This window comes from Corylus avellana, chromosome ca9 (assembly GCF_901000735.1).
Source record: "Corylus avellana chromosome ca9, CavTom2PMs-1.0".
Classification (NCBI taxonomy): domain Eukaryota; kingdom Viridiplantae; phylum Streptophyta; class Magnoliopsida; order Fagales; family Betulaceae; genus Corylus; species Corylus avellana.
In genome coordinates, this window is record NC_081549.1 from 4,167,002 (window position 1) to 4,236,482 (window position 69,481).

Here is a 69,481-nt window from a genome sequence, read left to right on the forward strand (position 1 = left end):
CGGGCCACCCCTTGGGTGGTTAGGCCACCCCTAAACCCAAGGGGTGGTTTTGGGTGGCCTCCTAACCACCCAAGGGGTGGCCGCGAGCCACCCCTAGGGTTTAGGGGTGGCCCATAGGGTTTAGGGTGGGCCCGCAGGCCACCCCCAGCCCCTAGGGGTGGGCAAGGGTGGCTTCTAGCCATCCCTTCTATTTTTAAATTAAATTAATAAAAAAAATTATTATGCTGATGTGGCAAAACGGTGCATTTCAACGAATCTAACGACAATTAAGAAAATTTGACGGTAGAAATTTTCTTGGCATTTCAATTGACTCAGGGAGTAAATTGTAAAAAAAAAAACTTAGGGACAAAAATTTTTTGGCGCATTTACCCAAAGTGTTTTGATATAATTTCCCAAAAAAAAATAAAAAATCCACGATTGTAGGCTGAGGCATCTATATTAATTTATTACAAAAGCAGCAGACAAGCATGCGAACCACGAGCCCATTGAGCTTCAACTCGATTCGTAGACCCATTTTTATTTTTTGGTTAATCATAGAGTTGCTATGTAACAAGACAATTATTTAGGATTGAGATCTACAGATATGTTGTCTCACATTAATTATTCAAATTGTTAACAATCTAATGTGGATCTCAATTCAATTATTTATGAGCAAGCTATTTATAAGCTTCTCAGTTGTTGTTTGATTTCATATGTAATTATTTTTAGAGAAACACTATACTATTCAAATTTGTTTTATTCTCAAAAGTTGGTTCCTAAGTGAGGTAAACAATGGATGCCCAACTTTAATATTTTTTTTGAAATGAAGATCCAAGCAATTTAATTAATAGAAATTATTCCAAATCATGAGAAAAACATTATTGCATATCTCATCCCATTAATTAAATTGAAGTAAGAACAATTAAACATCAAAGCTTATATATTCAGAAAATATCAAATCACATGAACATATAATTGCTACTCATTCATCCTCAACCCTTAGTAGAGGATTTAGCCATTGGGTATTGAGAAGCTTACAAAAATAATGCACAAAATAAAACCCACACAAAACACTCCTCCCTCACTGTCCGGGACGAATTTTGTGTGTAGAAAAGCCCCCCGTGCAAGCCTCTGGCTCCTTTATATAAGACCATCCACCGAAAGACCCATTAAATATTGTCAGCACTATGTTATTAAAAAGAGTGAAGCATCACAAAAATATTGATTTTTATTTATTAGCAAGCTTAAAATAATAAATTCCATCTTCAAAATCTTTAAGAAATCCAAAATCAAATCACTAAAAAATGGACGGTTGAGACATCACATGTTCCAATTGGTGCAAAGTGAAACTAACACACAATCATAATATTTGGTTCACCATTTCTCAATCCATTAGAATTCCCATCAAACAACACAATCATGGCATTATTATAAAGATATGTAATTTTTTTTTAATAGGTTGTGCAATGTTTAGCTTTCTTAAGTTTTCTAATTGACTCATGTAACGAGTGTTAGACCAATGACTTCCAAACCAAGTAGCTTTAGGGCATTAGATGTAAAAAATCACTACAGACTTATTAACTCGAGTTAAAAAGGTTACACAACCAAACTAGCCATATGATCAACCAATTCAAATTTCTCACATTTTTATGCTAACATTCAATACTTAATGAGACAAGAGGTTCAGTTACTTAGTGAAAAACTAAAAATGGTTAGCTTCATATGATCAACCAATTCAAACTTCACACATTTTTACGCGAACACTCAATACTTAATGAGGCAAGAAGTCCGGCTATTTAGTGGAAAAACTCAAAATGGTTGGCTTCATATGATCAACTAATTCAACCTTCTTAATAATGTAAGAAGGTTGGTTACTTAGTGAAAAACTTAAAATGGTTGGCTATTTTTTTTTTTTTTTTTTTTGCCAAGATTATCTATTCAATAAGTCAACCAACAAATCTCAAAATAAACATAATTGATTTCAAATTTCGTACCTCAAATCAAAACAAGTGAAGTTTCCTTTGCCAAAAATAAGTAACAAGACTTAGATTCCTAATGAAATGATAATGTGTTCATAAATTTAATCTCACCAATGAAATGCAAATCAACATTAAAGTTCAACACATTCTTAGAAATAACATAAAAACATTTTTTTTTTTTTAACGAACTGCAAAATTTTTAAAACAAACTGCGAAAATTGAACTAAAAGAAATGGACAGCACTCATGTCTTACATACCCCCAAACTTGAATCACGTACACATTGTCCTCAATTGATAGTCCATAAATACAATATCAGAGGGAAGGAAAATCAGAGTGAAAAAGGCAAGGCTTCCCCAAACTTGACCTCAAAAATACCTATCCTGTCAATCACAACAAGAGTCTATCCATCTAGCCTTCAAGAACACCTGTCCTGACAATCACAACAAGAGTCTATCCATCTAGCGAAAATAAGGATGATAAGAGTAACTGTTGTTAAAACAATAAAAACTACACTCCCAAAAAGAAAACACACAGTGTCATATATATACAAAAATAAAGTAAACAACAAAAACGAAAATCTGCTTGGAGATCAAGCTGGTGGAGGAATGGTGCCTGAATTGAAGTCTCTCGACATCAGCTGTGAGGCGCGCATTGTGCACTAGCTAGTAGATAAATGTTCTCCATGCGGTGGCATAAGAGTCCATTTTCTTTAGCAAATTTGTTCTCCAACCCTTATTTTGGATCAGAAAAGGCACGTGAGAACACATCGTCATAAATAGGTGTAGCGTGCCCCAAGGAAAAGAAAAGAAAAAAACTTAGAATGTGAGGAGGGGGTGGTTCAAGTTGGGATTGTTGTTGAGGAGGACGATAATTGGGAGATGGGTGGTTCAAGTTGGTATTGTTGTTGAGGAGGACGATAGTTGGGAGATGGGTTGAAGGATTGGTTGAAGGGCTGCGAATGTGCTTGATTATGCAGTCCATGAGGTCGAGCTAAATTTCCCAAGGCTTCACCTCGCCATGAGAAATTGGGGTGGTTTCTCCATTCCAAGTTATATGAATTGGAGTATGGATCATTACCCGATCTGGCAAAAGTTGAGTTCACTTGCTCATGTGAAAGCTTAGAAAATTGTCCTAATGTGGGACAATCATTTTCATGGTGCAAGGGGCTAAAGCAGAATGAACATGCCTCATGCGGTGTGGAAGGATGATTGCAAGGAGTCGAACCAACTGCAATGACTTGATCTAACTTCTGAGATAATGCGTCTACCTTGGCGGTCACATCTGACAAATTGGGGTGGTTTCTCCATTCCGAGTTATATGAATTGGAGTATGGATCATTATTCGATCTGGAAAAAGTTGAGTTCACTTGCTCATGTGAAAGCTCAGAAAATTGTACTAAGGAACATGCTTCATGCGGTCTGGAAGGATGATGGGAAGGAGTCGAACCAACTGCCATGATTTGATCTAACTTCTGAGATAATGCGTCTAGCTTGGCGATCACATCTGTCATATTACCTAGTTGACAAAGTCCTTCGGATTTAGGAGCTCTAGAGACAGGTGTCCTAAAACTAGCATGTTGTTCAGAATTTTCACTCAATTTTTCAATAAGGGTCCATGCTTCTTCCTCATTCTTCATCATGATTGTTCCTCCACATGAAGTGTCAACCATTTGTCTATGAGGCTCGGTTAAGCCACCATAGAAGCATAGAACCAGCCGCCATTTCGGAATAGCGTGGTCCGGGCACATCCTAAGAAGGTCCATTAGTCTCTCCCAAGCCTCATAAAATTGCTCTCCCTCATATTGGGAGAAACCCATGATCGCTTGCAGAATTTGCTTCATTTTACTTATGGAAGCGTGTTGTACATAATTTTCACTCAAGGTTTCAAAAAGGGTCCATGCTTCATTCTCAGTCTTCATCATGATTGTTCCTCCACATGAGGCGTCAACCATTTGTTGATGAGGTTCGGTTAAGCCATCATAAAAGTATTGCACCAGCTGGCATTTCGGAATATCGTGGTGTGGACATATCTTAAGAAGGTCCTTTAGTCTCTTCCAAGTTTCATAAAATTGCTCTCCCTCATATTGGGAGAAACCCATGATCGCTCGCCTAATTTGGATCGTTTTGCTTTTGGGAAAGTACCTCTTTAGGAATGTTTGCTGCATCTGATCCCAAGAAGTGATGGTGTTGGGACTCAAGCAATAAAACCAACGTTTGGCTTTGTCTTTGAGGGTAAAGGGGAAGAGACGCAATCTTAAATCATCCTCAGTGAATCCTTGTATTTCAATGGTAGAACATATTTTCAGGAACTCATCCAAGAGCTTGTAAGGATTCTCATCATCAAGTCCAAGAAAAGATGGCAGGCTTTGAATAGTGCTAGGCTCAATTTCATAATGATCTACCGTGACCTCTGGTAGCTGAATACATGAGGAGAAAGTGTAAGTTGGGAAAAAGTGATCTCTCAGGGGTCGTTCTCTGGCCATTGTCTCAGTGTTACGCACTCTTAACAAATCGGAGTTCCTTTCGATAAGGTGCGCTTGTGCGCACTCCTTCTACGCTCGAGCGCAGGTTAGCAGATTTCATTTTTTGCAGTGCTGAAACAGAACAGGAATAGAAAACACAAACTAAAAATCAAAAACAGAAACAAGAAACACACGTAAACAAAACATATACAGAATCAAATTAGTTTCAACCTTACAAACTCAACCGCTTAGCAATCCCCGAAAACGGCCCCAAAATCTTGTGTATTGAGAAGCTTACAAAAATACTGCACAAAATAAAACCAACACAAAAAAATTTCTTACCGTTGTAGAAAATTCCCTGATTTCCTGGTTGCCCACCCTCAGGTACAGATCAGGGGCAAACGACACTCACTCATCAGACATCAAGGGCAAACGATTCAAGCAAAGCTAGGAAGTGTGGAAAATTTTCTGCCGTTTCTGGATTTTTTAGGTTTAGGTTAGATGAAGAAGACGATGACTCCCTTTATTAAAACACACCGTTTAAATAACTTTTCTTATCTTTTACTGTTTGTAGACCTCTGTTTGTTGTTGGACTGTTTAGTTTCTTTTTAACACGTAAATGGGCTTAGAAATAAAAAAGAAAAAAAAAAAAATCAAACCCTATAAGTGGGCCAGTGGATTTCGTTGACACACCAAAATCCATAGTCTTTCTAAAAAGCCGAACCACTAAACTCTTCTAAGAGCACAACACAACAACATTAAAAACAAAAGCCCAAATGAATATAAAAAAAGAAAAAAGAAAACGTATTATGTCTCAATTAAAGCCTTCAACAATTTAGATCAATTGCTTTTTGAAAATTTTCCTTTTTAAAAAAATTTCATGCATGTAATCATACTTTAATATTGTTTAAGCTTTTATATTTAGATGTTCAATTAAATTCATTATTTATAAATATATATTTTTTTGTTACGTATTTTAATTGTATAAAATATCTAATTGTAATTACATTATATTATGAATTTCCTCCAAATATCTATAAACATTTAAAACACACATTAAATTTTTAAGGTCATTAATAACAATTTATGAACTTAAACTAACATTTTAAATGTTTATAAACACTTAACACTATTTTAAATGGGTTGGAAGATATTTCTTTCAAACTGATTTGAAGAAATTTCTGTCCTTTTTTTTAGACATTCTTACTTCTTCTTTCTTTCTTTTTTTTTTTTCTTTTTTTTTTTTTTCTTTTTTTTAACAATAATCAAATATGCTACAGTCAAGTCCATTTCTAAGTCTTGAGCTCAATTCCAAATTATTCTTTTAGTTATACTTTATCCTCCGTTTTGGCCCTCCTTCATTAAGTCAGAATTTGGTGGAACAAAATAACAAATTATTCCTCTCTAAGTAATATTTCCAACAATACGTCAGAATTGGTGTTCCACGTGAAATAACAAATTATTCATATCTTGAGTTATCTTTCCAACGCATCTGACATTGTTTTAATCCAAAAATTGAGCTAAAAATTATGACCAAAATGGTACAACACGCCCATTTTATCTGCATATTTTCTTAGGAGCATGAAAAATATTATAAACATAAAAGAGGTTAACAAATGCAAATTAAAGGGCTTGAATATGTAATATTCGGCACTCATCAATAATCCCCGTTCGAAACGAGTTTGCCTTGGATAAACTTTCGCACTATAACTGTATACCTTTTTTCTTGATTCATAAAACTGATATTTGAAAATTACTTTTAAAAATATAGTTTGTAATATTTATACTTTTTCATAAATCCTTTGCCACAAACCTTTTTCTCAATTATATTGAGAGTATGTTTTGGGAGGATAAAGAAGAAAAAATAATGGTACTTGGCATTACCCTAGGAATATTGTTAGTTGTGCCAACTATAAATTATAACTATAAAACGGATAAGTTGAGAGGGTCCTTTTCCTATATATTTCTGATGTAGCATTTAATCCTGAAAATATAGAACTGCAAGCGTCCAATCCGGAGAGTCAAGGTAGGATAGGGAGCTCCACCTCATCGAAGGAAAAGAAACTGACCTGGCCATACTCTACATGACAAAACAGCAAAGGAATGCCTCCACATTGCCTCTCAAGAACTTCAACATCTGCTAGGGATGGCACATCACCCCTGCAAGAGAAGGCAAGTCATTATGCAGATGAACTAATAAATCATAAATCTTTTACGAAGAAAAATTTCTTATGGATTAATTGAAAGATGATAACAGATTTACTGATCTTCTTCAAGGAAATATTTCTACTATTTTGAGGATTAAGATGCTACAGTTTTTTAAGATGATAAGGATACGCTTCCCTCTCGGGATGCCAATTTCCAGAAGACAGACAATATGGAAAAACCTTAGGCTTTTGTTATAATCCAAAAACTGCATCCAGTAAATCTAAACAAATGTGTTTCTCTAAATAGATTGTTTTGCAAGAGCACAAGTACTCAAATGATTTCTAAGACTCAAGTCAAGAGGGTTTTTGATGGAAGAGGAAAAGACAGTTAAGGCAGTAGCTGCCTATGCCATTCCTTGGTAGTGCTTCACATTCAATTGCTGTAATAGAATTGAATGCAATCCAGAAATTGTTCCAAGTAAAAGACCCCTATGCAGAACCCTAGGATACAAACAAAACCAAGGAAGAGAACCAACTGGGTCAGAGATTTTCCGTAAATGCTCACATCTACAAAATGGGGCTTTATACCAATAAAATTGTCCAGTCAGAATCTAATGAGGGAGTAATGCAATAAATCTTCTTTCTTGCTTACTGGGTGAAAGTTGCAGGATTGTCATGCACCTGCAATTTCTGCTCTTGAGGAATTGGTATTCTGGACAGAAACAGGTATGATGTGCACATTTCACTTTATAAAATACAGAAAATGCCTTCTCCCCACATGATCAAGAAGAATGCCCAAAAGACAGTGAAAAACACAGTAAGAACGGCTTGCTAACTTTAGGCTTGTTATACTGCATCCAAGAGTTTATCAATATTTACTTCCATAGAAACTAATAGAGCAGGCTATTGTTTTATGCTTTGTCAAAAAAGCAAGCTAACATGTTTCTAAAGCCACCACCAATACAAAATTATATCTACTCCAAAGCCACCATCTACCACCTAGAAAGAAATGTGTGTATACTCTAAGAAAAGCATAAAATAAAAATCTAGACGCATATGGTGAAAAGCATGAGTTTCTTTCCCAGTAAATTCCCCTAGTTGAAAACCTAGAAGCTACCACATCCGCTTGCTGCATGTATGCTTTCTACCAAAAATAATTTGAAAAAGAAAGTGCTTTATCGCATCAAAAGGTTTAACTAAAGCACATATCTTAGGAAATCTCATAAATAACAATTTGCAATCAACTGCCAAAAAGAGAAGGTTTCTCAAATTCTTAGGATTTACCAAATATGATTACCTAGTTAAGCAAAGAACAAAGCTTGGCTTGCCAGGAGAAGACTTTCTAAACTTGCTGTTTGGGAGAAAGACATCAAAAACTGGCCTCGCTTCTCTAATATGCATATCATTAAATGGTCCAATGATGGACATATCGTCTTTTGATTCCGCATCAACTACTTCACTGCTTTGGGAAGAGCCTTGAAAAGAAACAGATTGAGAATTACTCTTAGCACCCTTCATGGACCAAGAGATACCGTGCTGCCCGACAATGTAACCAAGGGATTTCAGGTGCCTATAAACCTCAAATAGCTCCCAAGAGCCTCCAGAAACTTTGGCGTATATATCTTTTAATGAAAGACTTGTATCATTGTCATCCAAGAGAAGCAATGCCCCTATTTCCATCAAAAACCTATTAAAACAAGAAGTTACACTTCAAAAATGGTTCCATCTTAACATAGAATGAAAAAAAAGGACATAATACATAGAATGAATGACACTTAAACTCATACTACCTTGAATACATTTACTTATAAATTTGCAAGTGGTGCTTAAACTATAAGTCGGTCCCTGGAAAAGGATTGAAGTTTTAGTGAATATATCCAAAAAATATTGTTTGATGTCTTTTTCCTCTTATGCCAGGCAATCACTTAGTCTCTCGCCAAGCCACAACATGAAATTTCAAACTATTTTTTCATAAAATTTTCAAAGTGCATATATTTTGTGAGACAACCATAAGGCTAGCTCAGCTTTACACTGCAGAATGTTCAAATAGGAAAGAAGTGTCCAAAAACCTAAGTGCCCCTCAAAGAATGATACCAAGATAAATAAGAGGCAATACAAGAAACTATGGAATAAAGCACAACAAGATCTATTAAGCTCTAGACTCAAGTAATGGGTTTGAAGTTATCACTCAAGTGAACAATTAACTGATTCCTCAATTAGTTGGCACGAAAACCCAATAGATAATATGAGATTGAAAAATCATTGAAAAAAATTGTCGTTTCACCTACAAAGTTTCCTCAATTGAGTAATAAATCTTGCCGGTACGAACTATCCCCATTGTCCTCCACATTTTACCCTTGTTTTCTACAACCTCAGCCATTTTGATTTTGTCAATCCAATGGGCCTTGGATTTATCTTTCCTGAAAATAGTAGCCATAACGTAAAGTTACAAAAGAAGCAAAACAAACTCAAACTTCTTTAATAATATCCCAAAGAGTCAGTTCTCCTCAAAAATTACATACCTAAATTGCAACTTCGATGAGAACCAAGATTTGGAGTGATGTTCCTCATCATCATCATCATAAATTATATCTTGCAAAGAGGCCTCTGTATCACTCACTTCTCCCGAAGAAATTTCCCAATCAACATCCTCCATTATTCTAGTTAAAAAATAATAATAATAATAATAATAACACAAAAGAAACACATTCCAGACTTAATACAAGCCTATTTTATATCTTAAAAAATTGCTCAGAAAAAAACCACAAACAGTCATGAAAACTAACTAGAGAAACATGAAAAAAAAAAAAAAAAAACTTAATTACTGGCTGTCTCCAAATTTTTTAAATAATTAACCCATCCAATGTGATATAGAAAAGTTTAGCAACTCATTCACAGGAACACACATAAAAGGTTGAGCAGCTCAAAGAACTAAAAACTTTCAAGAAAACACACCCACAAATCATCCTTTTATTCAATCAATATCATGTAGAAGAGCCCATACCAGAAACTCAAATGTGACCATTCAGGCGAGCCGTGTAGTCTAAAACAACTCCCAAGAGTTAACCGTGACTCCCCTCTTTGAACCTTCTGTTTCCCCAAACCAACCAATACACCCTCACGTATTGAGCCCAAAATCAACCTCAAAATTCCATACACAAATGGAGACTAAAATTTGAAATAAAATTCGTAACATGTAATGTGTGGGTACACAGATTCCTCTCCAATTTCCCAAACCCCCTAAACAATTTGCCAAGTGCTAACCCATCAAATAATCATCAAGTACAAATACCCATCTTCAGTTTTCGCCAAAAATAATTGAGCTCAACTAAAACCCACAATCCAATACGAATATTGAACCATTATGTGACATGAAAAAGAAAAGTTTACGGGTTCTATCGTAATTTCTACAATTCACCGAAAACTTTGACTCAAGCTTCGAATGGGCATTCAAAGGAAGCTACCAATTCATCGTTAATACCGAAATTTCAAAATTTAAGCTACCACAACACTATATATCGGTTCTTCAAGCAAAATAAGAGGAAAGAAGAAAATAAGTTTTAAGAGAGGAAGAGAGAGACGAGAGGAGGAGAAGATTACCTTGGTTTTTTTTTTCTTCTCTCTTCGGCGGCAATCCCCTCTCTCTCTGATTTTTTGTTTCCCTTTATTTTTAGTTTCCGCGCTTACACTTGGTGGCGGAGAGATAAAAAGTTTTTTCTTTAGGAAAAACTATTGTTTACCCTCAAAATTTACAGCGTTTATTAATTTTAATAATAAAGTTTTAATTTTTACAATTTATTCTCTCAAAGTTTTAAATTTGTATAATTTGACTAATTGTATTTAAAATTTCTCATATTGCTCATAATTTTTATTTTTTTTACTTTTTATAAAAAAATTTAAAAAAAATATTTGGGGTGGCCGTAGCCACCCATTGGTCATTTGACCATTTTTGCACTCCCAAATTTATTTATTTATTTATTTTCATAAAAAAAAAAAAATTATGAGCAATATGAAAATTTTGGGATAATATTGGTCAAATTGAAAAAAATGAAAACTTTGTGGGGTGGATTACAAAAATTAAAATTTTGGTGTTCGAATTGAAAAACACTGTCAACTTTAGAGGATAAACTGCAATTTTCCTTTTTTTTCTTTTCTTCCTTTTTTTTCTTTGTTGATTTTTTAGAATGTTTTTACTGTGTTGCGGTGGGTGGGGAGTCTGGGACGATGGCTGATTCTCTCTTCATTTCACTAAGAAATTGGCTTTTGCTATTTTTTAATATATATATATAGTCAATGAATTTGGTGTGATGGATGTAAACATAAAAACAAAAACCAAAAAGCTTAAAGTGTTTCGGTGTTATAATATGACATATCAAGTTTTTATTGGAGGGCACAAAGTAGTTCTTTTATACTAAGTTCTTGTAGAAGTTATGCTATTTTCAATCTCCAATCTTTCCATTGTAACGAGTCTAATGACAACGGGTCTCAGAGCAGCAATTTTACTCGGTATCCTAGTATTTTTGTTTTTTTTTTTGAAGTTGATGTGACATGTTCCTATTAAGGAAAAAATCAATTTCTATAAATCAAATGCTGCGAAGACTACACTACATTAACATTAGAAAATGAAAGAAAATATTGAGGTGATGTATAGCATTACTAGTCTAAGAGACCCCACTTTTCTCCTTTCAATTATCCAATAGGTCCAATTGAAATTTTAAAGAAAAAAGTAAAGTTATATACTACATTTTTATCTCACAATTATCATACAATGTTAATGTAGTAGGCCTAACTAATACTTGAATTTTCTTTTTTTATTTTTTTTAATAATTATTGACCTAAAAATTGATTGAAACTATCATGGTAATATTGTAGAATAGTGAGATAAAAATATATTTTTCTAGCATTTCTCGAAAAAAAAAAAAAAAAAAAGTAATGTCATGTTCACATAAAGGAAGAAAAATAGAAATAAGTATTTGAACGGATAATTTATGTTTCATGAGACATGATCTCAAGAGAATTTACCTACCCATGGGAACCATATTGATGATTAAACTCGTACGGTTTATGCTTAAAAATGCAATGGTATTAGAGAGGGTGGTGATTTCAAGCAGAAAGTGTCTCCCACTTGTAGTGCTTTTGTGCCCAAAGTTACTCCAAAACTCGCAAGTGCAAATCGTACGTGCCTTTAGCCCAACGCCTAGTAATCGATCATAAAACGGCTAGTCTTTTTAAAATTTTCAATTTTACTTGTCTTTCTACTTATTCATTCCTTTTCTTTCTCAGTTTCTCTCATCATTCGGTCTTTCTCAGGACTACTCTCATTTTCTCACACTTTCCTAGATAACCTCCCGTCTTCACAAACAGAAAATTCCCCTCCAAGAAAACTGTTCCTTGCCACAAGAAAGAAAGACAGACTCGTTGGCACTCCCTCACTCATTCAAGAAAAGGGTCCAAAGGTTTTCAGGAGAAAGTCTCATTTCTCTTCTGTATTCTCCCCCTCTCTCTCTCTCTCTCTCTCTTTTCCTGACGGCTACAAGATATTGTCCAGAGAAATTGAGGGTGATTTTCGAATAACTGGATAAATTTTCTTGGAAATTCAAGAAAAAGGGTCTGAAAGTTTTTTCAGTGAAAGTGAGAGTCAGAGTGGATTTCGAGAAAGCGTAATGGGGATCAACAACAAGAATTTTCCGGCGATGGGATTCTTAACGCCGCCGCCAGCATGGAAGCCGAGGCCGATGATGCCGATGTCAGAGAGGAAGAGATCGTCGCCTGGGAATAATGGTGACCTCTTCCACGTTATACATAAAGTACCAGCTGGTGATTCTCCCTATGTCAGGGCCAAACATGTTCAGGTGAGGGATTCTTGGTGCTTTCGCGGGGGTTTAGAATAATGGGTTTTATCTGGATTTTGTTGTGTTTGATCTGAATACACATTCATGTTGACTTGGTTCTTGTTTATAAAGAAACTTCATTTTGGATGTAGTCATTTTGCCTCCTGCTTTTAGAATTTCTGGGTCTTGAATGTCGCTGATTCTTGTTACGTACGTTTTTTTTTTTTTTGGTGTAAATTTCTAAATGTTTGGTAATTTTCATGTCTTCCTTGGTAGTTTTAGCTGGCCCCCGTTTAGTTTTTCTTGCAACTGGTATGGGATTTCCTTTTTCCATTTTGGGGTTTAGATTGAATTATCTTGTTAATTTCCATTCCGTTTCTTGTTCACAAGACTTGTCATTTCCTTCTTTGTTTCTTCTGGGAAATTCTTGGTATTTAAAGCTTTTTTGATGTATAAAGAAACTCTATTTGGATCTTGTTATGGAAGTTTATCTTAAAATATTCTGAGAAAAGAGAAGTACATAGACAGTGAAAACATATATGTTTTCTCCGTTTTGTGTATGAAGAATATAAAAAGTTTTCAGAATGGCACAAGCACAATTGGAGAGTGCAGTGCACTGTAGAGTTGTATGCTACGTTCAGGAAGGATGAGTTGCATTGATTCTCTCCCAGTTGGTTGAAACATAGTACCACGATTTACTTCATGGGCAGAGGTCTCAGGAAAAATATTGCATCTAAAGTGTGTTGATCACTGTTTTAGAGATCACATCTGATTTCCATCAAAATTGGATAGATTTGTTGTTTCAAGATTGCCCATCTGGAGCTTTCATTATTTTCCATTCGGTTTTTGTTGTATGTGTTACTAAATATTTATTTCTTCAACTACAGTTGATAGACAAGGAACCAAGCAAGGCAGTTTCTTTGTTCTGGGCTGCGATAAATGCTGGGGACCGGGTCGATAGTGCCTTGAAAGACATGTCAATTGTGATGAAACAATTGGATCGATCCGAGGAAGCAATCGAGGCTATCAAATCTTTCCGTCATCTCTGCCCTTATGAGTCTCAGGACTCTCTCGATAATGTGCTGGTTGAGCTCTACAAGGTAAAGAACCATTCCCAAATAAAGAGTTATTTATATTTCACTTACATAGTCTATGTCATTTTTCCGAGAATACAAAATGTGGGGTCTCATGTTTGCCTCCATTAAGTGATTCCTTAAGAAGCAATGTAGTTGCATATGATTCTTTAGCAAAAGAGAACTTTCCTTTTTTATTTAGTTAGTAGTCAAATAATTTATTATATGCAAAACCAGCTGCAAGGAGTACTATGGGACTAAATCATATATGCTTTCTGACTTCTTGTTTATGCTAAAGGATTTTCGTTACAAAGTTTGGTATGAATACAAATCAACTAGTTGATGTGAGGTTGTTTAACTTATGCAGTATTCTATGGATATAATATGTGTATATGTTTCTTATATTTTTCAGAGATCTGGAAGAATAGAAGAAGAGATTGAAATGCTTGAGCTCAAATTGAAGCGTGTCGAAGGAATACCATTTGGTGGAAGAAGGACAAAGATAGCTAGATCTCGTGGAAAGAAGGTTCAAATAACTGTGGAACAGGAGATATCAAGGTGGAAGTTGTTTCTGTTCTTTTTCTCCTTTCATCCTCATACTTTATTTTTTAACATACTTTCATTTCTTTGGTTTTCTATTAATGCAGATTACTAGGGAACTTGGCCTGGGCTTACTTGCAGCTAAATAATTATGAAAAAGCTGAAGAGAATTACAGGTAACTTTTTTCATGCTCTGAATAATATTATACCTACAAGTGTAATATTATATTTTCTGAAGAAAAACAGCATTTTTATTCAATGGATTATATTCAGGAAAGCTTTGTCTCTGGAGACAGATAGGAATAAGCAGTGCAATTTGGCTATCTGCTTGATGCATATGAATAGGATTACAGAAGCAAAATCTCTCCTTCAGGCTGTAAAATCTTCATCTGGAAATAGACAAATGGATGAGTCTTATGCCAATTCTTTTGAACGTGCTCTTCAGATTTTGACTGAAGTAGAGTCAAGTTCATTATTAAATCCAATCAAACAGGAAGAAGGCATCCAAAATGAAATACAAAGATCTTTCACATCTCTTACCAACAGAAACTCAAAAGAAGCTAATAGCTTCACTAGTGGAGGCCGTAGAGGTTCTTACCATCAAAGCCACATTGAGGACAGTGACTTCTCATTTGGACTGAGAAGTAATTTACAGTCCTCTCCTCAAACAATATCAGTTGATAACTGGAAGAAAGGTCCTCACTTTGAAAACCCAGGTGAAAGGATGTCCAGTTCTACCACTAGAGTGAAGGATAATTGGGTCGGTTCGGCTGGAACACAAGCAACCCCTACTTCAAAAAATACATATTCTTCCTCTACTACTGCTGGAAAGAAGTTGAATGTTTTATTTACACAACCGAGAAGACCTTCATGGGGGTTTAACAATGGATATCAGAGAAGTAAAATACTGGGAGGTGATACATTTCGTAGTTCAAGCCGCAAACTTTCATTTGAGCCATCTATAACCACTGAAAATGCGCGACCACAGGCAATTCAAGATGTCAATGGGGATTTACTAGCTTCACCTTCACCTGCCATTGATCAAGGGTGGTTTCAGAGTTCTGAAATTGGTGTTTCAAGCAGCGAGAAAGCAATGACTACATGTGAAGAATATTTTGGAAAGAACAACCCTGATGTATCATCAGGTGGTCTCCATCAACCCACCATGGAAACTCCACAGCCAGCACATGATAATCTTAAGAAAAGTTGGGCAGATATGGTTGAGGAAGAGGAACAAGAATTAGGTGCAAATGGTGAAGAAGAATTTAATGATGAAAATCTGAATTCCAACATTATCCGTCAAAGTCCTTGCCCACAAAGCCAGATTAAAAGTTTAAGCTGCAAGTTTGAATCATTTGATCTTGAAGACAGATGTGGTACATCTGGGGCTGGTGTTTCATCAAGGAATCTAGCAGTACAGCGCTCTTTGTGTTTTGATCAGCACCAAAAGCCAGAATCAACAGTTTACTTCTGCTCATCACCATTGGAAAAGAAGGCTTTGGACTTCGGAGGCTGTAACTCTGTGAAGAAAAATGGAAGGTATTCTATGTCTGGGGAAAACAAAGAACTACCTAGGAGAAATAGGTTACAGGTTTTCCGGAACATAACCCTTCATCCAAAAAGTCCATGAAGCTTGAATAAGGATCAGTTTAGACACAATGGATGCCCATAAATCATATAGAAATAGCTGGTGTTTTGAGTATTTTGATTCGATATTGGAGTTTTGGTTGATCTCAGTGATCCAATCTCTTCACTACTTTCCAGCTCTTTGTGTTGGTGTTGCTATGTGCTACACATACATCTGTTTGCTGTAGAAGTTTTTCTAATTGAAGAAGTATACAGAGCCATTTGATGCATTGTCTTCATTCTTATTTCCTGCTCAGTGTGATATTTGCAGAAAGCTCCATATATTTGTTATACTGCATACATATGTGTACTGTACAAAGGTTTATAATTAAAGCTTGTGCGTTATCGGAATGGATTGAAGCTTGAAAGTAAATACCAAATTATGACTCAAAAAAAAAAAAAAAAAAAAAAAAGGAACTTATGGAACTCTAATTTGTGCTTGAATTATAAAAGTTGACTCTTTTGTCACTGTTGATTGTACCTGTTCGGTTGAAGCTAGAGAAGAGTGTTGTCCAAGATCTAAATTGGTGCTCTAGTTCTGTGGTTTCAATCAACTATGCCAAGACATAAGCATTCACATAACTGCCTCTGAATATCTTCTAGTACTTCACCTCAGTCACCATTCCTAGTGTTGATAATCTCTAATGTGGTGTTTGGCTCTGGGAATTTAAAATTTTTCTTGGAATGTGTCATTTCGATTTGAATTTCTTAGAATTTGAATATACCTACGATTGAGAATGATTAAAAATTTGATAGGATTTACTTATTAAAAAAAAAAAAAATTATAGAATTCCTAAAAAATAAATGCTACGTACACTCAACTCTCACACATTTTTTGACATGATAGTAAAAAACATTTTTTCGTTTTTAAGATCATCTCCTTCTTCCTTTCGAATCAGGAAGGAATGAAAATGATATTTTCCAGTAACCCTTTCCTTATTTTATTTTATTTTAAAAAAAAAAACACATTTTCTGACATTACAGTAAAAAACATCATTGGATTCAAAATCTTCTTTAGCTACATGTTCAGTCCAGTATGCATGCGAATCTTTGGTTATTGACATGGATCCTCTTCAGCTGACCAACAAAAGTCAATCAATAAATTGTACATATTATCAGGAAAAATTTGGGCACCCCCTCCTGGGTGCTCTTGGGAATTTGTGAGAACCTCTTATCTTTGTGGTTCATATGATAACACCAAAATAAGGGCTACAAATTTTACTCGATTCGTAAACCCAACTCAAAATTAACAAGTTCAGATTAAGAGATCTAACCCATTTAATTAAATAATCAAGTTAAAGTTAACCTAATCTTATACCTATGGCTCACACAATGTTGACCCGATCCATAAACACGAACAAATTATCAACCCTAACCAAAATACACCAAATCATGCTAAAGAGTGGACTCGCCATCCCTATGCCTTTTCATTGTTAAAAAACCAGCATTAGATTCTTATATCAGCCCCACCAAGTGGTAAAATAAAATAAAATGGAAACGGAAACGAATCATATACTCCAATCCAAGGTCAAAAAGGAGGTAGCCGATGACTTTTTCCATTGTTGTATTTAGAAGACTTAAATACATCCAAGAAAGAACAACCAAAACTAAGTTGAAGTTGTTAATATTCCGGTTATTGTTTGCTCTACATTTCAAGGGCTGCAAAGGTTCTTGAGATCCTCCTCCTTGGCATACCAGCTGGGTATTATCTTTGACACATGGGTATAAAGATCCTTATAGGAATTCCTTATCGTCCCTTCTGCAACTCCAGTAGCTACTGAAATATCTGCGTTCAAATCTCTAAGATCAGAGCATTTATATAGTATTACCAATTAGTACCTAAAATGGGATGTCCATAGGACACCTCTTTTGCATATAGATTGCAGGAGCCTGTGTCAGGCCTTTTAAGCTTATATATTAGCATGTCTAAATTCATATAAAATATAGTTATAAAAAATTAATAAAAGAATAAAGGAATCCCAAGAAGCTGCGGGTAATGCACCCTTCTAACTCTGGTGCTTCAACAAATAAAGAGTATATAATAACCTTTGAGAGGTTTCTTATCATCTGAAAGCTGAGTAATAATGTAAATTACTGCTGCTGCAATTGATATAGGGCTCCTCCTGCAATTTTGGGAAAAGAGAAGTCATCGATATAAGCAAATAATGATCCAAAAAGAAAATATCAAAAAACCCATTGAGTACATTGAAAGTCACAATACTGAGGAAATCCTTGAGACCAATTTACAAGAACTGAAGTAACATGCAGCTGCAAATACTAGAGAATAATAAACTGCATCCCACCCCTATGCCACAATAATAATTTGAATGTGGAAAAGATACCTAATCATATACTCTTAAACTTTTTTTTTTTTTTAATAAATACTTAATCATATCCTTTTAAACTTAGCAGAGCTATATTATGACATATGGTAAAGCTCAACCATAAAAGTGAGCTAGTACTGCATCAAGAGACAACATCCGCAAGTCATGCGTTTTATGCCAAAACTGATGATTTCTCTATATCTAGGATCCAACTTGATGAACTGAACCATTATGGCAAGACAAAGAAACAAATTCTATTCTCTCCTATCCTATCTTCTCAAGACCTTTGGTCTCTACCAGAACCCAATAAGAAAAATGGGATCTACTTATCATATAAATATTCCTTATCGCATACAAAGCCTTCACCTTTAACCTACTTATTCTTCTTGGCGCCAAATTAAAGAAAGATATTCCTAGCAAAAAAAATTCTTAATGGCACCGTTTTGGCCTTCATTATGTGTTCAAAACAATCAATCCCAACCCTCCTTTCCCCCAAAAAAATGACATTAGTGGGGTACAAATTAGGGTTACCCTCCTCAAGCCTCAAGTCCCTCCCCACCCATTGATTGTACCCAAGATCACCAAGGCAAACAGTTTTAGTTGCTGCATAAAACATGATAATAGAAGAGAAAACCATAACCACCTTATATCAAACTCTTCTGACTTTGTAACAGCTTCTTGGGCAGCTTTAACGGCTTGATTATTCATACCAAGATTGGAACAAAAGCGCCTCTACATATTAAGTAGAAATTAATGTCAGTGTCTGCCAATAAATTCATCAACACTGTAAAGAAGTTGTGATTTATTTCAGAAAGGGGAAAATCTCACCATAAAGTCCCCAGCATGTATTGTTCCCATCTCCACCGATTGACCATTCTCCAACCCCAGTTGTTTCACTATGTATTCTTTTGCTCGGCCAATTTCCTTCTTTGTGGCTCCATTGGCGACAGAGCAAATTTCTAGTTGAAATCCAGAGTTTCAGGGAAGCTCATTCACATAGGGAAAGATAAACCAGGAAGCATCCATATGTTAAAAGGATCATAAGCTGTACCCTTTACGGTGCGTGGCTTGTCTTCTTGTCGACAAGCAATGTACAGGCAAGCAGCCAATAGTGCATCCTGATTTCTTCCTCTACTCGACTTTTGGTCTTCCACCCTCTTATATATCTCATTGGCCCGGTCCTTCATATCAATTAAAAAAGCATCATCAAAGGAAACAAAAAACTTGAATCAAATAGGTATTGGAACCAACTGAACAAAAGACAAATGACGCAAACAATCCCAAAGGCCAAGAAAGAGTATCAGCTGTGAAAATGCAGCCAGAAATTCATAGTAGTTTACATTTTTGCATTAAGGAACGTGTACAAACAAGAGTTCAAATCAGATTGATAAATAATATAGCTAAAATTTTGCATTTTGATTCTTATCACATTTCTAAATATTTCATTACAAGTTCAATCATCAGCACACACCACATCTCTGCATCATTTTTAGATCAAATCATCAATTGAAGTAAGACCAAAAGATCCAAAGCCTCAGATGTAACAGTCTATGATTACAGGATCGCTCTTTCTTTTTCTTTTTTTTTTTTGGGGTGGGGGAGGGAGCTTGCAAAAGGAATTGTTAGACTAATATTAAAAAAAGAAGTGTTTTCTTTATAAGGACATCAATAGAAAATTGTGACAATCTAAGCAAATTTGAAGTGTTAGTTTATCTCTTCTACTAATGTGAGGGGCTCTTAATATAATGAAAACGCTTCTTCAATTTCAATATAACTGCTTGGGTAGATGAGCCTGCTTTTTGTAAACAGAAAAGCTCGAGTCATCAGCACATGCATAAAGTGTGAGGTCTTTCTCCAGTCTAGTACAAATCCAAGTATTTTCCTTTATAATTCCAACTATTTTGCATATGCTGATGACTCGAGCTTTTCTGTTTACAAAAAGCAGGCTCATCTACCCTAGCAGTTATATTGAAATTGAAGAAGCGTTTTCATTATATTAAGAAAATCCAAGTATTTTCCTTTATAATTCCAACTATTTTGCAATTTTCATTCTCAAGTCCCCACAGTTGAAAAATCCTAAAGGAAAACGCATGTCTAATTCTTAGATTTTCATAAACAACAATTGCTTGTTAATAAAGTTTTATTATGTGTAGAGTGTAGTTGAAACCATAAAATTTTATGTGCTCCTGCCATCTTTTACTATCAAATCCAAGTCTTCAGTCACATACTTTGACATTGGAGGTTGGAAAGCAGTAGAAAATGATCCTATTTTGTAATAATTCATTTTCTATTATATCTGAGAATTTCTGCCACACTGTCCTAATTCACTTGGCGATATACTCCATACTTCAGGAATACCAAGAATTCGATTACCACTATATTAACATATGGGTGTGCTAAAAATTAAGTCACATTAAAAAAATTATAGCACAGAGTAAGTAGCATACCTTAATGGTTGCTACCAGGCCCAACCTGAAACACAATGTCACCCCCATTAGCTTTTATCAATCAGCTTCTTTTTTTACAGAAAATATAACTCTTGGCAGGGCAGCATTCCAAGACTATTTTAACGTGACAAGAAACTATTAAAACTTTTAAAATTGTCTCCATATTTTCACACATTAGTAGCAGAACAACAATTTAATGCAATATAACTAAAAGATAACACTGAAAAGAAATATATCACAGCAAACCAAAGCGGTAAACAAACAATCTTTGTCTGTTTGCATGTAAACACTAAACAAAATTATTTTGTCTAGCAGATTCCTCATGCTTGTGTTAATTATGACCCTTAAATTACTGCAGTCTGAATGATGATCAAACTCAAGACAGATTCAACCTAATGTTGTTTCGTTGGACTCTTTGAGCTATAAATTAGCCTACTAGAGACACGAGTACAATCCAGCACAGGTTATTATCTTAAGAGAGATCTTTAGCAAGCTTTTCATTGAGCCCATGCAACTTAAGCTCAACTATATCTTTGCGAGCAAAGAACCAAGATTAGCAGAGTAGCTAGCCAATCAAAATTGATGCATTTATCCTATGAGCAAAGTAGTAGGTTGCTTTAGTAGTCTCTAAGCAAGCTAATATCGAGCAGCTTGATTTATTTTGCAACACTATGAATTTTATTGAAAACATAAGTGAGATGCTAACCAAGATCAGAACCACTTGTTAAAATTCACCCATGGTGGTCAGGAAACTACAACCAACAATTGTAAACCAACCTGAACCTACATGCAGTAGCACTCAAAAAAGCAATATAGTAATCCAATCATTGAGATTTTCATTACTGAATTCTTCGAAGATGATCAGGTTATAGTGGATTTTACACCTACTCATAATCAACGATCTGCATTCCAACTCCATCAAATAATTACCAACTCGAATGCACAAATAATTTCTAGAATTATATAAAACAATCAAAATCAGCATGAGAACAAAATAATTGAAATTTCTGGTACTGAGGTTTTACGTTAACAATTTTCCCATAGGACCTCAGAGTTAAATTCTAGTTTTCCCACATTCTAGAGTCCCAAACTGGGTATAGCCCAAGATCCAATTTTTATTGCCTTTAACCAAACCCCAAGTCCAATAACTCAGGAGATCAACAAGAAATCAGGACGAACCAAACCAAAACCAATCTCGACGAAAAGAACACAAATTTCAAATTCGATCTCCATGTGGTTGCTATAAAATCATCTCAATCAGAATCTCTCAATTGCCTCATACTCCCAAGCAAATCCAACACATATTACCTACGCCTTCTCAGAATCCAAAGAAGCGGCTCACAGCCCACAAGCAAAAAGAAAAGAGATCAAAAGGTCACCTATCAGACATAGTAGCGATGGTCTTGAAGGCCATGATGAGCCCCCGATCAGGGTTGGCGCCTCGGTTCTGCCAGCGGCCGAGCGAGGACGAGAGGAACTCGCCCGTGGCGCCGTTGGGCTTGGCTATGACCGTGGAGAGGCCACCGTCGGCCAATAGGGGGTTGGTCGGCCCACCCACACGGACCGGGTCGTTATCGCCGGATTCGTTGGCGAAGGTTCGCCACTCGGAGGTCTCGTCGATGGAGTGTGACTCCAGCACCAGCCCGCACTCCGAGCACACCGTGTCCCCCGCCGAGTGGTCGAACACCACCTCCGTATGCCGCTTGCAGTCCGAGCAAAACGCATCCATCTCTTCTTCTTCTTCAAACAAATACTACGTCGTATGAGCGTCGCCCGTGGGTGTCCTCCGCAAATCCCTCTGTGCGGGTTTTCTGTTCTTCTCCTCTGGGGTGCGTGCAAGCCTAGACTGGAGGAGAAGATGGCAGATGTGGAGAGAGGGCGTGACTTGTTAGGAAAGTCATGGGGTTTTCATGGCCTCGCGTCTGCTTAGTTGGACTCGGATGTGTTTGGACACACGGCTTGATTTTTCTCGACTAGATGTAGGAATACTGTAACCTACTTTTATCGGAAAAGTTTACTCAAAATTAGATTATAAGATTTTTTATTTTTTATTTTTTAATTTAGTCTATAAAATTACATTTTTATAAATAGGGAGAAAAACTCTGTCCACTTTTAACCTTAATAATTTTTGTACACGGCACACAAATTTGGAATAAACTCATATGAAATTAGGGAATTAAACTTGATAAGTCTAAACTGTTTAATTAAATGGGTCCAATTATGATTAATTTGTACGATGTTATATACATGCCACTCGAATTATTCAAATCGGACACGTGATATTTAGGACTAACATTAAATGACTCACGAACTTGATAAAAAATTAACAAACTACGGTTGAGAGATTTAACTTATTTACTTAAATAAATTAAATTATAATTAATATATATATGATCTCATATTAATATTTTGACGCAACTCGAACCAACCCGACGGACACGATGATTTGGCACCCTAGGTCTACTTCCATTTTGTTTGTTGCAGTTTAGGCACGTGGGAGAGCATGAGTTTGTTGTGGGAGTGTTGAGAATGAGACAGATGGGGAATGCTTTTGGCTTGGTGGTGTCTTGTGATGACCAGTTCTTGGGTCAATAATGGCAAGCTAGGGTGGAACATGATGGTTGCATTTCATTGGTGCATTCTTGTTGGATAAGGTTTTCAATAGAAATTAGTTTTTAAGAAGAATAAATTATTAATGTTATTAGAACATATTTTCCAATAAGGACAATTTATTATATGTTGGTCAGTAAAAAACATAAAAATAGTTTGTTTGATGTTTGGTAATTGCACTAAAACTCTTATATTAAAATCTACAAAAATAGTTAGTTAAGTTTGTTAAACCTTTTGTTTTTAAAATAAAAACATTATTGTACAATTAAAGCACAAAACATTTAAAACCGTTCTCACTTTTAAGTTAAATATAATATTTGTTCAAACTAAAAACAAAAATTACCCTCAAAACACATTAACAAACATAGTTTTTTTTTTTTTTCATCAGAGTAATACAAAAGAAAGGAAAACTAATAGAGTAATGCTAAGAACCGGGGTAAAATCTAGGATAAATCCGGATTTTTTTCAATATAACCGCTTGTAAACATTAATTCCCTCTATTATATTAGAAAAAATTAAAAAAAAAAAATTCAAATTTTACCCTGGTTCTTAGCATTACTCAAACTAATACGGATAAAGTTGATCACAGGGGAATTCATGCCCATTATATTTATTGTGGACTGAATTTGTATACCGTAAAATCAAAACAATGAATGTCTCCATGTTATGAAATGGATCAATTTCAGGTCATGATTTAATGTTGTTGTATTTAACATTATGTCATATAATTTAATTTTTTGAATGACATGCCAATATATTTATCATGTGACATCGTGTAAACAGTTAAATACATCAACATTAAATTTTGACCATTAAATTGAAATAGAAAAAATCTACTCCTTAAAACCAATGTCAAGAGAAAAAAAAAAAAATGAAAGGTTTTAATGATGTATCTCATAAGTTAAGATTAACAAGTGAAATCTAGCTGTCATAATTAAATAATCATTGATAATAAATATGATCTAAGGATCTAATGGAGAGTAAATCATCATTAGTGATAAATACAATAACAACTAAATGATCATTAATAACAATTAACATTGATTAATTTTAAAATTAAATGTCTGTTAATGAGAAAATATAAAGCTTTCTCGTAACTGTTTCGACTATCACCGACCGACAGATCTATTTGAAAGACTTTCGAATTTTTGTCTTATATAATACTTTTCGTTCATTGTTATTGGAAAAACAAAACTCTAATATATATCCTGGGATAATAAACCAATATGAGGGTATTCTGATTTGTCTTTATTTGTACAATAATACACATAAATGGCATTGTAATTTTTTTTTTTTTTTTTGGAAAAATATAAAAAAAAAATCTCAAAATTAATGTGACTTTTAAAATTACTATTGAATTGTGAAGAATTTCTGTTAAATTCTGATCAAATGATAATTTTAAAAGATACATCAACTTTGAGAGACATGATTGCCTTAAAGTTGGCTACCACCTACAATATGAGTAAAAAAAAAATAAAAATAAAGTAATATTGCACACTTTCATTCTTATATTTTTACTCTCATAATTTATAATATGTCTTTTAAAATTATTATTATATTAAAATTTAATAATAATTCATCAAACACGTATAATAAGTTTATAAGCAACATTTAAAAATGGTTAAATGGGCATAAAAAGTTAAACCTTTTGAGTTTAACGTTGAAAACTAAGAGAGGGGTTTAAAGTGAGAGCAAATCAAAGTTTAAGGGTCCAAAGTGAGAAATTTGAAAATTAATAGGGGTTTGACAAATTGACTGAAAGTTCAAGAGGGCAAACTAAAGTTTCTTAAAAAAAAAAAAAAAAAAACAGAACAAAACATGTACCAATGGAGCAGGCGTGGCTCGGTTTTGTGGGCCGGACCGAACATTACATGAAAAGTAAGACCGAACTCTCTCCAGGTTGGGCCCGTGTGACGCCGTTTCTGTTTTTAGTGAAACTATGACTAACTAACAACCAGAATAATATCATCTATTTTATTAAATTTTGTTTTATTATATTTAGCTATGCATATGTGTGGTATTACGTAATTTAAAATTTTTAAATGATGTAATATATATATATATATATATATATATATATATATATATATATTACATTTGGTATTGTGATTTCGAAGATAAAAAATGTGATTTTAAACAAACTCGAGAAAAATGTATCATTTGGAAGTACATTTTTAAAAAATTAAGGTATAAAAATGTAAAAAAAATCACATTTTTAAATCGCAAAAAAGGTTTGCGTTTTTTAAAATGTATGATTTTAAAGACTAAATTGTAATTTTAAAGAACAAATCATTTACTTGACGCTTGATTGAAAATTCGTGTTTTTAAATCTCAAATCCAAACGGATCTTAGGGATGTGTTTGGTATGAAAATGATTATATCATTAAAAAAATGAATAGCTATTATTGAGAATATAAAAAGATAAAATGTTTTGGTTATTATTATTGCTTAGTTTGATGGGTCTTAGGGTTCTTGACATTCCCTTATATATTTCTTACTCACTAGCTACCACGCCTAAGAAGACTCTCTCCCCCCCTTTTAACTAATTTTACTTCCTCTCAACTTAGGCTCTATTGTTTACAAGGAGTAATTCAATCGGCCGAAGACCAAGCCTCATGAAGCGAAAGTCACTAAATCAAATCTTTATCGCTATTTTCCTCTTTTTGTGTAGACATGTAAAAAAAAGAAAAAAAACTTGGGCTCTATTAACTTCTACATCGGAGTGCCTTTGGTCTTCGGACCGACAAGCCTTCTAACAACCATTCTCTTCTTTTGCAGTTGGAGCTTTTCTCGAGAGTTGGCCTAGAGTTATGGTTAATGTTCCTTGCATCAACAATAAGTCTCAAGACATACACAACCTCACAAGTTCGGGTTGCAATAGAAATTGACTTAAAAATTAATTTCTATTAAAAACGTAGAAAAATATGCATTTTTAAAATCGCATGCAATAGAATGCATTTCCTTGCATTTTGATTACAGTTTGTAATTGAAGCTGTGAAGTCATAATGGCTAGCAAATCTTTCTTTTTATGTTTCTGAACATCAAAAAGAAATTAAATTTATTATCTATCTTCCACTTGAACTAGATTGTTCTCTACCTCTCCTCAAAGGATTACTGACTTTGGCATCGAAGACATCTCCCGCTCGTGCACCCGACAAGCCTTCATTCTAACGTTTGATTTACCGCATCATCAACAACAATATTAATGTGTGATTAAAATAAACAAGCAGCAGCTTTCATGCTTTATTATATCTGTTGCCATTATTTTGTTGAATGATTAATTAAGAATGTTGCTTAACTTCTGGTGATATATAGGAGATAGATGAATTCGATCAGAATGTACATTTCATCCTCTTTGTGAATGTTTGACGTAATTTTTAGCTCTTATTTACATGTTTGCTGGTTCTAATTAGCTGCCACTAATTGTTCTATTCTCTTAAAAAAAAAACATCGAGTCACACACGAACTAAGCATAGCAATTATCTCAATATCAAAAAATTAATTGAACTTTTGTTCAACCTTATAGAATTGAACCATTTTTATATATGCATCCCATAATTAATCTAAGGAAATGGGATTTTAATAACATAAAGCTCAAACAAAGATTCCGCAGAACAGAACACTGTCTGGTGTGAAAATGAAGAGAGTGGACAGAAAATTCATTGCAGCAAACAAATGAGAGACTTTTATTTTTTAATGAAGCAATGTCATATAGGTATTCGATTAGTTCACCATCTTCAAAGGCAGAATATATACTTAATTTTCTAATGGAAGAATAACATCTCACCCACTTACACTCCAAGCCCTTTATTTGCATATTCACGAAATAGAAAATATCATAAATCGTTTGGTTCACCCAGATGCTAGCAAAAATGTCAATGTAATTTCCATAGTTGGATTAGGATGTTTGGGGAAGACCACACTTGCCCAGTCGGTGTACAACGATGAACAAATTGTTGGGCATTTTCAATTGAGAATGTGGGTTTGTGTGTCTGAAAAAAAATTGAAGAACTGCTAAACTCTAGATTTGGGCTGCATGTAATTAGATTGAGACAACTTTTAAACGATAAAATTTTTCTGCTTGTTTTGGATGATGTTTGGAATGAAGATCATAATAAATGGATTGAATTGAGAAATTTGTTAATTGATGGTTTAGAAGAAAGTAAAATCATAGTGACAACACGTAGCAACTTGGTTGCCTCTATTATGAGCACCGATTCCACGTACAATTTAGAAAGTCTATCCCAACATGATTGTTTGACTTTGTTTGTCAAATGTGCATTTAAGGAAGGAGAATAGACACAAAATCCAAAGCTCTTATAAATTGGAAAAGAAAATGTGAAAGGGTTCTATTGGTGGTGATCAGGATTTCAGGCAACCTGCTTTATTCAAAAGTTGATGAACGAGAGTGGGAATTTGTAAGAGATAACGAGATATGGAAATTAAAACAAAATGAGGGTGACATCTTGCCCGCAATATTGTGGCTGAGTTACGATCAAATGCCAATTCACTTGAAGCGATGTTTTGCTTTTTGTTCTCCTTTCTCAAAAGACTACTTGTTCTTTTCAGATGATTTGATTTGAATGTAGATGGCACATGGATTAATACTTGAAACATCTGTTAGTAAAGAACAAGAGTTGGAAGACGTGTGGAACTTGTATATAAATGAGTTGTTGTCGATATCTTTCTTCCAAGACCTTGTGAGAAATCCTTCCCTTCCCTACTTGTATGGCGTTAAAATGCATGATTTGATCCATGATCTTGCAGATCTCGGTTGCACAAGGAGAGTGTTCAGTAGTAGACTTAGGCAACAAAGACATTTTTGGAACAGTTCGTCATTTGTCATTTTCAGCAAAAGACTTGAGTCAAAAAAGTTTCAAAATGCTTAGACAAGTAAACAAAGGTGCACACCGTTAGGTTCACAGCCAAACCACCTGTGCCCTTAGTTGAAGCATGTATATTGAGATTCAAGTACTTGCAATTACTTGATTTAAGTAATTGATCTTTTGAGGCGTTGCCAAGTTCTATTGGTACTTTAAAGTATTTGAAACATCTCGACCTATCTAATAATATAATAATCAAGAAACTTCCTAATTCCATTGTCAAGTTGCACAACTTGCAAACATTAGTGCTTAGTGGATGCATCAAACTTGAATGGTTGCCCAAAGATATAAGGGACATGGTCAGTCTCAGGCGTTTGTGTGTAACAACAAAGTATATGTGCTTGTTGGAAAATGGATCATTGAATTCTCTTCGGTTATTGAATGTAATGGGTTGTCTGAGATTGAAAGTTTTGTTTCAAGAAATAGACGGTCAGTGCCTCACCAACCATCGGACATTGATGATAGTTGATTGTGAATATTTGACCTCTTTGTCACTCAATATCAAGTGCCTAACTACATTAGAGTTCATGATAATTGGCAATTGTCCAAGGCTTAATTTGATGGGATGAGAAGACAATCAAGATCTTAAGTTGAGCCTCCGAACTTTTCATATTCATGATTTACCAAAGTCATGAAGGTTTTGCCGCAATGGCTCCAAAGATTTGCTAATACTTTGCAATAGTACCTACGCGTCGAAGAGTGTGAGAATATTACGACCTTGCCTGAATGGCTACCAACTCTCAAATCACTTCACACACTTGTGATTAAGAACTGTCCCAAGTTGTCATCTCTTCCGAAGGGGACACATGGTCTCGCTGCGCTAAAAGAATTGAAGATTAGCGAATTGAGTAGGAAATGCAAACTAGAAGATCAGCCCATGCCAAGATCGCTCAAGTACCTGAGGTTGAACTTGATAATTGGGTAAGGACAGTTCTTTCTTTCTTCTTCTTCTTCGGTTTTAAACTCTCAATATTCTATTGGTACCAACTCCAAAATTTGTCATGTGAATGTGTGTCTAAAATCCATATATCGAAATCCTTTTCGCCTTACTCGAATTTAATTGATGTAAACTTATCTCATGAAATGGAAAAAACATGAAAAAAAATAAAAAATTGGACTTTTGTAAATCAAAGAAGCTACACGATTAAGTAAAGTAACCAAAATGAGAAGAAAGAATCATTGTGTGATCACAGATCCATATAAAAGCTAGGAAATTCATCCATTAATTATATTTTGAATACATGATTTTGAGTTACTGGTATAACACACTGGTGAAAATATATCAGACAAGCCCCAATTTTTTTTTTTTTACATTTCCACATAAGAGGAGATTCGAACTAGTGACCACTGCTTTATAAGGAGTGATCTCTAGCCGATTGAGCTACTTTTTGGAGACGACAAGCCCGAATTCTATCAGCTTGAAGTGGCAGTTGGTAAGATTTAATTGTTATTAACTTTAATTTCTTTTGTAATCACATATATATTTTCTCTTTTTATTCTCCTCTTTATTGATTTAAATGTATATGTACAAGCCTTAATGCAAACTCAATTCAAAGATATAAATATATATATGTTCCTTCATTAGATTGTAAATATATATTTCTATTATTGTACGTGATTTGGATTAAGAGATCGATGTAAATAAATAAACATTTCTAACATTGTAATTCTAATTAAGATCATGCAAACAAACTCCCTCTTGGGGCCACACCTCCTCGTGTAAAAGCTTGCGATTTACTTTAATCCGTGTAGGAAAACTTTAAAGATGTAGAGAAATTTTCGAGAATGCAGTGCACGAGTCCGAAGTTTACTTTGCATGAGTGAATCTAAAGGGTCCTACCTTATTGAGGTTTCATCATTAAAAAAAAAATAATAATAAAATAAACCACATGGGGGACCAATATTTTACGAAATTTACTAAGAATGTGTTAGGTGTTGATGTGTGAAATAAAGTTAGTCCTATCTATTATAAAGCTATAACTCTAATTACTACAAAATATCCACATTCAAACAATTTTTTTCTTAAAATCCCATAACCCTAGTTCCTAGTTCCTACAAACTGCAAGATCAAGCCACCTCGCCCAACTATTATTTAAAAAGAATAACTTGTTAACTGTTTGAGCAGAGATGCTCCGAGCGAGATAGGGTGGGACTGAAAGGAGAAAGAATGAGAGAGTGGAAGACAGAAAGCGTGGTGTATGGTTGGGCTAACAAACCGGGTAGTTGGTAGTATAGTTGGGCTGCTATTTTGTCTAAAGGCCTTTTGTCTTTCATTTTGTCTAAGGGCTGCTATAATTAATTTCTTTTACGAGTCCTTTAATAGCTCACTAACGAACTATTAACAACTTACTAAACTAACTAATTCTACAAACATCTTCAAACCAAAATATAAAGCCTTGCTCTGTAAATGAGTAAACTTCTTTTTTTTTTTTTTCCTTTTTCTTCTAATAAGTAATTGGATGAGAGACTTGTCAAAGATCTTGATTGTAGATGTATTGTACTATATATTGTACATGGTTTCCTGATTAATATTAGATCAAGAAAATGGTTGGTCTAGTCTATTGCTCTTGTGCCTATTTGACCTCCAGGACTTGGTTAACATTTATAAACTTTATAACTTCATGGCGTATAGATGGATAGGCAATTTACTATTTTTAAAGGCAGCAACTCTGTAACCTTGACAATTTATATTTCTGATAATAGTTTAGCATACTCTTTGTTGCTTCTATGGGTGATAAAAAAATGCGATTTTAATCAAAATTGAGAAAAATGTATTATTTGAGAGTGCATTTTAAAAAAAATTGAAGAATAAAAATGAAAAAAAAAAAATCACAGTTTTAAAGGCTAAAAATTCACAACAACTGTTTAGTTGGATAATGCCTCCAATTTTTCCAATGATCAACTATACATTATATATGTTAAAGTATTAATAAAATGATTAAATTTACCCTTTCTTATCAACTTAAGCTTTTGCGATAAGTGGTGGTTTAACCTGATATCCGAACCATAGGTCATGATTCAAACACTGACTCCGTCAATTCACTCTCATTTAAATTAAATATTTCACGTGTTGGACACTTTCTTACCATGTTTTAGAAGAAGTGATGGTTTAATAATATATACTTCTTTGACAAAAGAATAAATGACACAATATATAGGAGAATAAAGAATAGCTTCACTCCAAGCCTTTTCAGAATGCATACTTCTTGAAAACACTGAATTGGAACCAAGTTTCTATACAATTAATGTCATATATGTAGGTATTCGATGAGTTCACCATCTTCAAAGGCAGAATATATACTTTTTATTTATTTATTATTATTATTTTATGAAAGAATAAGTAGGACAATAGGAGAATAAAGAATAACATTGCACCCACTTACACTCCAAACCTTTTGTTTGCATTTTCTCGAAATAGAAAAAGAATATATACTTGAATTAAGTCAGTTGCTTACTTCTTGAAAACGCTTGGAACCAAGTGAGTTCCTATAAAATGTCATATGCAGGCATGTTATTGAATTAAATCAGCTGCATACTAATTGAAAACACTTTTCTAAAGTTTAGCAAATAAAAACCTACTTCCTCTTCACCACCTCAAGAACATGGCTGAACTTGCCTTTGGCATCATAGGGAATGTCATAGAGAAGCTTGGGTTCGTTGCTTACCAAGAATTCTGCTTGGCATGGGGTTTCAAAAGCGATCTCGAAAAGCTTCAGCACACCATGTCAATCATTAAAGTGGTTCTCTTGGATGCCGAAAAGAAGCAAGCAAGCGACCCCCTGTTGAGACTCTGGATAGGGCAGCTCAACGATGTCCTTTATGATGCAGAAGATGTGCTTGAGGAGATTGAATACCAAGCTTTAAGGAAGCAAGTGGTGGCCACATATGGCAGCACTTCTACAAAGGTACGTCATTTCTTTTCATCCTCTATAACGCGTGCATTCCCTTTCAAACTAGCTCATAAAATAAAGGGAATTAGAGAGAGGTTAGATGCAATTAATGCTGAAAAGGATCAATTTAAACTCATGACCATAATACATGGAGATGCACATGTCATGCACCCGTTGAGGGACATAGATTCAATCTCATTTGTTCAGCCATCAACTGTAATTGGTAGAGGTAAGGACCAAAAAAAGATCATAAATCTTTTGATGCACCCAGATGGTAACAAAAATGTCAATGTAATTTCCATAGTTGGATTAGGAGGTTTGGGGAAAACTGCACTTGCCAAGTTGGTGTACAACGATGAACAAGTTGTTAGGCTTTTTCAATTGAGAATGTGGGTTTGTGTGTCTGAAGATTTTAGTGTTACAAGATTGATAAAAGAAATCCTTAAATCTGCATGTGGTACAATTGATCCTAATTGGAATGTGGATGCATTGCAAACTAAATTGAGAGATGTTTTAAGGGATACAAAATTTCTACTTGTCTTGGATGATGTCTGGAATGATGATCACAATAAATGGATTGGATTGAGAGATTTGTTAATTGGTGGTTGCAAAGGAAGTAAAATTATAGTGACAACACGTAGTAACTCGGTTGCCTCCGCTATGGAAACTGATTCCACATATAGTTTAGAAGGTTTATCCCAAGAGGATTGTTTGTCTTTGTTTGTGAAATGTGCACTGAAGGAAGGAGAAGAAAATCAACATCCAAACCTCTTAAAAATTGGAAAAGAAATTGTGGAAAAATGTAAAGGGGTTCCGTTGGCGGTGAGGACTTTAGGCAGCCTGCTTTACTCAAAAGTTGATGAACATGAGTGGGAATTTGTAAGAGATAACGAAATATGGAAATTAAAACAAAAGGAGAGGGACATCTTACCTGCATTGCAATTGAGTTACGATCAAATGCCAATTCACTTGAAGAGATGCTTTTCCTTTTGTTCTATTTTCCCAAAAGACTACATATTCTATTCAGATACTTTGATTCACATGTGGATGGCACATGGACTATTACTTGAAACATCTCTTAATAAAAAGCAAAAGTTGAAAGATGTTGGGGACTTGTATATAAATGAGTTGTTGTCAAGATCTTTCTTCCAGGATGTTGACAAATTGTTGCCTTGCTTTCCCTTGTATACCTTTAAAATGCATGATTTGATCCATGATCTTGCAATCTCAGTTGCACAAGGAGAGTGTTCAGTAGTAGACTTGGGAAACAAAGACATTTCTGGAACAATTCGTCATTTGTTATTTTCAGTAGAAGACTTGAGTCAAGAAGTTCCAAAATGCTTAGACAAGTTAACAAAGGTGCGCACTGTTAGGTTCACAGCCGAACTGCCCGTGCCCTTAGTTGAAGCATGCATCTTTAGATTCAAGTACTTAAGATTGCTTGATTTAAGTGAATCATCTTTTGAGGTGTTGCCAAGTTCTATTGGTACTTTGAAGCATTTGAGGAATCTCGACCTATCTAATAATAATAGAATCAAGTTACTTCCTAATTCCATCGTCAAGTTGCACAAGTTGCAAACATTAGTGCTTCTTGGATGTAGTGAACTTGAACGGTTGCCCAAAGATATAAGAAACATGATCGGTCTCCAGCGTTTGTCTGTAACAACAAAGTATACATGCTTGTTGGAAAATGGATCCTTGAATTCTCTTCAGTTTTTGGATGTAATTGGTTGTTCGAGATTAGAAGTTTTGTTTCATGAAATAGACAGTCAGTGCCTCACCAACCTTCGGACATTGATGATAGGTGGTTGTGAAAGTTTGACCTCTTTGTCACTCAATATCAAGCATCTAACTGCATTGGAGTTCATACTAATTTCTGATTGTCCAAGCCTTAATTTGATGGGAGGAGGAGAAGACAATCAAGATCTCAAGTTGAGCCTCCAAACTTTGCTTATTGAAGGTTCACTAATGTTGGAGGTTTTGCCGCAATGGCTCCAAAGATCTGCTAATACTTTACAATACCTACACATCGTAGGTTGTGAGAACATTACGGCCTTACCTGAATGGTTGCCAATTCTCAAATCACTTCACACACTTGTGATTCAATATTGTCCTAAGTTGTCATCTCTTCCGGAAGGAACACATCATCTCACTGCCCTAAGAAAATTGGAGATTAGAGGTTGTCCTAAATTGAGTAGGAAATGCAAACGGGAAGATCAGTCCAAGGTCGCTCATGTACGAGAGATTGAACTTGATGATGACACAAGGAGTACTTCAACAGAAGAAGAAGATGATCAGGTAAGGGCCGTTCTTTCTTCTTCTTCTTTAATTTGGTCTTAAACTCTTAATGCTCGATTGATTCAAACCCCAGTATTTCTCATATAAATGTGTGTATTATTCGAATTTAATTGATGTAAGCTAAAATGAGAAATATCTCATGAAATTGTTTATTATTCATTAACTAACATTATATATTTTGAATACATGATCTTGAATTACAGGCCAGTATAACACTCTGAATATATATCAGACTAGACCGAATTCTAGCAACTTGAAGTAGTAGCTGGTAAGATTGGATTGTTATTAACTTTTCTTTTGTAATCACATATATATTTTCTCTGTTTTATTCTCCTCTTTATTGATTTATATGTATATGTACATTTTGCAGCTTCCATGCCATGAGTTTCGCATGCATGCATAAGATGCAGTCAGTGCAACTGCAAGCCTCTGAATTGAATGCAAACTCAATTCAAAGTAATGCATATGTTCCTTCATTAAATTGTAAATATTTTCTATTATTGTAATTTGGATTAAGAGATGTAAATAAATCAACATTTCTATCGTTGTAATTCTAGTTACGATCATGCAAACAAATATTCATTTCCATTCTACTTTTCAATGAGAATGTAAATAAATAAATGGGATATTGACTTGTATACTTTTGAGACAACCTTAATTAGTTTCATCTTGATCAAGATGTTCTTCATTTTAATTGACAGTGCAAAGATCGATCATTAATTATTTCGTTTTTTTACATCGGAAAATTCGATTTCCATGAAAGCAATCATTGTTGTCATGTTCATTAATTAATAAATTTCGATGATGTTGGGTTCCCATGATTGAAGTCTACAATATAAGGGAAGAACACAAATATAATCCAACTGGAAAAACACTGCGAACAAGTTTGAAAAAGGAACATGCAAATATGCTGAAGTACTATTCTAATAAATTTATCTTTTATATCTCATTAACGATTTCTTTTCTTGTTCTATAATATAATAACCTAACATGTTAAGTAAAGTAATCAATTGTTATAAGGGAAAATTATTAATTTGGTCCGTGAAATTTAAAGTTGTATCAAGCTGATCCTTCGGATATCAAAAGTATCTTAAAGATAAATGAGGTAATTAAGTTAACTATCTAAAATGGTCATTGTCGCTTACATGTGGGGATTGGAATAAGATCCTCTCCGTTTCATTTGAAGTGTGAAATCATGATTCTAATTTTCAAAATTGGACTTGGTATACGATACAGACATGTGTCAATTTCCCTTTCATTGCTTTTGCAATTTGCACATTGATTGAAGGCAAATCCAAATAAGGAGATCGTTTTCAAAAAGGAAACTTTTTACTTCCTTCGGACGGGGAATATCTTGCCACCTTGATTTAGACCATTTCTTATTTTATGGTCCACCTTCATTTTTTAGTATATTGTCAAGGAATCTCCCATTGCAACTTGGAAGGCTGAAAAGCACCCTATAACTTTTTTCTTTTCTTTTAATTTTTTATGTATTAGTCTATTATTTTGGTTCAAGTGGCTTGGGAATCTCCTCCAATGATGATATAATTAAGATTACAATTTTGAATCTATATTTTGATCCCTAAAAATCACCTCTCCAATTCCAAAGGGTTGAACTTGACTTCGCAGTTGGACTAACATAATAGAAACTGTCAAGTCTGTACTATGAGATGAAAGCATAATAAAGAAGTGGTTTTTAGCTCTTTAATCAAATGCATTAGAAAAATGCTTAAACTCACGTCATTATCCCACAGTTATCTTTCCCTGCTAAAGTAACGAGGTCTACTAGTCCTTGATTTTTATATGTTTTGTAATATAAAGGAGAAACCAGTTCCTTATAACAGGAAAGTAAAATAGCTAGTCTAAACAAAAAGTAAAATTACTATTTTACCCTTATATTATAAGAAACCAAATATTTTTTCGGTTCAAACAAATCGAAGAGATTTATGGTCCATAGAAATTAGGTCTCCAACATTTACTCAATCCATTAATGATTATTTATTAAATATTTCAACAATGCCTACAATTTTAGACTTTTTTTTTTTTTTTTTGGGTGCGTGTGTGGGCTAGCAATTTGAGACTAGGGGCTTCTTTCAGGTACCTTTTGATTTTCAGCGGCATATCTATTGCCGTGGAAAATTGGTGAAGCACGCGCGCGTGGGCGTGGGCTTGGGCGTGCAGTACCCAAATAACACCCTATCGGAGAGAGTTCCCCGATGCACCAGTGAGTGACTATTAGGCTGTAAACCACCCCACTTGAGATAACTAATGTGATTCTAGGCTGACAGCACGTGATCTGATTTTTTTTTTTTTTTTTAGCAACATGTCATATATATATATTTAATTTTTTTTCCCTTTCACACACACACATACATATATATATATATATATATATATATATGGCTTAATCATACTCAAATAAGCCTTTTATAAATTTATAATCTAAAATTAGAAAATATATATATATATATATATATTAACAAGTTCTGAAGGTCACATGCCCCATGTGGTGCATGCATGTGAACTGATCTATTCTGCACAATAGTCATATTTATAGAGCACACGGAGGGGTCCATTACTACGTGCATTTTCTCCCCATTAGCCCGAAATTGACACATGCAATATAACCTTTAGTTAGGCTGAAAAAGTGTATCATACACTAGTCCCTGCAATGAACATTGGACTGGAATTTATCTGCAATGATTTTACATCAGTCGATTTTAGTGCAATCTTTCGTCTCATGGCAATCAAGATTTTCTGTTGTCGTCGTAAGCGTGCCGTTCTAAATCTAATCATTCGATTGTTATAAAAATTGCCTTTTGGGTAGTTCTTTCCTTGATCGATAGGCCAAGAAGTTAAAATTATTGGATCCAATCATTTATTTGCCCTGTTTTAAATTTTTTTTTTCGTACTTTATCACCTGTAAACTTGTTGGTGTTCCCTATTCCTCCATGCATGTCTGGCTTCTGTTTAGTTAATTAAATTAATCTTAAAAAAAAAAAAAAAATTGGGCCTATCCTCAACTAAGTACTCAGATTCCCTTGAAGAATCATTTAATCTATACAAATTTTGAGTACTCATGAGGGGTAGTGTTAGTATAACATGGTTAATATTTATCTAGAAAAAAAGGTCTTATAAATTGGCTTCTCTTGCTAATGCCTTTTAAAATGTATTTTTATGTATTTGTTTGAAAGCGTGATTTGATGTGACATTAATATAAAAGTAATTTTCGAGTGTTTTGCCGTTCTTATTCAAATAGAAACTTAGTTAAACTTGTTATATTGTTTTACTTTGGAAATAGGATCCTCTACATTTCTTGTAATGTTTGGGTAGAAACGGGTCAAACAAATCGTGTTGGACTATGTCAAACGGGTTAAATAGGTAAACGGGTCAAGTAGGTTATGTTGGGTTATTCGTGAGTTGTGAACTTGGGGTGTAAAACTAAAAAAAAAAAAATTATTGGGGATGTTAAAAAAAATTGGTTTGTGGGTATATCTTGAAAATAAAAATTTAGGGAAACTTTTAAAAATTTTGGTGGGCCGCAGCCCTAAGGGTACACCTAATTTCGCCCCTAGTTATGTTAAAGTTGAAAGGAAAATAGGAGTTGCGTTCAAATTAACCTTTAAGAGGCTGACGGGTCAAGTGGGACAGACCCTGACTCGACGACTCAAAATTATTAGCCTTTTAACTATTTTTTTTTTAAAAATAAATAAATAAATAAACATCTTAAAATACCAAAAAAAAAAAAAATCAAATTATTTTAATTTTAGTTTTTTTTTTAATATCAGGTCAAAACATTTTGTTCAAATAAAAAAAAATGAAAAAACAAAAAAAAAACAAAACACGTTACAAATTTGACAACTGACCATGACACGCTCCAAAACTCTTGAAGAGGCGCGTGCAATGCAGTGCAACAATCCCCGTTAGGCTGCGTTCGCACCCGCACTTCCCAGAAGGGAAAGGCCAAGGAGCCAAGCCAACAATCAATCCACAGGTCTTTCCAGTTTTTAGTTCTTCTTTACACGCCTTTGAGTCTTTGACTGTTAAACAATACAAAGAAGCATCAATTCAAAGGAGGCTGGATTAGCCAGCCAGCCACCCTCCTTTGACAGCTGTCTTTCTCTTCTCTCTAAGCATTTGTTCTCTCTCTCTCTCCTCTCTGACGAAACACGCAGCGAACCCCAGAAACGACCTCCATAAATATTGAATAATATTTGAATGGGAAGAGAAAATAAATATATTGTTACGGATAACATATATAAAAAATATGTAAAATATGAGTTTTTTACATATTGTTACGAATATCAAAGCTATATGTAAATACATATAGCTTTGATATTCCCACAAACGAATCACAGAGCACAAACACGCTCAGCACTGCAGCAACTTGCCAGCTTCTCTTACATCTCTTTCTCTCTGTCTCTCTCTGTCACTCAGAAACAGAGGATCCCCCGAAACACCCTACTCGGAGATGAAGTAAGACACCCAACTCGTATTTTTTCCTCTCTTTCTCTCGCTTTCGTTTTTTCCTTTCTTGGGCTTACTTCAAAATCTCTCTCTCTCTCTCTGTCTCGTTTGGTTCACATCGAAACCCAGTTCAAAAGCTGAAAAAGTTGAAGAAAGGAAAGAAAGAAAGGATAATAGTAGTAAAAATCAAAACTTTCCATAGAAAATGGTGCAGTATCATCGCTGTCACCAACAGTGGAGAAAAGGTGACAAACGTATTGAAGAAGATGAGGAGTCTCAAGCCCTTATCATGGAGTGTGGAAGCTCTGGTTGTTACTTCAAGAGAACCAGGCCCAAGCTTATCTCTCTCCTTTTTCTTTCTCTTCTCTCTTGTTGTTTTATATTGGCCCCTCATCTCTTCAGCCCTGGTTCAACTCTCCCTCTCTTCTGTAAGAGCTTTTCTCTCTCATGGCTTGCGTTTGTTTTTCCTTTGGTTTGCTTAGTTTTCCTCTGTTTTCTCTGTTTTGATGTGTCTTTTTGGTTTGTGCAGATTCATTTGGAGTAGAAAAAGAAGGCCCAGTTGCTGACACGGATGCAAATACACCTCTGTGTTCTTCAATCTCTAATGGTTGGTACTCTCTCTCTCTCTCTCTAGGTTCTTCTTTGCTTTTTTGGGTATCCTATATTATTATTTTCCCGCTGGAAGTTCATTCGAACAGTTTCGACATGATTGACCATGTTAGAATAAAATCTCCTCAATCTCCATTTGGTAGGTGAGAAAAGTTCAGAAAAGAATTAAATAATTAATTTTGATCTTAAGTTGTTAGGTGTTTAAGGTTAGTGATTTAAGTTCTTTGTAACCATAAGTACTTTGTAAAATAAAAGTGGAAGTCTCCCCTACCCCACGTCCACTTTCGACCTTCAGCAGCAGGGGTTGTTTTTCACCCTTTGGTTTGAGTTTGATCAAACAATGGAATCGTGAAGTATTATTAAAAATACTTATTTGATTTGTTAGAATATTAATTAAATGATTAAATCAATCATTTCCTATTGGTGTAAGCTTTTGGGGTTAAACATGGAATCCGAGCCAAATGTCATGAGTTATTTTGCTATCCACGTAAAGCTTTTGGGATAAGTGATAATTTAACATGATTGTTGTTATTTTCTTGTATGATTTCTTTTATTTACTTATTTTTCTGCATAATATAAATGCAGGAACTATGTGTTGTGATAGAAGCAGTATCCGTTCTGATGTTTGTATCATGAAAGGGGATGTAAGAACACACCCTACTTCCTCTTCAGTCTTCCTTTACATCTCAAGAGACACAAAGGGTTTCATTGATTATGCTGAAGAAGAGGGAGACGAGGAACTCCAACACGAAAGGATCAAACCGTATACACGAAAATGGGAAACAAGTGTCATGGACAGCATTGATGAAGTAGACCTTATTGCAAAGAAAGTGCATTCTGGTATCAACCACCATTGTGATGTCTGGCATGACGTTCCGGCCGTGTTCTTCTCGACGGGAGGATATACAGGAAATGTTTATCATGAATTCAACGATGGGATTCTGCCATTATTCATTACTTCACAGCATTTCAACAAGAAGGTTGTGTTTGTCATTCTTGAATATCATAGCTGGTGGATTATGAAGTATGGAGATGTACTTTCTGAACTCTCGGATTATGCAGCAATAGATTTTAGTGGGGACAAGAGAACTCATTGCTTCCCAGAAGCCATTATTGGCCTGAGAATCCATGATGAGCTCACTGTGGATTTTTCTTTGATGCAGGGGGGTAAGAGCATTGTTGATTTTCGAAATCTCTTAGACCGAGCTTACTGGCCTCGAATTAGTAGTTTGATCCAAGATGAGGAACAAGAAGCGCGAGAGAAATTGAAACAGAAGCTTTCTTTGTTCCCAACATCAGAAACCTTGATGAAAATGGGAAAGGAAGCGCAAGAGGATCAATTAGAGAAGCCTAAACTAGTGATTTTATCTCGAAATGGGTCTAGAGGGATAACTAATGAGAATTTATTGGTGAAAATGGCGGAGGAAGTCGGGTTCCGAGTCAACGTGTTGAGGCCTGAGCGAACAACAGAATTGGCAAAGATTTACAGGGTTCTTAATTCAAGTGATGCCATGGTTGGTGTCCATGGGGCTGCCATGACCCATTTTCTCTTTATGAGACCTGGCTGTGTGTTTATTCAAGTTGTCCCCCTTGGAACTATATGGGCGGCAGAGACGTATTATGGGGAACCTGCAAGAAAGCTTGGTTTGAAGTACATTGGCTATGAAATTGTTCCTAAAGAGAGCTCACTGTATGAGGAATATGATAAAAATGATCCTGTTCTTAGAGACCCAAATAGCGTGAATGAAAAGGGATGGCAATACACAAAGAGTATCTATCTTGAAGGCCAAAAGGTGAGACTAGATCTCAGAAGATTTAGAAAGCGGTTGGTTCGTGCTTATGACTCCCACATTTCTAAGATGACCCGGCATGTTCATCTCCAATCACAGTGATTTGTTATTGTTTCACATGGTTTAATCTGTTGTCCTGCACTCTTATCATTGATTCTGCTGAATGTTTTAGATTTGTAAGTAGGAAATGAGAAATAGGAAAAATTCTTTGTATAGATTATTGAGGTGTGTATATCAAGCAGCAAAAAGAAAAAAAAAAAAAAATGCTTATTTTCATGTAAAATATTAGCAGGCCTAAAACGACAGCTCTTTCTTTTCTTGTACAAATTTGGATTACTGAAATGTATTGAACATGGGATTTCTCAACTACTGATTCTTCATACTTTTATTATGCATTTCCTTAATATGATAAATCTATGAGTTCACTATCATCATATGAAATTCATTGATGATGGACTTCCTGAAGCTTTCAGGTTCTACTTTGTCTGTGTTTTTTGTTCCAATGAAGCAAATAACATCTCTGATCAACCATGATTTTATAATTGGCTATGGTTTTCTGAACCTCTATATTTTATCCATTTGTGGTGTTTTCATGTTCTATTTAATGTAATTCATAGATAATGACTTTGTATCTTTGTGCATTAGCAGAAAATATCAAGACTATCTTGTAGCTTTGAAAATGATCTTGAACAGGTTTTAGGTTTAAGGTGGCATTGCTTTCAACACTACATCCCACTTTCCCAACCGGTGCCTCGGGTTGGTATCAGGGTTCCGGGAAATTACTACCACGGCAACTATTGGCCGGAGCCTTGAATCATTGTACAAGAAAGTTGCCCAGAATTCAGAGAGTTGCTTTGATTTTGCCCCCTTGTTTGTGGTTACTTTTATGCTGAATGAGAAAAAGGGTTTCAAGGGCAAATTTTATACCTCAAAAGAGGCCATTGTTGGTGTAATGGTACGTCTTGAGCCGCATAGCACAATCAATGATGCAGGTTTGTTTTTTTTAGAGAGGTCACATTATATGAAGATACTTGAAGATCAATCCTGCCAAAATCTAAGCAAGAGTTGCTTTCAGCTTTTTCTAATTTTGCCAATTCTGCCAAAATCTAAGCAAGAGTTGCTTTCAGCTTTTTCTAATTTTGCCAATTCTGCCAAAATCTAAGCAAGAGTTGCTTTCAACTTTTTCAATTTTCGCCAATTCTGCCAAAATCTAAGCAAGAGGTGCTGAAAACTTTTTCTAATTCGCTTTGCTTCCCCAAAATTAGCTTTTGACTTTTTCTAACTTTGCCAAAATCTAAGCAAGAGGTTCTTTCTATATTCTCTGATTTGCTTTGCTTCCCAAAATTAACTTTTGAAACAATTGGTTGAATCTTAACACTATTTAATGTCGTGAGACATTTTGAGCCCTTCATTTAATCTAAACCGATCCAGATTAAAGTCATAGTATCTCATGCAATACCTAGATTTCAAAGCCAAATGGCCAATCAAATTTGAACTTGTGACTCAAACTCCAAACAAATCTAATATACTTGAAACAGAAATGTCTTCTAAACCGGGTCATCTGAAATTCCTTTCAGTCCGGTCTATAATATTGTCGTGTGTCATTTGAGCATATGAGAAGCACATGTTTGCTTTTTTAATAGTTCTATTAAAAAAATCATATACTCCTTCCATGCTAAGGTACATACAAAAAATTTATAAATTGGGTTAGACAAAATTCTTCCGTCCTAGTTTGGAGAAAATTTTTGTCCACATACTTATCATCAGTTGCCTTTCCCCTAGTGGGCCTAGTCCTTTTCTAAATATTTTCATCAACTCACAAGTGTAATATTGTCGGGTGAATGAAAAGAGCACGCGGTGTGCTCAGCACGCCAGTGCAATTTTTTTTTTTGCATTAAAATATTAAAAAAAAAAATTTCCTTCACGGCGTGCTGTACTCTGAATCACGGCTCAATATTGTCATACAAGGATTTTATCACTGTCCATGTCAATATGTTTCTTGGAAATTATTATTGGGTTGAAGTAGTGAAAGATATATGTTCCAATATGATGGGCCTTAAAAATAGCTTACAATTTTGAAACTCTTATCCTACCTATGACAAGGACCTAAGTTCATAGTGGACGATGATTGCACTGAGACAATCTATCTCAAAGATTTGCGTTTTCATTAGGGTAATGATTTAGAAATACTAATTTTGGAATGATTTAGATGCTCAACAAGGGCGGAACTAGACTTTTAGGTAAGGGGGGACGGGCAAAAAAAAAAAATTTTAGGGAGAGGAGGGTGTAAAAATCTAATTTTATAAGGATTATTTCATAAAAACGTATAATTTTTGGGGCATTTTAAAATTTTTGAGAGGACTATTGCCCTCCTAAGGTATGCCGTGGTTCCGCCCCTGGCCTCAAGTCATAATGTTGGTTGTATGTACTTATTAACAACAATTAACAATATTGCGAGTGATTTAGGTACAATTACACAAATGTCCATAATGCAAGAATAATATTACACTTTCAACAATACATTGGTTCCACCTCATTTGCAGGAGTCAACCAACCCTTATTTAAATGCAAAAAACAATTAACTCTTCAAGTACATCCTCATGGGTTGTGTCTTGAACCACATTTTCTACAGAGCTTGTAACAGTAAAAATAAGGAAAGCTGTTATGGTTTTCAGCTTACCAAAACAGTCTTGATGAATGATGATACAGTAACTCGAGCAACATGCCGCAAGTAGCTTAAACTTGGAAAAAAATGAAGGCTTTTTATTAAGGAAAATTCAAAGATACACAGTAACTGGGATATGGTATTTCTACATGAAGTGATGAAGAATCAGTTACAAGAAAGCAAAGACATTTTGGAGTCAAAACTTGGCTTCATAACGAGTAGATCAATTATGAATCAGGTCACAATCAGCAGAAAGTTCATCTCATTTGATATTCTATTCCTTCTCTACATAGACTGTGTGTTAATAGTGTCAGATCACTCCATCAAAGCAATTGTTTGAGTTGTTGTAGCTTAATTGTCAGCATCTGTTAGAATGCTTCGAGTCAAAGCACCACTGCAGTCATCTTCACCAAATATCATACTATCTATTGCCACCGTTTAGTAATCTTCGTTGGTGGTTGGAGTGAAAGAGGTGTCTGGTCCTTTGCATCTACAGAAGAAAACACTAGTAATCTCAGATCATAAACAGATAAAGAAGATTTTAACTTATTTGCAGAATTAATTTAAGGACACTCATATTGGTTTACTTACTAGAGTCAATGGGCTTCCCTCCAAGATATGATCTTCGGGACTTGTCAGATCCTGATGGTTGGATGCCGGTTAGTGATTGCCTCCTCTGTGTCCTAGCATTAGCAGTCACTGGCGACTTCGCGTCGTTAATATTTATTGCAACTTTGATGGGTGACCGTGGTTCCATCCGATTCTGTTGGTTCCTGCAATTTGGCCTGGAAATGTTGAAACAACAAAACATTTCAGGAAAATATTCGAGCTCACCTTAGACTGTGATGCGGATGTCACTTGGTCCCTACACTTCTAATTTTTTAGTAATATTACACCTACAACTTGCTGACACGTGTTAACATGTGATTGGAGTCACGTCAGCCATTAAAAAAAATTTAACACCCTCTAATCACTTGCAGACACACGTCAACAATTTATAAAAAAGTTGTAGATACGTTATTCTTTAATTTTAACAATTTACTCTCCGGATGTTGAATTTTACAAAATTATTTTATGAAAAATTCTTAAAGTTATTTTCACCACATCATCAATAATAGTGAAATGACATTATTGCCTATTACCATTTTTTCCCCAAAATTGGGGTTAGCTGCAGCCCTACAATTCCATGCATGTATCTTCTGTATCGGGTTTGGGGGTGGGTTGTTGCTACTGGAGGAGTCTAGATCAATATTGGCTATCAATGGGGGGATCTCTCCAACCCGTGACTAACCATATCTCAAGGTCTGTGTTCATAAGGGGCATTACAATAAGTCTGTGTGAGAGAACTCACAGTCTGCTACATATTTCATACCTTATATATATATTGAGTTAGGAATTCAGTTAGGATTTAACAAAAAAATTTACAGTTGAAAGTACAAGGATCAGCACCCACATTAAAATCTAAGGGTGACATTTGTAAAAACTCCAGTATTACATTTGTATATTCATGTAATGATGGTGCCCTAGCTCTACTATCCCCATTTTTTTATTACTAATATTTTAAACAAGCCATCATAATTAAAGATAATATGCATGAGATATATTGTGACACCCAAAGTTCCTTACTATTATTGGAAAAGAACTAATAAAAAGCAAAAGAAAAAAGTCTGACCTCTTCTCAGAGCCATTAATCAATTTTCCAATTGTCCGCAGCGATCTCCTTATTTGAGATCCCTTACCATTTACGCTACTAATTAAGTTGGGTGTCTGGCAGTCTGTAGGAAGACTAAGCTCACTTTGCATCACAATCTGGACCTCATTTCTGGCCATTACTGGCGGCTCAGGTGTCTTGGGTAGTTGAAGAGTAGAAATTTGTGTTATACCACCTGTTTTTGTAACTCGCTTCTGATAGATGGTACTAGTAGGACTTTGAGGAGGCTTGGCATGAGAGACCTCCCTTGTCATAGAACCACCATTGCTGAAATGCCCATAAGACTTCGTGACTGCTTCTGCATCTTGAATATGACCATACTTTTGCACTGACACAGCATCGAATGATAGAGGCTTGCTTACATCATCTGAAACTTTTATCTGCAAATTATCCTTCTTAATATATCTTGGGCCTTCCAAACTCAATCTTCTTGAACGAGTTGGTACAGAAGGGGTTCCCTTTCTATCTTCAATATTCATGGCGTTTTCACTCTTCATGGTGCCACAATTCTCAATGCTTAGTCTTCGAGGACGTGGTGGAGTTCTCTCTGTCACTACTCTTGGTTTTCCATATGGAGATTTTGGCTCCTTTTTGAACTGTATACTCTGTGCTTCTTTGTTTGCCAATGCCTTCTTAAGGCTCTCAATCTGCAAGATTCAAAGAAAACATAAACCCATTACGGCAATTAAGTCCAAGGGAAGGCATTTCAAGGCTTCCATTTGAGACAGCCAAAAATATAGCACTAATGACCTATCACAGTGAGGTTTCGGCAACCATCTATCTCATGACAAACAAATGCCTTTAAACTAATAAGTTCATGAAATAAAAATAATCATTCCATCAGAATAACTTTTAAACCATGAAAAGTTCCAACCATTACCAAATTATTCAAGTTGAACAATTTTCTTATAAATATTCCAGCTTTGAATGTATTACTAAATGCAAAGGAGGCGAATCAACTAAAATAAACACCAACATTCTTTTTTCCCTTTCTTTTCTTTTTCATAGAAACAAAAAACACTAATATTGGAATCGGTTTCCAAGAATATATAATCCAGAAATTGCAATGAACCATGACAGGTACTGGTGTCTGGACAACTAATAATGCTTTGTTAAAGCATATCTGCATGATGGCAATAAATAAGGAAGACTTGCAGAATAACATCTAGACAGCCAATCAACTTTTGGGATGAATGAAAGAGAAAAAAAATGGCCCAAAGATGGAAGACAGGAGGGGAGGAAAAAAAAACTTATGAAACATGCAATGAAGTGGCAATTTGTCTGAATTTGTTTACCTGTTCTTTGAGTTGCATAACCTCACTGCTCTCCTTGTTCAAACGAGCAGCACCAAGTTCAACAGTTGAAACCCTCTGAGCAAACTTCAGAGTAGTAACTGTTTCACCAAAAGAATCTTCTTCCGGACTCACATGAGCAAACATTAAAGTCTTAGCATGTCCACCTAAAAACAATTTCCAGATAGAGGACATTCAGTACAAGACCAAAAAGAGTAAACTACTTTGTAGAACAACAAAACCCTATCAAGTTCAGGCCAAAAGAAAAGAAAAATCAATGACATGATATGGTGTGACCTGTTTGGAGAACCAATAAAAAAGCAAAGTACACTGTATAGAGACATGCTAGTGTTTTGGAAAGAGGCACACATTACAGACCTAAGGAGTCTTGTAAGAGAAGTGTGAGCTTGCTGTTTCGGTAAGGGATGTGGGTGTTTTTCTGAGCCAAGGCCATAATAACATCCCCTAAACAAGAAAGAGACTTATTAATATACTGTGCCTCCTTGAGCCTGTCTCCGGTAACTTCAGATTTGTCCACTCGTTCACTTCCTGCAAGGTCTACCAAATGCAGAGAACTACGGAGAATGCCACCAGATGTATCTTTTCCATGCACATGTACTGTGAGGACACTGCACATCCATAAACCACAATATTATTGTTGAACTCAACTACTTATTCTTTTCAAACTTAACAAACTTCAAATATTACAGTATATGTCTAGGTATGAAGTGAAAAGGTAACCTTTTCTCTAATACCTACTAAGCAAGTTCAAACAGTTCGCATAACTTAGCTCCTACAAACTGACCTGTGGGAACGACTACTTCGGTTGTTCATTGCAGTAGAACTGACAACACGATTCACCTCACCAAGTTTCATTAGGTTCAGAACATCCGTGGTAGACTTAACAGAACATATAGTAGCATCCGGAAGACTCAACCCATTATCACTAGTGCAGCTCCGAATTTCTAATTTGTGCTTTGTTAAGAAAACAGATTAACTTCATGTGCATAATCAAAACACAATACGACATAGAGTTTCCGCATCTTTAATACTCTTATAGATGTTTAATAGTAAAGCTAAAAAGCCAATATGAAAGGATATTTAGTGGTTGATGAATCTTCTGCAAGAAGGTCCCGTACTTGCTCATTATATATTTCAACCATCTGGACATGAATGTCATAATTTATGATGTCTTTCCTTCTATCAGACATCTGGAAGAGATAGTTGAGAGCAAGAAAATTAATCCCCCTGTCCTTTGTTGACCCACCTGATGGACCACTCTGTCATCATATAAAAGAATCAGATGGACGAATCAGATGTGTGAAACTCTTAATAGCTTTTAGCCAGTCTTTATCCTATACACATGAGATGCAAAACAAATGGGCGGCAACCATAAATCCTTCCTACTTGAAAGACAATCCGGTATCCCTATATTGGATATCCAGATTAATAAAACAAAGGGATATATGAAAAGCTGCAGAAGATTAACTATATAGAAGCTAAATCTCATAATGTATATATCTTACCATGGTATGTGTTTTTCCGGATCCAGTTTGACCATAAGCAAAAATGCATACATTGTAACCATCCACCACGGACCTAATTAATGGTTGGATGTCCTTAAAAACCACATCTGAAAATAAACGGTAATATTTGTAAAGAAATTTGATTAATGTAAAACCAATAATTTAGAAGAATCTCATGTGATATTACCTTGAGTAGCAGTTGGACCAAACATCCGGTTAAACTGAAAAACTTTCCTTCCATCTTTATGGGGCTTTAATGGATCTAAGATCACAAGTGAGCCATCCTCTCCAATGAAATCTATCACAGTTTTGGCTTCAGCAGTGAAGGAGGGCCTAATTCTGCAGTAAACTCGAATGTTACCTGAAGATAATATTAATCAGGAATAAATCATTAGATTTAATCTTAATGCTGAAAATTAAATTGTCCTTTTAAATACTTCAAATAAGAATAGGAAAAGTTTAGTATATGTCTTCAAAAAGTACACTAACCTTTCAAATCCTGGACCATGTTGTATAAATTCCTGTTCTCTTTCACAACCTTGTAATATCCACTAGCAGCAAAGGACAACTCCTGTACCTGACTTTCTGAACCCAAACCAAAGACAAACATATTTTGCACTTCAAGAAAAATTCTTTATAAATCTTGATGACTCTATAATATGCATATGATTATCTAAATTGATCATCAAGCCAATAGATGGATTTAGGACATCAATCCATTTCACAAGCTCTATATGCTATACAAAAATGGCAATCTTGGCAAGATCACAAAATACTAGTGTCAACTAAATAAGACAGATTCATGGCTAAAATACACCAATAAACACATATATTTTCAAAAAGAAAACACCAAAAATCTTGCTTCCTGGAAGTCATAGATGAATATAGATGGTAAGGACATAAATATGGAAAAGACAAAGGAATTTTTTTTTTGAAAGAAGTGAGATTTAAGCAGAAATCCATTATCGCATTTGCAGTTTGCTCTGTGAGTATGGATGCAAATGCCATGGTCTAAGAAAACTTAAATTGATATATTGGGGAAAAAAGGGGAAGAAATGCTTTGGTTTATACATATAAATTGATTGAACCTTGAGAACTAATTTACTGTTAAGTTCCATAACCAAAACAACAATGATTCACTTATTCAAGTTCCTTTAGTAACATACCCAGGTCTTTCAAATCTCTCTGCAACTGGGACTGTAAGTGTTCGAACTCCCTCTTTGTTGATGATAAAAGAGACTTGAGATCCTGCAATATGAAAAATATTCCCACCTTAAGAACTAAATATCTGCAACACCCCATCACATGTCTTATTATAATCATATGAGAAAACTAAATTGGATTTTCTGATTATCCTCAGGTTTTCATAGAAATTTTATAATAAGATTTGATATTAAAAATTGAATGAATCCGTCTCAAATTCAACTCTACGTATTTTCATTTACGTTATCAACAAAAAAATTAAAGACAATCTGGAAACTTCTTGGTGTTGAAGTTTAATTCTCTAAACTTCCAGTAAGTTTATCACTGTCGTATAGTTTTGGGTATTTCTTGGTCCATATAAAGCACCCAAAAAGTGTAAATGACAACCTTTATACCTCAGAAAAAATTATGCTTAAAAACTACAAGAAGTTCATGATTGGAAAAAATAATAGAGAAGAAAATAAAAGAAAAGGAAAGAAAAAACTTACAAAAAGTTCCTTCTCTTGCATTTTAAATAGATTCCTGTGATTGCAGTTACCTTTTCTCAAGCGTGCTTTGGAACACTATAAAAGAGATGTTAAAGGAAAATCACAATCCGCCGTCAGAAATTAGAGTGCAATATTAAACACAATAGTTAAATCATGACAAAGTGAGAGTTCTGTGTCAGCTTCTTGGATGCACGGAAATAAAAATTGTAATATCATTGATATATAAATCTAGTATTGATGTCAAATGCATCATGACATACCACCCCTTAAGACGAAAAGAGCTCAAAATTTGACATACATATTGGCAGTAGTTTGTATTGAAAAAAATCAGACAGCAACATGATGCAAAAAGGATTGATTAGCTTTAGTAAATTACAAATGTATGGACATGAAGATGTGGAATTAATGGTGGTTTTCTCAGTATTCTTTTGAAAATGCAATCTATAAAATCATATCAGCTGTCCAACTTTATCATATCACATAAGCTTTTGTCTGTACATGTATAACTGGGGTCATATCAGTATGAGGAATAAAGAATCTTGACAACGAGTCATTGTAGATTAATCAAATCAAGACTAAGATACAAGAACAATCTTATTTCATAAGTTACACATAATACAGTTAAGGCTCCAACTAAAACAAGGAAGTAGATATTCATAGTCAAAGGAAAAAAAATTTAAAACTTGATGTTCTAACCAATGCCATATTGTCAAGTCAACTTATGTTCAGATGATAAAGTAGGGTATCCTTAATAAAGGAACAACCATAATAGATAATAAATTCTATTAGAAATTAAAAATCCATTTAAAATGGATAATCTACGAGATCATATAACATAAATGACAACACATTTCTTGTATGACGCGCGTGTAAAAACATCTGATATAGATTAAAATAACACCTTTCCTTTTCAATACCTCTTAGTATAAAAACACTTCATTATAGTCTAATAATGAAATATCTAGTCTAGCTTCAGGTGAACCAAATGTCACTGCATCTTGCTATGAGACTTCAAACAAGGGTTTAGATGTAAAACAACTCATAGACCACATTTCAAAAGGGAAAGAGAGATCAATTCTTCCTTAAAAGTTAGAATTGTTAAAATCAGGGTTTTAAGAATTAATAATTTCTAGAGTGCATTAATCACAATACGAAATTGTTAATAAGATGATAAGATACCTTCAAATTTTCAAGTGCAGATATATCCTCCAAAGGCGTAAATGTTGATTGTTGAGGTGAGTGACTTCTTTCTTCCAATAAATCTTTGAAATTTACTTGCAACTGATTTTGGACAAGAAGATATAAATACTTTTAGGTTCATAACAAGCTCATGTAAGCAAAAGCATTGGCACAAAAAGGAAAAGGAAAGAGAGCTTCCAAGATGAATGCAGCAGCTCATTGAACCGACCAAACCTATAAAAGTCCCCTCGGTGGCACCAATTGATTTTGAAAATTCCCGACTATCCTTTTCTATCTTATATAACTAAGTAGGGTGATTAATCGCCCAGGTACAATCTAATGCCACCAAATTGTTTTAGTAACAAAACTAGATCACTTTCAAACCATGGTCTAAAGAGTTGTGGCCAATTATTAGAATAATAACTTCAAATCTCTGTTAAGAATTATTCTTTTATATGTACAAAAAAGGAAATATTAATTATAACATTGTGGTCAAATGAGATTGTAAAATGTACCTGGTTATGTATCAACTAATGTGCTCTGATTATGGCCATATAATAAATATGTGCTGTTTTAGAAAATAATCATAATTATACTGTTAATTTGGTAGCCTTCACCTGTTTGTAATTGGTATCTCAACTCTATTAAACTAAGCATTAATCAACTAATTGGTACCTACAAGGCTTATGTTGTTCTCTTTATTTAGCATACAAATCAGATAGCTGAAGCAATATTACAAAAGAATTTGTCTAGCGTGTCAATTGTCATGTGTAAACCAAGCTATTTTAAAAATAAATAGTCTTTGAATTGGTTCATGAAATTTTGTTCATAGTTATTGGTGCTGCTTAGTGCACCAAAGAAAAAAAAATTTGCCTGCGTTTGACCTGGGTATTGGCACGTAAATCCAAGGTGAAACCATGTCTACCAAATCTAAGGTGTTCCCTACAAGTTTCCTTAAACTTTGTCCACATCAATCCCCTATACTAAAACTGACAGAAGAGAAAATTAACCTAAAAAAAGGAAAATTTTGTTTCAAGTTTTATTTGGTTCACCTAATGTACTAATGAGCAATTCACAAAAATATATGCCCACACTCGAAGAAATCAAAACTAATGTGACCAGCAAAGAGTGGAATCTCTTCATGAGTCAAATCGAACTGACCTCAGGGAACTTGCTTGGATCCTGTTCCTCCAAATAACTTGACATAATTCTGCTGAGTAGCTTTACTGGATCCTGTAGGACACAAGAGAAAGGTTAAGGGGGGAAAAACAGATCAACTTCATAAATAACTCTATTGCTCAAATTTATATGTGGAATCATAGTAAAGTTTTCTAACAATGTTCTTATTGTTACCAGGTTTCTGTTCCTGAAGGAAGCAAGGAGGCTGTCATCAATATTTTCCTTTGAGTTGACCATGCAGTCAGTGAGTAACTTTACAATATCCGCTGCATCACACATGCAGTAAAATGAATAATTTTGCATTCACCAAGCAACTATGAATTCATGAATTACTATATATGAAGGTGTGGATGCCACATACAACTACATTTTTATTTAGAGCAGGTGTTATCATGTTTAAAGCATATGTAAAAATTCATTGAATTACTTTCTATCCTTCTTTAGCAACCATTTATCATTATGCAGGGTTTCTAGAAGTGTCTACACAAGTTGTGGTATGCAGCATTTTTGACATGGTATAACAGGAAGTAAAAGGATCCTAATAGATGATTTTAGTACAAGAGCTTTTATCCACAACTTGGATACAAATGCAATTATTTTCACTCGACGTCTTTTAAGGAAATCCTATTATTAACAATATTTTCTGTTTAGTTACATTCAAGAAACTCACTTATTGATTTAATGATATTTAACAATTAGCTTGAATAATATCAGTGTCTTGTACTTATAAAAAAACTTATAAAAAATATCAAAGCCATATAAGCGCCTCATTGATTGATCTAAAAAATAATGGAATGTATGTACAACTAACTAGTACACATATAATGTTTGGTCTACATGGATTCAATAATAATGCCTACATACGAGATAAGAAGACAATTATACACTGAAGAGAGTCCAATTCAACCTTCAAGTTTCTGATTGTCACCCTCAAAAGGTGGCTGTTTCTCAGATGTTCCAGACATATCTAAGCGCCTGCAGGAGTCCAGTGAGGTTGTAGCTGAGGCTCTTGTATGCGTCCTACCGGCAGAATGCATGACCAAAGGAGATTTCACATTTTTGTAAAATCCATTTCTACAGCCCATCTGTTTCCATTCATGATATGATTTAAGTGCCAAGATGCAATCAACAACCTTGGCCACTGACCCTGCCTCTAATGCATCCTGAGAAAAGTAAATACCAAAAATTACTTGGTCAAGTATACATACACACACACACACACACACAGAGATATATATATACATAGCACTTATACATATAGAATAGAGTAAATAACCAACCCTTTCAAGATCAGAAGCTTCAAAAGCGGGCAGCTTCAGCTCTTCGACAGCCACTAAAAAGTTCCGGACATTCTCAAAGTACTGAAAGGCAGGCAATGGCTGAGATTCCCCGCATTGTAAATGTGCTTGATTCTCCACAACCTTAGGATAATTTTCAAAATGGAAGCAATAAGAATTCTTAAAGAAATAGAACCCCATGCCTACTTTAGATGGGGAGTAACATTAAAAAAGAGAAGGAAAAAAAAAGCAGCATTCACTCGTCTGAGTCTAATAAGCGGATTGAATCTAGCATAGTAAAGGTGGGGTTGTTTACATTCGAAAAAATATATTAACATATAGCAACCGCATTTCAGTAGTTCAATTTTTTCACAATCTTTAGATTGTGAATTGTTACTACAACTTAATGAAGAAATGGCATACCTTGAGCACTGTTCCTGGGTTAATTTTGTTGATGGCATTGCATAGGATCAGGCCATTTCTCAAGCAAGAAATGAATGCCCTCTCCGATGGCTGTTTCGATATGCCGAGCGGACCCACCAAGCTCTCGAGCCAACTGACAGCTTGGTATCGCCTCCAAGCTGCAAAGATAAGCGTATGAAAAGGGATTCTTAACACGATTCTTTAAAGACCAATGAAAATTCTCCGTTTGGCTTCCAAGAAGATGCAACAAAAGAAAAAAATTGTGATCCTTTACTCGTCTTAGCAAAAACCAACCACTCCGCTGAGTTGGAGAGGGTTGTTATTCTTTTCTTGGAAACCAGAAACAACAGAAAACATAACAAACATGCTTACTTTTCTATCCCTTTCTTTCCATTTTAACATTTCCAGCACCCAAACAGATACATAAACGTAAGAATATATTGAGAAAGACTGACCTGCTTCTTCAGCCTTTCTTGACGCCAAATTAATTTCATGCAGCCCAGTTCTTGCACTATTCTCCATGGAAATCCCAATCTCCTCGCTTCCTGCAACCATCACACAAATGTTTTTCAGAAACCCATTAAAATCCATTTATTCTTCTTGAAAGCAAAACTTCCAAGAAAATAATCACACACATGAACATCACCCATTACTCGCACACACTAAATACAAAGACAAGCGCGCACACACACACGCATAGAAAGATACATACAATGAGAAAGAGAGAGCGAGGATTCAAGAAAAACCCAGAAAGCAGTGAGAGAGATTCAGAGAAAGAGAGTGTTTTCTGGGCATTTGTTAAACACCCCAGAACTGTTCATTTTTCCAGGACACTGTTCATGAATAAAAAAAAAAATAATAATAATAATAATTGGTATGGAAAAATGAAAAAGTGGTATTGGGAAGTAAAAAATTTTGTTTTGTAGTGATTTTTTTATTTGAATAGTAATAAAAAGTAAATGATTAGATATAAAAAGTGAGTGATTTGATATAAAAGTAATAATATTTTTTTGGGAAAAAAATGAAGTGAATAGTGTGGTGGATGTGGGGGAATGTGAGGGAGTTTAACAAACACCCCCATTGTCTTTCTCACTTTTGGTTTGGGTTAAGGTTATGAAGTGGGGGGCTAGGTTCGGATCCGAACCTGAGGCTACGGAATCGTAACGTTAGTTGTGGGTCATTTTTTTGAATTCAAATGGGTGGGGACGCATGTGCTTTCGTGGTCATTGAGGACGATCTCACCCGTCCTTTTTGACGACTGGATGGTAGAGATCAACGGATGAGATTTATCAGAAAGGGCTGCGTTGAACTTTGGGTTGGGCTTCTTGCTGGGCCTTTGGGCTTTGGCATGTTACGAGGTGTTTGTGGTGGATGATAAATCGCTAGCCTAGCGCGTGTATGGAAAAACCTTATTGGTAAGTCTACTTGATCATGTTACATTCGGAAGGTACATTACACGCGATGTAGTTGCGGTGTGGAGTTAATTAGTGCTTACATTCCGCCTTGTGATACGTATCATAGCTGTATGGTCCAAAAACTTGGGATTTGCTTTTGCTCGTAATTGGGATGTGAAACATGAACGTGATCTTCTTATATCCTCTTCAATGGAATCGAAATGGAAATTGGAATTATTTATTTATTTTACAGTCAAAATTAGATTTTATAAAGTTAATGATATATATAATATATGTGATAGACAAGTGATAAAAAATATTCTACATTCCATCTTCCATCCATTTCCATAACGTGAAAAAAGTGTATCTACCATTAAATTTGTGGAACAGGATCCTCTCAATTTCAGTTAAAATAGAAAGTATCCATTTAATATAAAAGTAATATTGTCTTAACATTAAAGTTGAAGGATAAAATTTATAATATTACCCCTCTTTTTACACTAAATGGGAAATAAAGAGGATCCTATTCAAAAAAAAAAAAAAATCATTATTATTCTCATAATGATAGAATAGCTCGTCCAGCGTCGAGAGATGTATGGGGAACTAGTCACAAGGCTTTCCAGAAGTGTAGCTCTACAGGGTCAGGTTTTCTCCAGGTAGCAGGGGACTTATATGCGAAGGGGGGGATAGAAATTCTGCGCTTGTTCTCAGTAATATCGAGAAGCATATGGCAACGACGAAATGCCTTGATTTTTTATGGCACTTTCGTCCATCCGGATTCTGTGGTTCGAGATGCTGAACAGGCAGTGTACGATTATGAGAAAGCAAATCAGCCCGAACACCAGAAAAATGCGTTCACTACACAACGTCAAGTTCTTTGGACCAAACCGGAAGCAGGGTGGATTAAAGTAAATGTGGATGCAGCTTTGAATAAAAAAGAAGGAGTGATGGGCTTCGGTCTAGTCATGCGTGATCAGGAAGGAACATTCTTAGCTGCAAAATGCATTAGAAAGAGGGGCTTGTGGGAATCAGTTGTGGCTGAGGCTTTGGCACTCTACCACGAGACTGTATTTGGGAGGGAGAAAGGAGTGCAGCATATTGTTATTAAAGGAGACGCAAAGCAAATTACTTATGCTATCCACGAGAAGGGGCTGAATACTAGTATGGTGGGACACCTGATTGGTGATGTCAAGCTAAACTTGAATATTTTCCCTAGGTGGCAAGTTAACCATGTACATCGTGAGGGGAATAGGGTGGCTCATGGCTTAGCAAGAATGGCCCTTCAACAGGTCAATGATACTGTATGGAGTAAGGAGTGTCCATCTTGTATCAGAGATATTATATTGACAGAACAGTTGCTCTATCAATGATCCATTTTATGAAAGATTATCAAGTTTGATTTTTCAAAAAAAGAATAGCTCTAAGAATAATATCCCCCAAAAAAAAAATTCTTTATTTTCATTCCAATGCCATCGAGGGGGTGGTCGCAACCACCCCTCCGGGCCATCTGGTGGTCGTGGGTCATTGCCCAACCCAAGCCACTACCTAGCCTTCCAACCGTCAATCATCACCCAACGCAACCCACCACTAGCCACCATCCGGTTCGACCTACCATTGCCAACCATATCTCGCAGTCCTCTACAATCCTCGACCATCGTCCCTAACAATCCTCCTTCGTCTTAGGCAACCATTTGTCGTTATCCCAACGACACTCTATCATCTTTGACCACCATCTAGCCCAGCTCACCTCCAGCCACCACTAGCCTAACTCACCATAGGCTAGAGATGTTGTGAGTGGAAGGTTGGGGCGGATGGTGGCCGAAGACGATGGAAGACCATTGGATATGGTTGTCAACTATAGGGTAGGCTAAAGGGTGGCCAATAGTTGCCATGGCTGAGCATTGGTTAGCGGTGGGTTAGGCTAGGTATGACTTGGGCTAATTGGTGGCTAGCAACAAGCTCTAATTTGGTTTAAGTGCTATAAAATAATATTTCTTTTAATTTTCTCAACTGTTCAAATTTAATCTCACAATTATATTTATATCTTTTCGTGATTGTCCAATTCCTATCACATATTTGACTTTTTATCAGCTATTAGCCTAAACACTTAAAAGATCATAATAATTTGAGTTCTTCCCGTAATAATACTATCATATAAGTCTTGCTGTTGAATTTTGCATAATGCCAAGCTCATTAGTTCCCACTTAACATGAAATCGTGAAGTTTCACATGCCATGTACTATGCTATAAATGTTACATACAAATTATTAAGCAAGCTAATGTCTTTTTTTAGTAAAAAGGGTCAAGTAAAATAATTTCACATGCAACACAAAAATTATAAAAAACACAAAAGTTAGGTGGAATAGCCCAACAAAAACCTGAGTACAAAGAAAAAATATAAATTCTTTCAGAGAATTAGCTAAATAAATGATCCAACCCATTAAATTGTTAGCGTGCAAGCCAAGAAGTCACATTAAATAAGAGTTTGAAGGGGCAATTTCGAGGCGAATTTGCCTAAAATAGTAGGGTGGGGGACGATGGTGGTAGTTGGATTGGGGCTGCTAGAGAGTAGAGAGATGAGCTCCACCACGATGTCCATCGTGGAAGGTACTCAATTATGTAGGCTTGATAAATGCCACGTCCGAATCTACAACCGTTAATAGTCAATAGTCAATAGGACATCGACAAACCTAGAGGGGGTTGGTGGGAGCTTTGAACCCTCCAGAATTTCTTTTTGAAAAAGCTTTTTAGCTTTTATTTTTGCTAAAAAGAGTCATTTTAGATTATTATTATTATTATTATTTTAATAAGTACGACTCATTAAAAGCTAAAATTTGAGTTCTGTCCATGCAGCAGGGGTCAAGAATCGAGGCACACATAAATAAAAATTTAATCCATTTGGTTTGCGGAATTCATTCTTGAAATAAAATAGTCATTCTTTTATTTAGTAAGAATTTATTTTTAAGAATAATTATTCTCGTAGGTATTACTAATCTCTTAGAGCATTCTCAATGGAAGAGCCAAATGTTACTTTTATCTAGAATAGCTCTTCAAATGTTCAAAAAACCTCCCATATTGGATGAGCCAAAAATATATGTAAAATAGATATTTGATTAGAAGAGCTAAAAAAAAAGTTAAATGTAGCCGCACTTTTTAAGGGAGCCATTTTATTTTTTAGTGTTTCTCTCTCCTGCTTTATCTTTTTCCCAAATCTTTTCCCACATTCTTTTTAAAAATATAGCTAATCGAATGTGGAGACACTTAAAAATGGCTTAGCTAAACTAGATAAAAGTGAGTTTTAAATAGCTATTTTACATAAAAATATGGCTCTTCCATTGGGAATGCTCTTAGAGCATTCCCAATGGAAGAGCTAAATGTTACTTTTATCTAAAATAGCTCTTTAAATGTTTAAAAAACCTCATATATTGGATTAGCCAAAAGAAAATGTAAAATAGATATTTGATTAGAAGAGCTAAAAAAAAAAGAAGCTAAATGTAGCAACACTTTTCAAAGGAGTTATTTTATTTTTCATTGTTTCTCTCACATATTTTCTCTTTTTCCCAAATATTTTCCTACTTTTTCTTTGCATGTTCTCTTTTTTCCAAAACTTTTCTCATTTTTCATCTCACATGTTCTCTTTTTTCCATAACTTTTATTGCTTTTAATAATATTTTAATAGAATAAATAGAAATATAGCTAATCGAATGTAGAGACGTTTAAAAATGGCTTAGCTAAACTAGATAAAAGTGAGTTTTGAGAAGCCATTTTACATAAAAATATGGCTCCTCCATTGAGAATGCTCTAACGCACATAAATAACTATTCTTCTAAACAAATAAGAGAAATAATTGTTCCTTAAAGAATTGAATACATTTTACACAAAACACTCATATATATTAAACTTAAAAAACGAGTAAAATATGAAAATTAAAGTGGGTGGTCGGCCACCCACAGAAGAAGCGGGGTGGTTGCACTAGCCTCGAACGCCTCATGGGACCACCCTCGAGGTGTTCGGGGGTGGTGTGACCACCCTGGCCAGTTATGTGGGTGACCGACCACCCATTGGGGTGGTTGGCCACCCACATGTTTGAGGTTTTTTTTTTTGTTGTTTTATTTTTTATTTTCTAATATGAATTGAAAAATAAAATAATGTGGGAGTTTTTTAGTAATTTTGATTTAATTCTATTTAGACCATACATGTTGTTAATAGACTAAAAAAATATAAATAACTATTTCATTCCACTATTATTTATTCCCAATAATAATTACTTTCTTTTTCAATGAAATACGTATTTTGCAAACCAAATGCAAAAGGGGAAAGAGAGAGACAAATTCTCGGCATTCTTTTGGAACTAGGCACTTTTCCCTTTCTTTCCTCCTATCCATGTCAATGTGTCATAACTGCAATGGCATACAGCTTGCAATTTCCCACTACTTGAGAATGAAGCAACTGTTTTTCTTTTTATTCAAAATTAAAAGCCAACCATCTAAAAAGTACAATATGGGATTTACAAAAATAAATATAAGAAACAATATTGAATATATATGACTGTTGATTCATCCATGCTTTTTCAGGAATTAAAAACCCTTCAATAAAATTAGTTAGGTATCCTAATTACCCAAGACCCCCCCCAAAAAATAAAATAAAATAAAATAAAACCTCCCCTCTAATTGTTTTCAATTATTGCCACAAAAATCTATCCTCTTGAATTGTCCTATTTACTAGATGCTAGAGCACATTCTTATATGTCGTATAATTTAATGATGCGACAATAAGAATAGTCATTAAATTTATAAAAAAATAGTAAAAGTTTATTTTTACTATTATATCACTCTACTAAAATGACATTACTCTTATTTGTTAATGTATTTATTCTAAAATAGAAAACAAAAGATAAAAAATTAAAAAAATTAAAAAAAAAACTAAAAATTTAAAGAAACATAGCCTTATTAATTGAGCCAATATTTTGTGTACCATGAAGATAGGAGCAAAAAATAAAAAATAAGAAAACTTAATTTGAACCTTTTGTACTTTCACTCGATTTTACAAACCCCTCTGATCTTCTAAATTTTTCATTTTGGACCCCTGAACTTTCAATTACTCTCAATGTGGACCCCTTCGTCAAATTTTAAACGTTACATGACGTTTATACCCCTAATTTTTGTATAAAATTTCAACTTTGAAAACGTTTTTTTATTTAAAAAGAAGGAAAATTAAAGACATGGTTTTTTTTTTGTATTTTTAACGGCTAAAATTAACGGAAGAATTCTAATTGAGAGTAATTGAAAGTTTAGAGGTCTAAAATGAAATATTTGAAAGTTCAAGGGATTTGTAAAATCAGGTGGAAGTTCAGATGGCCAAAGTGAAGTTTTCGCTAAAAAATAATAAATAAATAATAATAATAATAATAATAAAAGAAAAGAAAAGAAAAGAAAACCTATTTAATGTGATCTCTTTGCAAATGAAACCCTATTGGAGTAGAGTTCATGGTACCTACCTCCAAGAAGTCCCTAAGGAAAACGCTGAAAGTGGCAAAAACGCAATGCTCAAGTAATGGGGATGCCATTTTTGGTTATTTGCCTCATTTAGTATTCTATCTGTCACCTTTCTATTCTGTATCCTAATAATGGTAGTACTTTCCTTCATTAGCCTCTAAGAATCCCTATCTTTTCCAAGCAAACACAGTTTATATATAGTGCTTCTTTTCCTCTCTTCTTCCTTCCCATCTAATGCTCCCGTTTGGAGGAAAGGAAAGGAAAATATCTGAGAGACGCAGAAAAACAATGGGCAGAGGTAAAATTGAGATTAAGAGGATCGACAACCTCAATAGCCGTCAGGTCACGTTCTCCAAACGTCGTACTGGGTTGCTCAAGAAGGCCAAGGAACTCTCCGTTTTGTGTGACGCCGATGTCGCCGTCATCATTTTCTCCAGCACCGGCAAGCTCTACGAATTTTCCAGCTCTAGGTACGTCCGCTTCATTTTTACTTCTTGTTTGGCTGATTTTCAATCTCTCTTTTTTTATTTTTTATTTTTTAATTTCATCAAAGATTTTATAAGGGTTTTAATATTTTATCAATCATGTTAAAAAAGAACGATGTTTCTTGTTACAACTTACGAATCTGGGTTTGCGCCGGCCGGCCGGCCGGTTGTTTAGAATGTAAGTTGTCCGGCAATCTTGTGGCCCAAGTTATGAAGAAAGTGTAGAGCTTGTTTGGGGGAACTTTTTGGTACAGTATTTTTTCTTTTTAGTAAAAAAGTAAAATCAACACAAAATATTCATTAACTATTTTTACTTTTCACTTCATAACAGAAAAACAAACAAATATCAAAGTAATCTCTGACCTGACCGAGTTGACATGCGAGTAAAATGTGAGCATTTTTTTAGATTTTTTTTTTCTTCAAAGTGACAGTTTAGGACTTGAAATATTATTATAACTAAAAATAGAAACTAATTTTAGGTTGCAAAAATATGAAAGAAAAATCCAAATATAGAAGATTAATTTCTGGTATAATTTTATGGCAATTGGTAAGACTAAATTTGTTCAAGAAGAAAATTTAATAAGGAAAACGCCATATTTATAAACGGCTAGGGTACCAAACAATTGAACCAAATTTTTTTTTTTTTCAAACTGATATGGCAGACCGTGAGTAGCAGATAAGGAAGAGAGACTTGCATTTTTTAATTAAAATTTAAAATTTTCTTTGTTCATTTGTTTGAAAAATGATTATCTCCATTTCAAATCCCTTTTATTTTCTCAATTTAGTGCATTTTAAAGGGTAATGTTATCCAAAGGTTTTAATGATAAATTGATGATAATGCATTTACCAAAAGTTTTAATGATGGTAGTGCATTTAATGCATTACCCTTTAAAATGCACTAAAACATTAAATTCACTGTCCTTCAAAATGTACTAAATAAAGGAAATTGAAGAGATTTGAAATGGAGAGGATCCTTTTTGTTTGTTTGACTCCCTAGCAATAGCAAAACAGTAATATCAATTTATAAAATGATTATAAAAAAAAATTGTTGCACCCAAACAGGTTTAACAAAATATGGTAACTTTGATTTTTTGTTTTGCCTTCTTGGTTTTTCATTTTCTGGGTTGTGAAGCTCTGGGCCCAACACATATAACATTGCGCTGCTGGCACTTGCTGTGCGGGCCATTCGCAGGGTCACTTTTAATTAGTGGCACAATTTTTGATGCTGATGAATTATTTACTATAAATTTTTGGATTTTGACAAATTTTTATATGAATTCAATACAAAATTAATTTGGTAGAGTTGAAGTGTCTGCCTCTTTTAATTAAATGTATTAAATTAGGAATAACTTATATAGTCTTATACCTATGACTCGACACGTGACACGGGGAATGATAATTTTCTACAAGATCTGATTAATAGGTTAGAGTTGAGAGGGTTGACCTGTTTAATTAAATTGATTAGATTATAGTTGACCATATGGCCAACAATCGACTCACGAGTACAAATTGCTACCCTTAAAAAGTATGTTCAATGCACCACAAGTGTGGGATCAGATGGTATAATATGGGTGAATCTAAATGATTTAATAGGAAAATAATAATGGTAGATTTTTTTAAGGAATTTTAGAGCATCTTAATCCATATAACATGTTTCTTATCACTGATATATTTTTATTATTTTAAATTCATGAAGCATGGATCACACTCTTTCAAGATACAGCAAGGGTCTGAATTCGGATCATCTAGAACATCCTTCGGATAAGCTTTCAACAGAGGTGTGTAATCTAAGGCCTGATACTGATTATAATCATGGTTTACATTTTTTGGCCCTAACCTTTTGACGTGACCAAATATCTTGAACATGAAAGAAAAAAGATACATAATCAGTAAGTTTGGTATGTGTATCACATGTTTGCCTGTTTTTCGATAAAAAAAAATAAAAAAGTTTCTTATACATGGGCTCTGTTAAATAAACAGCAGGCGCAAGATGAAGTGAATGCACTGAAGGATGAATTTGCTAAGCTACGGTTGGAATACCTGTAAGTCATCCTCACTATATTCAATGATCTAACCGATGACATATGAAATCATATGAAAAAACTTATTTACTCTCTCAAACTTACCCCCAAATTCTAATGTTCTCTCAAATTTTAGAAAGTTGCAGTGACTTGTGAAACTAGCTTGCCCTTTTACTTAACCCAATTAAGATTTCTATTAAATCTGACAAAAAAAAATAGATAAAATATTCATTATACATTTTGTAAAAATATAAATATGGTCTTAGATTAAAAAAAAAAAAAAAATTCATAGAAACCCACATTCTGACCCGGAGAAGGATCCTCTCCATTTCAAATAAAATGGTATTTTTTAAGATGGTATTTTTGTCCAAAAAAATAAAATGACAAAATTGTCCTCCTAAAAACAACTAACCCGTTCAAATGGAGAGGGTCCAGGTCCACCTGACCTTGGGTTTCTAACCTTGGAGACCTACAGCTAGGTCATGGGTTTAAAGGAGACCCTTGGCCTAGTGACAGCTCTAGAGGAGATTTACGGCCTAGTCGTAGGTTTCTAGCCATGGAGACCCACACAGCTAGGCTGTGGTATTCTTTTAAAAAAATTTCGTTGCATTTAACAGAAAATTTTAACGGATGAGGCTAAAAGAAAGAGTTAGATAATTTGGAGGGTTAATTTGTAACTTTTAAAAGTTTGGGTGAAACAATGAGTGTAAATTTGAGAGAAGTATAGTTTATTTATTTATTTTTAAAATAGATTGTTTTGCTCAGAAAAAAAGAACTTTTGTATGAAACCCCACAATTTATTATTTGCGTGGAATGAGCGGACTCAAGATATAAAAACTAAAAAATAAAAAATAAAAAAAGAAAAGAAAAAAAAGCTCATTTGATTGCTACTGTTAATGTCCTGGCAACGGTCTAATGTTATGGTGTCGAAACACGTCACTAGAGTACAACCCTGTTGAATTTATTTCCTTTAGTTCCCATTCTTATTCGCTTTCTGACTATATAGGCGGATGTTGGGTAAGGAGCTGGATGACTTGAGCTTCAAAGAGTTGCAGCACCTAGAGGAACAGTTGAGTGAAGGGATATTATCTGTGAAGGACAAGAAGGTGCTGAGATTTATACTTACATTTTTGTACTTGCTTTGGTGAATTTAATTATTTAATTGATATTTTAACATTTTTCTTTACATGTAGACTTAAATTATCTCTCAATAAGTGAGACTAAATATGTACAATATTTAACTGAAATGAGAGTAAATTATGAAATTATGATTCAAATTTATAACCTTTGCTCTGATACTATGTCAAATAAATAATTATTTCTAAAACTTAAGCTTATAAGAAGTGAATGATTTAATCATTTAATTAATATCTTAGCAATGGTGTATTGTATTTACTTTAAATTAAGGTCTTTCCTAAACTTTAAATTTGATAAATCAACTCTAAATATAAGATTTATTACAATATTCTCCTATGGTTAAAGTTTCTCCAATTTCTCTTATACTTTAACCTTAATTTTTATGTTTTTTTATTAAATTATCATATGAGTTTGTGATCACGTGACAAACATGTGAAAATTGAAGGGTAGATATGAATTTCAAGCTTGGTAGTTGGTTCTTTCTTTCTTAGGCATTAACTGAAACTTTAATGTTGCAGGAGGAAGTACTTTTGGAGCAACTTAAGAGGTCCAAGTTACAGGTAAATTAGACACAATCTTTTATGAATGCCGATATTTTTTCTTTTTCCTTTTAATCTTTTGGTTGCTTTTATGGATGAGCATCTTAATTAGGATCCATAGAAAAAGGTTACATCAGTTAAAAAAGTATTTCCACAGAAAGCTATTTTATAATTGACTCTGTCATTTATAAATTGCCAGTCTTTCCTGCGAAAAGTTTTCACCCTAGTAACTTGGGAAGAAAGGAGCCAGATGGTCCAACCAGCAAAACAAGGCCCAAAAAGAGGGGTGCCTTTAAATGTTTTAAGTGATATGAAAGAGTAAAATATTAGGAAACTCTATCTGTGATCTTACTTTTTGGTCTTATCCTATTATTAAATGGAGATTTGTTTTTTGAATCATTACTTCTGTTTTTGAGACATGGTTTGGAGAACTCAATTGTAAACAATTTAACTCTCAATTGTTAGACCTTTTTGGCAATTTGGTGTTGCATTTACTCGAGAATTGCCGATGTATGATTGGGAGGTGGAAGTGGTTTCTTTTTTCTTTGAGTTGTCGTATTCTCAAAGAGTAATGCAAGGAGACGAGGATAAAATTTATTGGATTCCTTCTAGAAGGAAAATGTTTGAAGTGAAATCTTACTATCATGAGTTATCTATTTTGGTTAGTTTTTATTTTTCTTGGAAGAATATTTGGAAAATCAAAGCTTAACTTTAGTGAAAATCTTGACTTTGGATAATTTACAAAGGATGAATGTTGTTGTGGTAGATTGGTGCTGTATGTGCAATAAAAGTGGAGAATCTATTGATCACCTCTTTTTTCATTGTGAGAATTGCAAGAGAATTATGGAGTTCAATTTTCCATTTGTTTGGTTATGCTTTGAATGGTGAGAAAGTTGTCGGTGAGCTAGAGAGGACAACTTGGACACCGTACTGCTTTGAAAGTGTGAAGATTGGTTCCTTTGTGTCTAATGTGATGTATTTGGAGAGAGAAAAATGTAAAAAGCTTTAAAGATCGTGAGATTGCGATGCTAGAACCTCAACAGATATTCCAATTCCTTCACACATGGGTGGTAACATTCAATAGCTTGCTTTTTTCCTTTTTTTTTTTTAATTTTTATTTTTTAATTTTTTTATATATTTCTTGTATATTAAGATTGCGTCCCTCTGCACTTTAATAAAATTGAATTACTTAAAAGAAAAAAGGAATTACTGATGCAAAGAAATTAAATATTCTGCTGAACTGTCAAAAGTTTTATTTTACCCTCAGGAACAAAAGGCCGTGCAAGAGAATGAGGCCCTGCGCAAACAGGTGAGAATTAAACTTGATTCAACTATGATGTACATCAAAGCCATTTCTTTCATTGTAAAGCTTTGTAAACAACATAAATATGTTTTCATTAATTTGTATTGTCTGCAAATATGAACAGCTTGAGGAAATGAGGCGAAGCTGCAAGTCACCTTTCCTTCAATTCAACCCTGTGGAGAGGAGGTTTTCACTCACAGGTTCAAAAGCTGTCTCTACTTCTTCATCTGAGGAAGATGATGAGCATTCAGACACTTCTTTGCACTTAGGGTACGTCACAAGTTTTCATGATTACAATATCTTCCAATATTCTCTAAATACTCCATCTTTAATTGTTTGTCCTACATATGTTTTATTTTCCTTCATTTTATTTGGCTATCATCCAAGAATTTTAGGTAACCTTCGTCCCTAAAATATGTGGGGCTTTGTGCTTAAGACTTGTCCACATTTTGATCATGATACTTCATTTACACTCATTTTTAAGGGGCTATGCAGAAATAATTGAGAAGTGAGCTATTAAATTTTGGGTCTGTTTGAATTTTGCGATTTTAAAAAACACAATTAAGAGTTTGGTGAAATTGTAATTTAGTCTTTAAAATTGTGCGTTTTTAAAAACGCACACCCTTTGCTTGCGATTTGAAAATGCAAATTTTTCTTCGTTTTCAAATCAAACTTTTTTAAAAACACAATTCTTAACAATACATTTTCTACGATTTTGATTAAAATCACCTTTTTCGTATGTAAAATCACAGTGTCAAACGCACCCTTAATTGAAAAAAAAGTTTGCTGAAAATGGTACACACTCCACCTAGAGCTTGTAGCAACAACATCAGTTTTAGGCTTAACCAAAGAGTTTTGTTGCCTTTGACAATGCCAATTTTGAATGCTTCTCAGATAGCCTATTAATATAGAAAGGTTCATTTTAATCATAATTCAATGAAAATCGTTTCCAAATCCTAATTTGGTCTATACTTATAATTTTTGTCCAAAATTTGTTTCTCAGGTTGTCAGTAGATGTTCGTCCGAAGAGAAAAGCACGAAAGAATGAACATACATGCAATGACTCGGGAAGCCAAGTGGCATCGGAGTGATATTTTCATTAAGCAGTTTCTGATTGGAGTTAGATAGTTGTATTTAGTAGTAAGATAATGCTATTATTTACACTCGTTTACCACATTCATTTTACATATGGACTGATGTGGCGTGTTTTAAGTGGAGCTACTTACAACACACCATCTGCCGATGTAAAATAGGTGTGATATAAATGAGTGAAAAGAGCGTTACTTGTTTTCAAATTTCTGTAAATGCTAATGGTAAGACATTTTAGGAAACCTTGCAATTCATATAAGGCACAAGGGTTTTAATGCAAATGGCAGGTCTCCTTAATATGACTTGGAAAATGAAAGACTTAAGAAAGAAGAATTTAAATTTGGCTTCAACTTTGAATTGAAAAGCCAGTAATTACAAGCTGTACTAAAAAATTGTAAGGGTACTACCAATCTTACTACAAACAAGGCTAATTGAATGGTGCCAAACCTGAAGATGATGTGACACCATTTTCATGAGCTGTCATATCAGTTTTTAAGGTAATAAATTAATATCTCTAACAACTATTCTAACACGATTAATTTAATTATTGAACCTCCAATTTTTGTAATGTTATCACTTTGATAGGTTTTTCCGTTAAATCATAATTGAAGGGTATCAAAATTATCAAATTACTCTCAATTTTTTTTTTTTTTTTTTAAAAAAAAGAAAGAAAATTGCAAAGAATTTAACGGAATTTGCAAAAATACCTACCGTTGAATCTTTGCAATTTTTTTTTTAATAAAAAAAAATGGTGTTTTGAAAAATTTGACAATATTTAACTGAAAAATCTAACGAATGAGTGACATTATATAAAATTATAAGTTCGATACACTAAATTTAAAATTTTTATTTTTTATTTTTATTCAATATGAGAGAGGGGGAAGGGAATTTGACAAGGTGATTAAGATGCAAGCTTGATACCCTAGTTCAGCAAGCTTAACATAATGTGCAAAAATTAGAGTTAAGCTAATAAGTTCAGCTTCAATTAGTTTCTCCTGTTCAAAAATAATTGAAGTTTTATATGCGCCGACTGATTTTTCTTTCGAATGAAAGAATTTTTTCCGACCTAGTTTGAACCCGGCTTAGATTATGAATAAATATACGCATCAACTGTGGGTCCCATGTATAAAGTCAGCTATCCAACACAAATAATCTTCATCTTTTCTTTGCTTACGATATTAAAATATTCTCAACAATTATTTATATTGATATTGTTTATTAGAAAATATATATATATGAACAATGGGGATGCTGATGCAATATATTACGTTGACATGAGAATGAAAGAAACACCTGGTGGCACATGATCTGTTATCAACTTCAGCCCCCAAAATTGTTAGGCCACCAATATAATTGGTCATGGGACAAAGCATGCCTTGTTCGGAACCGTCCAAAAATTAATATTAATTTTAATAATAGTAATGATGATTAATTATAAAAAATCATAAGGATTAAGTATAGTTGATATATATATATATATATATAGTATTGTTTGGGATTCCGAATAGATGGGGACAAAGTGGCCTCTTACACAACATAATTTTGCATTGACCTTTATCATCATGCTCGTCACCCTCTTCATCTATGTATCCACCACCACAAGAATAGTCACCTCAAGCGCCGTTTAGTGCCTGGCTAGGGCCAAAAATGCTTTCAACATCCAAGTTATCCGATAATAATAATAATAATACTTATTATTATTATTTTTAATTAAATTTATTCTCACATGTTCTAAGGACGGGCGAGAGAATCACGTATTCTAAGGGTAACTGTCAGTTTAATAAATTGTACTGGAAAAATTGCCAAAGATCTTTGGAAAATTGAAATTCAAAGCAAGTGTTAAGCTTAGATGCATGATCTAAAATCATTTTATCATGATAATTAATTTCATGAATTATGAACATTTTTCAATTAAGGAGCCCTTTTTCTACTTTCTCCAAATTTTTATATTGGTTGTCAAATGTTGGTTCCATGTTGAGTCATTTTCATGATTTTTCAAATAATCTCAGGATTTTTAGCATAAGTCCGCATCTTAGCATATAGAATCAGAGACCGTCAGCCATGACTTTGATTTGTGTTTTGTGTCTGTACACACAAGATACAAACTAACGGTGCCATG

The 69,481-nt window shown here is 34.5% G+C and overlaps 9 protein-coding genes across 13 annotated transcripts; 5 read left to right on the plus strand and 4 right to left on the minus strand.

The window, feature by feature from the left end:
• Positions 1 to 2,483: 2,483 nt before the first annotated feature.
• On the minus strand, positions 2,484 to 5,188 carry LOC132192202 (uncharacterized). Of its 2 annotated transcripts, none has more exons than XM_059607468.1 (2): positions 4,764 to 5,188; positions 2,484 to 4,553 (listed from the first exon to the last, which is right to left on the minus strand). In XM_059607468.1, exon 2 carries the CDS (start codon positions 4,440 to 4,442, stop codon positions 2,799 to 2,801), a length of 1,644 nt encoding a protein of 547 aa, XP_059463451.1. In that variant the 5' UTR covers positions 4,443 to 4,553; positions 4,764 to 5,188; the 3' UTR covers positions 2,484 to 2,798. The 2 variants fall into 2 exon arrangements, with proteins under 2 accessions (XP_059463451.1, XP_059463452.1); XM_059607469.1 differs by having other exon boundaries at positions 4,653 to 5,188.
• A 1,089-nt stretch (positions 5,189 to 6,277) lies between these two features.
• LOC132192096 (uncharacterized) lies at positions 6,278 to 10,234 on the minus strand. 2 transcript variants are annotated; one of them, XM_059607307.1, is made up of 5 exons: positions 10,169 to 10,234; positions 9,091 to 9,228; positions 8,857 to 8,988; positions 7,866 to 8,255; positions 6,278 to 6,581 (listed from the first exon to the last, which is right to left on the minus strand). In XM_059607307.1, exons 2-5 carry the CDS (start codon positions 9,222 to 9,224, stop codon positions 6,443 to 6,445), a joined length of 795 nt encoding a protein of 264 aa, XP_059463290.1. In that variant the 5' UTR covers positions 9,225 to 9,228; positions 10,169 to 10,234; the 3' UTR covers positions 6,278 to 6,442. The 2 variants fall into 2 exon arrangements, with proteins under 2 accessions (XP_059463290.1, XP_059463291.1); XM_059607308.1 differs by having other exon boundaries at positions 9,091 to 9,187; positions 10,169 to 10,190.
• Positions 10,235 to 11,921: 1,687 nt separating this feature from the next.
• On the plus strand, positions 11,922 to 15,854 carry LOC132161951 (protein POLLENLESS 3-LIKE 1-like). Its single transcript, XM_059572180.1, is given in 5 exon segments — positions 11,922 to 12,420; positions 13,287 to 13,499; positions 13,885 to 14,030; positions 14,120 to 14,227; positions 14,259 to 15,854. Coding segments are annotated over 5 exon segments (2,040 nt in total). The 5' UTR covers positions 11,922 to 12,231; the 3' UTR covers positions 15,643 to 15,854.
• Positions 15,855 to 17,125: 1,271 nt separating this feature from the next.
• LOC132191928 (transcription initiation factor IIB-2) lies at positions 17,126 to 22,316 on the minus strand. The gene is made up of 7 exons (XM_059607063.1): positions 21,789 to 22,316; positions 20,410 to 20,434; positions 19,014 to 19,143; positions 18,791 to 18,921; positions 18,606 to 18,694; positions 17,685 to 17,761; positions 17,126 to 17,424 (listed from the first exon to the last, which is right to left on the minus strand). Exons 1-7 carry the CDS (start codon positions 22,136 to 22,138, stop codon positions 17,291 to 17,293), a joined length of 936 nt encoding a protein of 311 aa, XP_059463046.1. The 5' UTR covers positions 22,139 to 22,316; the 3' UTR covers positions 17,126 to 17,290.
• A 9,188-nt stretch (positions 22,317 to 31,504) lies between these two features.
• On the plus strand, positions 31,505 to 34,493 carry LOC132191756 (putative disease resistance protein RGA3). The gene is made up of 2 exons (XM_059606845.1): positions 31,505 to 34,090; positions 34,461 to 34,493. The coding sequence occupies exons 1-2, from the start codon at positions 31,505 to 31,507 to the stop codon at positions 34,491 to 34,493; spliced, it is 2,619 nt and encodes an 872-aa protein (XP_059462828.1).
• A 3,825-nt stretch (positions 34,494 to 38,318) lies between these two features.
• LOC132191954 (xylan glycosyltransferase MUCI21) lies at positions 38,319 to 41,369 on the plus strand. 2 transcript variants are annotated; one of them, XM_059607100.1, is made up of 4 exons: positions 38,319 to 38,566; positions 38,687 to 38,985; positions 39,087 to 39,164; positions 39,752 to 41,369. In XM_059607100.1, the coding sequence occupies exons 2-4, from the start codon at positions 38,763 to 38,765 to the stop codon at positions 41,056 to 41,058; spliced, it is 1,608 nt and encodes a 535-aa protein (XP_059463083.1). In that variant the 5' UTR covers positions 38,319 to 38,566; positions 38,687 to 38,762; the 3' UTR covers positions 41,059 to 41,369. The 2 variants fall into 2 exon arrangements, with proteins under 2 accessions (XP_059463083.1, XP_059463082.1); XM_059607099.1 differs by having other exon boundaries at positions 38,319 to 38,985.
• A 2,350-nt stretch (positions 41,370 to 43,719) lies between these two features.
• Positions 43,720 to 54,691, minus strand: LOC132191801 (kinesin-like protein KIN-14L). The gene is made up of 20 exons (XM_059606903.1): positions 54,612 to 54,691; positions 54,355 to 54,444; positions 53,900 to 54,057; positions 53,480 to 53,620; positions 53,107 to 53,362; positions 52,374 to 52,465; positions 52,182 to 52,253; positions 51,021 to 51,122; positions 49,842 to 49,916; positions 49,317 to 49,398; positions 48,640 to 48,735; positions 48,338 to 48,511; positions 48,151 to 48,257; positions 47,729 to 47,904; positions 47,430 to 47,597; positions 47,003 to 47,253; positions 46,628 to 46,791; positions 45,294 to 45,979; positions 44,213 to 44,406; positions 43,720 to 44,111 (listed from the first exon to the last, which is right to left on the minus strand). The coding sequence occupies exons 2-20, from the start codon at positions 54,419 to 54,421 to the stop codon at positions 44,047 to 44,049; spliced, it is 3,126 nt and encodes a 1,041-aa protein (XP_059462886.1). The 5' UTR covers positions 54,422 to 54,444; positions 54,612 to 54,691; the 3' UTR covers positions 43,720 to 44,046.
• Positions 54,692 to 55,884: 1,193 nt separating this feature from the next.
• On the plus strand, positions 55,885 to 56,663 carry LOC132191757 (uncharacterized). The gene is made up of 2 exons (XM_059606846.1): positions 55,885 to 55,938; positions 56,097 to 56,663. The coding sequence occupies exons 1-2, from the start codon at positions 55,885 to 55,887 to the stop codon at positions 56,661 to 56,663; spliced, it is 621 nt and encodes a 206-aa protein (XP_059462829.1).
• A 4,252-nt stretch (positions 56,664 to 60,915) lies between these two features.
• LOC132161913 (agamous-like MADS-box protein AGL18) lies at positions 60,916 to 67,617 on the plus strand. 2 transcript variants are annotated; one of them, XM_059572135.1, is made up of 8 exons: positions 60,916 to 61,258; positions 62,970 to 63,051; positions 63,257 to 63,315; positions 64,301 to 64,400; positions 64,950 to 64,991; positions 66,238 to 66,279; positions 66,398 to 66,543; positions 67,277 to 67,617. In XM_059572135.1, exons 1-8 carry the CDS (start codon positions 61,023 to 61,025, stop codon positions 67,362 to 67,364), a joined length of 795 nt encoding a protein of 264 aa, XP_059428118.1. In that variant the 5' UTR covers positions 60,916 to 61,022; the 3' UTR covers positions 67,365 to 67,617. The 2 variants fall into 2 exon arrangements, with proteins under 2 accessions (XP_059428118.1, XP_059428117.1); XM_059572134.1 differs by having other exon boundaries at positions 60,917 to 61,258; positions 63,254 to 63,315.
• Positions 67,618 to 69,481: the final 1,864 nt, after the last annotated feature.

Coding starts and splice junctions, on each gene's coding strand:
- LOC132192202 (XM_059607468.1), bottom strand. CDS start 4,442: ATGGCCAGAGAACGACCCCTGAGAGATCACTTTTTCCCAACTTACACT.
- LOC132191954 (XM_059607099.1), top strand. CDS start 38,763: ATGGTGCAGTATCATCGCTGTCACCAACAGTGGAGAAAAGGTGACAAA. Junction 38,986..39,086: donor TTCAACTCTCCCTCTCTTCT/GTAAGAGCTTTT, acceptor TGGTTTGTGCAG/ATTCATTTGGAGTAGAAAAA. Junction 39,165..39,751: donor GTGTTCTTCAATCTCTAATG/GTTGGTACTCTC, acceptor ATATAAATGCAG/GAACTATGTGTTGTGATAGA.
- LOC132191756 (XM_059606845.1), top strand. CDS start 31,505: ATGGCTGAACTTGCCTTTGGCATCATAGGGAATGTCATAGAGAAGCTT. Junction 34,091..34,460: donor CAGAAGAAGAAGATGATCAG/GTAAGGGCCGTT, acceptor TACATTTTGCAG/CTTCCATGCCATGAGTTTCG.
- LOC132161913 (XM_059572134.1), top strand. CDS start 61,023: ATGCTCCCGTTTGGAGGAAAGGAAAGGAAAATATCTGAGAGACGCAGA. Junction 64,992..66,237: donor TTAAGAGGTCCAAGTTACAG/GTAAATTAGACA, acceptor TTTTACCCTCAG/GAACAAAAGGCCGTGCAAGA. Junction 66,544..67,276: donor GACACTTCTTTGCACTTAGG/GTACGTCACAAG, acceptor TTTGTTTCTCAG/GTTGTCAGTAGATGTTCGTC.
- LOC132191801 (XM_059606903.1), bottom strand. CDS start 54,421: ATGGAGAATAGTGCAAGAACTGGGCTGCATGAAATTAATTTGGCGTCA. Junction 53,621..53,899: donor ACCCAGGAACAGTGCTCAAG/GTATGCCATTTC, acceptor AATTATCCTAAG/GTTGTGGAGAATCAAGCACA. Junction 49,917..51,020: donor CTGCACTTGAAAATTTGAAG/GTATCTTATCAT, acceptor TCTCTTTTATAG/TGTTCCAAAGCACGCTTGAG.
- LOC132191928 (XM_059607063.1), bottom strand. CDS start 22,138: ATGGATGCGTTTTGCTCGGACTGCAAGCGGCATACGGAGGTGGTGTTC. Junction 20,435..21,788: donor ATCGCTACTATGTCTGATAG/GTGACCTTTTGA, acceptor ATTGTGTTTCAG/GTTGGGCCTGGTAGCAACCA. Junction 17,425..17,684: donor TGATAAGAAACCTCTCAAAG/GTTATTATATAC, acceptor ATTTGAACGCAG/ATATTTCAGTAGCTACTGGA.
- LOC132192096 (XM_059607307.1), bottom strand. CDS start 9,224: ATGGAGGATGTTGATTGGGAAATTTCTTCGGGAGAAGTGAGTGATACA. Junction 8,989..9,090: donor TCATCGAAGTTGCAATTTAG/GTATGTAATTTT, acceptor TACTATTTTCAG/GAAAGATAAATCCAAGGCCC. Junction 6,582..7,865: donor TTTGTTCTTTGCTTAACTAG/GTAATCATATTT, acceptor CTTCTCTTGCAG/GGGTGATGTGCCATCCCTAG.
- LOC132191757 (XM_059606846.1), top strand. CDS start 55,885: ATGTATGGGGAACTAGTCACAAGGCTTTCCAGAAGTGTAGCTCTACAG. Junction 55,939..56,096: donor GTGTAGCTCTACAGGGTCAG/GTTTTCTCCAGG, acceptor GATGCTGAACAG/GCAGTGTACGATTATGAGAA.